Genomic DNA, 50,842 nt, shown 5'->3' on the forward strand with positions numbered 1-50,842 from the left:
AAGGCAAACCCTAGCCACGTTTTAGTATTACTTATATTGCGGTTTGTGTAAATCTCTTGTGAGATCTAGAGGAGCTTTCCTTTACACAAACTTAGGGTTTTCAAGGAGGAGATATTTTCTACACCTTGATGATCAAAACAGTTGCTGCTATTAAAGCTTAAAGAATACACAAGCGGGGGTGCTTGTAGCTGGTGGGAATCCAAGAAAGAAGGAGTCCGTGGATTCGGAGCTTGCACGTGGTCATATCAGTAAGTTCTACTGGTTGGTAGCATTAGGAAGTCAAGCGGGGGTGCTTGTAAGTCCTTTTGTATGAACTTCGATTCTTTCAAGATAGTGGATTCAAGTTTACCTTGAGGATAGCTAGGTCAAATCCTCCCTAGGTTTTTACTGGTTTGGTTTCCTGGGTGATCATATCGTGTGTTATTTATTTTCCTCTGCTTTGCATGATTTGATCTTTATTATTGTGATAACCTAGACTTGTTTAATTGGACTAAGTAACAACTTGGCTAATTACCTAGGTTTAATCAATTGTTTAAGGGGTCTAAAAACTGTCACAAATCAAATGAAGCAAAACCATGAGAGAGAGAGTTCTTCGTCTTCTTCCTCATACTTATTTTTTGTGCCTGTACTAAGAAATTTATTAAAATCAAAGCATAACATAATTTACAACATGAAGAACATAGACCCAAAAAAATCAAACTCAAATCAACCTCCACAAATATATATTTGCCTTGTTGTCTCTCTTTCACCACAATGGTTACTAATTTGTTCAAAGAAAAAAAAAAAGCAAATGGCCGACCACTCACACTTGTTCTTCTTCAACAATCTCTCTCCAAACCCCAAACCCAGCCAACTCACACTTGTTCTTCTTCAACAATCTCTCTCCAAACCCCAAACCCAGCCATGGCCGACCACTCACAGCTCATCTCCACCGCTCCAACACCACCTTAGATGGTGGTTCTCAAGCTTGAACCTCCCTCTCACTGGAATCTTTATCCTAACCCGATCTCAGCCTAAACACCTCCCTCTTTCTTCGATCTTTTGGAATCTAAAAGAATTGAAGCTTCCAAGCTCCTTCGCGGCAAACCCCAGCCACCACCATCTCTCCACTTCTCTACCCAATCTTTCCGAACCTAACTCTCAAACTCACCCTTCAATCTACCACAGTGGTGTGGAGGCCCTGCACAATCAGACCCAGGCTCGATGTAGGAAATCGTTGACCGATCTGGTGGCGGATCTGGTGATTCCGTGGGTTCTGGTTTGTTGTTTGGTTTTGAAATTTTCACTTTACTTCTATTATACCCAGCAAATTAAGTAATTTTTATTCTACTGTTCACGATGTTGTGATTTTTTCTGGTGGGTTTGTTGTTTGGCTTTGAAACCTTCCTCTCTCATATCTCTATTCCCTTGGTCAAGCTTTGCCGATCCTCCCCTTGGGTGCTGCTAATGTATATACAGTGGTTTTGTGTGAGTGAGATCTTGGATGTTGAAAATCAAAACTTTAGAAATTAAGTGCTGGAAATTGTTGATCCTATTTCTCTTGTGTTTTTAGTTGTATTTTGATAGATCTGTGTTTGTACTTTGATGGTATTGCTTGATTTAATTTGTATTAGTTTTCTAGGTGTATGTTCTTCATGTTAGTGAGTGAGTTTTGGGAATGAGAGTGTTTTGATCCGTTTGGGGTTTTGTTTTTTACATATTTTGTGTTAGAGTAACGGCTTAGGGAGAGGTGAGTTACGGATTACTAACGGAGGAAATCACAGGTGAGTAAAGTGTCAAAATTAAAATCACGGGTAGGCACGTGGATGAATTGTTTCGCCTCAGCAGTCCGAACTCAACTCTTTGGGGCTTGAGTTTGTCACCGAATTCAAGTTTCACAAACTCGAGATGCTAGTTTCCTGAATGGTTTCAGATCTATGCTTACTAACAAAATAGTCTCGGAAAATTATGGTAGATGGCAATATCCTGGTGGGAAAGGACAGGAAAGTTAACTGAGACAATTCAAAGGGCAATATAGTAATTGTGTTTCACTACACATTGACTTCACAGTTTCACTGTGAGGTCAGTTGAAAATTGTACTGTTTTCAAGGAAGAAATTCTTTAATCTGTACCACCTTCCCTAAAAAATCAACGCAGTAGAAGCTTCCAAAGTCGCCGGCGGAGCTAAACGCCTAAACCAGTGTTTTGGTTCTTCTTGGAGTGCTCTTGAATCTTTGACGTGGGTAAAAATCCGTATTCTATATAGTTCTTTTGCCTGCAACTGCCATTAGATGGAGTTGGATGTAGTTCTGTCCCCTCTTCTACAGGTGGTATTCGACAAATTGGCCACCCCATTTCTTGAAGAGATCACTAATATCTGCGGCGTCAAGGAGGACCTCAAGAAGCTCCGGCGTACCTTACGCGTAATCCAAACTGTGCTCAAAGACGCAGAAGAGCGACAGTTGACAGATAAAGCCTTGAAAAACTGGTTGACAGAGCTTAAGGAAGTTGCTTATGATGTGGAGGACCTTCTTGACGAGTGCTCCCCTGAAGTTATGCTATCTGGGAACCGCAACAGATTCATCGACCAGGTAAGCATCTCTGTTCCCTCTTTGGGAAAATTCTTGAGTTGCGTTGACATGTTACCAAAAATTAAGCAAATCAAAGAGAGATTAGATGTTTTGGCAGAAGAGAAGTCTTATTTTAATTTGAAAGAGGGACTTGTTAGTGATAGTGGAAGTAAAAGTAGGAGTAGACGGAGAAGGCAAACGGGATCTTTTGTAATTGAATCTGAAGTTTTTGGGAGAGTGGAGGATAAAGAGACGATAGTAGAGCAATTAGTGTCCATTGGTGAAAGTCCAGGGAAAATTTCTATTATTTCTATAGTTGGTATTGGTGGTCTTGGTAAAACAACTCTTGCTCAATTAGCGTACAATGATGAAAGGGTAAAAAGACATTTTGATATGAAGATTTGGGTCTGTGTTAATGATGATTTTGATGTGGGGAAGATCATGGTTTCGATTTTAGAATCTGGTAGTAAGAGCAAATGTGATTTGTTTGGGATGGATGTGCTGCAGTTTCGACTCCAGGAATTGTTATTTGAGAAAAGATACTTGCTTGTGTTAGATGATGTATGGAATGAAGATCACAATGAATGGGACAATTTAAGAACTTCATTGAGAAGTGGTGTGGAAGGAAGCAAAATCATTGTTACCACACGTAGTGAAAAGGTCGCATCTATAATGGGCACAACTTACATTCATCATTTGAAAGGTCTATCTGATGATATCTGTTGGGCTTTATTCAAGCAAAGAGCCTTTGGCTATAATGAAGACCACCATCCAAACCTGTCTAAAATTGGCAAACAAATAGTGAAGAAATGTGGCGGTGTACCTTTAGCTGCAAAGACTCTGGGAAGCGTCATGCGGTTCAAAAGGGGGGAAAAAGAGTGGTTCTTTGTCCAAGATAGTGATCTTTGGGATGTATCTGAAAGTGATAGTGGAATTCTACCTGCACTGAGGTTGAGTTACAGTCACTTGCCAACACATCTGAAAGGTTGCTTTGCATATTGCTCAATATTTCCCAGAAATTATATTTTCAAGAAGGAGAAACTAATCCAGCTATGGATTGCAGAAGGCTTGCTTCAATCAGAAGGGAGAAAATCACAAGAATTCATTGGCAATGAGTATTTCGATGATTTGGTATGGATGTCTTTCTTTCAGGATGTACAGAGAGGTGACCAGGGCAATATAATTGAGTGCAAAATGCACAATCTCATTCATGATCTTGCACAATCTGTTGCAGGAAATGAATACTTGAGGGTGGAAGATAACAATATAGTGAGAAGTCTCTCCCTAATTCGTCACTCATCAGTGGTTTGTGATTTCAGCTTATATACAATTCCTGAAACATTGTATGAAGTGAAGAAATTGAGAACTCTCATTTTAGTCTTTCCAAGAGGTGATCTTGGAGAAGTTCCTCCAGGTGTTTTTTCAAGTTTCAGATACTTAAGGGTCCTGGATTTAAGTGGTAGTGGCATCAAAAAGCTCCATGACTCAATTTCCTCTTTCATATTCTTGAGGTACCTTGACCTCTCTAATTCACATGTTGAAACATTACCTGAAAGTGTTTGCTGTCTTTACAATTTACAAGTTATGAACCTTTCTGGTTGCTATAATCTCATAAAGTTACCAAGTCATACAGGCAAAATGTTTAAATTGAAACATTTGATCATAATTGGCTGTGAGAGATTGACCCAAATGCCAGCTTCGATTGGAAACCTTAAAAACCTTCGGACGTTATCAATGTTTATTGTAGGAGAGGGCATGGGTGAAAGTCTCAGCGAGCTGCAGGATTTAAACCTTGGGGGTGAGCTAAATATTAGACACTTGGAGAATGTGAAGGATGCAACAGAGGCAATGACAGCCAACTTGATAGAGAAGCGAAGCCTTCAGTCCTTGGAGTTATCCTGGGGGAATGATCACAAGGAATTAAGCAGGAACAATTATACTGATGGAACTCTGGGAAGAGAAGTGCTTAATTACCTCCAACCACATGAATATCTAAAAGAGTTGTCTCTAAAAGGGTACAAAGGAATCTGCTTCCCAGGATGGATGAGTCTTCATAAACTGCCAAATCTAACTGAACTTGTCTTGATTGACTGCAGTAGATGTGAACATCTTCCTACACTGGGTCCACTTCCCTACCTTAAGGTCCTTTACTTGCAAGGAATGGATGAAGTGAGGGTCATTGGCCAAGACTTCTATGGTAAGGGCACAAGACCATTCCCATCATTGAAAGAACTAACTCTCACTGATTTTCCTAATCTAGAATTCTGGTGGCCTTTCAGCCAAAGAGAAGGATTCTCTTCCTTGTTCAAATTGACAGTCAGAAAATGCTTAAAATTACGCATCATGCCACGTTTTCCATTACTAAAGCATCTGGAGCTGCGGAGTTGCAATGAAATGATACTGCAGTCAGCATCAAACTTAGCTTCCCTCACCATACTTGTTATCGAAGAATTTAGAGAGCGGTTGGTTTTCTTAGAAAACTTGCTTCAAAATAATGCTCTTCTAATGTCTCTGACTATTGGCTCTTGCCCCAAACTTCGCTCCATCTCTCCAAATATAGGAAAGCTCATCAATCTGAAGACCCTGACTATTCGCTGGTGTGAGGAGCTACTTTCATTGCCACAAGGGCTGCAGAACCTTACCTCTCTGGAGTCATTGGAGATAATTGAATGCCATAGCCTTATCTCATTACCAGAGGACATAAAAGGCCTGAGCTCTCTTCAATCTTTGTCCATTGAAAATTGCAATAATATTGCATCATTGCCACTCGGGCTGCAATTTCTAACGGCTCTTGAGCATTTAGCTATCATGTACTGTCCAAAATTGGATTCTTTGCCTAATTTGCAACACCTCTCTGCTCTTAAAAGTTTGATCATCTTGAATTGTCCAGAGCTGGTGTCTCTTCCTGAAGGGTTAAAACATGTCAGCACACTACAAAATTTGGAAGTTCGTGGCTGTCCTGGCCTGCAGACTCTGCCAGAGTGGGTAGCTAATCTTACCAAGCTCAGATCTTTGGCACTTTCAGATTGCCATAACCTTACATCTCTGCCTGGGGGTTTGCAATCTTTAAGTGCCCTTCGACATCTATCAATTCGAGAATGTCCTGCCTTGGAGGAAAGGTGCAAAAAGGATATAGGCGAGGATTGGCCTAAAATAAATCACATAGCACATGTCTATGTTGGACAACTAAAGTTCAGACAATATGAGACTGCCAGCTGCTCATCTCAGTGAAATATGAAACTTCCTTTGTTGCTTCTGGGTTTCAAGCTCTACTATGATGATGCTCTTTTGCAATTATCTCTTGTGAGTATATCTGAAGGTTCCACCATTTGGTGGGGTGCGACTCGGGGCATTGGTCTGATGTGATTATTTCGCATGTCATCTGTATGAACTTTTTTGTAGGACTAATGGGTATATGTAAGGTTTCTCTTTGTCATAAATCTGTCTTTTCTATCTATTACAATTCAACTTATAAACGGAGCTACTCCTTGATCTGGATTACTTTCAAGAGTTCAACAATCCAATTTAGCCACTCTTTCTAATATATTTCTCTTCGATAGAAAGCAAAAGTTAGTAATTATTAACATTTATGGTTTATTTGAATTGAAGTTTTTGAAAAGAAGGATTTGGATTTAAGTTTTTTGTTTAAATGACTTGGATAAAGTATGAAAAACATTTTTTTTTCTATTGAAGACATTAATTAATTTTAAGCTTTATGATGATTTGAAATGATTACGTTTAAGATTTTATTCCATTGACCGAGAAAAGTCACATTGCTTACATTAGGGTTGGATTTGATCGAATTAAATGATGTAATATCTTGTCTCATTTCCTGAAGTTTGGCCCACTATGAACAAGGGTCACTCTGATTCAACCAAGAATCTATTGACTGAGATTTGAGGAAGAGATAGAGCTCTGGTTAATCTTATTAGTAGTTTTCTGACGATAGTGAAAGTTGCAGTTTGATTTGTTTCATTTTGATAGCAAGGCGAAGTAACAAGAAGTTGCAATTTGAGCCAACTGCAGTTTGATTGTAGCAAGCAATTTTACCAGGTCAAGTCATTTAGGGGCCTAGTGCACTAATAAATTTGGCTTTTTGTATATATATATATATATATATATATATTTTTTTTTTTTGAATTATATTAATAAGTTAATTTTTAGTTTTTTGTCACATGTCTAATAGAATAGCTAACATATATATATATATATATATTATTTAACAAATAAGCTATTGAAAAACTATAAAATACCAAATGAACACTAAAAATGAACTGAATATGACCATATCAATAAACAATCAAGAGACATAAATAACAATTTTTTTTTCCCAATCTTAGGGTTATAATCAAATAGAGCTTATTTCAAATATGAGCTGAACTCCAGCTTAATTATCAAATTAAATTATTTGTTTAAGTTTAATTCTTTTTATTTTTTTGAATAAATTCAAACGTTGTACTTGAATAAGCACCACGATTGAAACATTTTTATCCTAGAAGAAATCTGCATTAATAATCAATAGCTTAATTATATTTAAAATCATAATATTTAAGTAAATAAAATTATTTTTATTACAAACTTATATAAATTAGATTAAACAATTTTGTATGGTTGCAAATTATATATGGTTTTAACAAAAAAAAATGAAAACCAGCTTGCAAGGAGAGTGAGTCAAAAAACTATTGCACAAACAGGTTTCTCTAGTGCTAAGAAGTCTCGTGGAATCCCAGGAGCCTTCTTAGTCAGTAGAATAGTCGTATCCTTCTTGTAAGGGCTGTATGTACCTCTGAAAACTGAGTTATCTGTAGGCATTTGTTGTTCTTGTTTTATTTGGAGTGTTTCCTTACTGGTGGGGTCTGTTGTCCTGTGGGAGTAACGTGGGAGAGTACGAAATATGGAGAGTATCACATAACATTGGAGTAAAATGTCTTTGAATGATAGAGAGGGGGGTAGTGTCTGCTTGACAGAAGAAAAATTGGGGACTGAGGTCATTCTAGCAGCAAAGTTTTTAACAAAGCGAGTGTTGAATGTTGATGCTATAGTAAAAACCTTTACCCCATTATGGAGATCGGTAAATGGTTTTCAAGTGAGAAGTGCTGGTGATCATATCTTGCTGTTTGTGTTCGATGACAAAGAAGATGTTGAAAGAATTTTAGCAAACGAGCCGTGGAGCTTTGATAAACACCTGGTGGCTGGTGGTGTTGCAACGCTATGAGAAGGATACTCCCCTTAAGGACTTAAAGTTTGATCAAGTGGCCGTCTAGGTGCAAGTCCATGATATCCCAATCCGATTTATGAATCGTAAGGTGGCTGAGGAATTGTGTGAGGTTGTTGGAAGTGGACAGGTCGACAGAGGAGAGTGAAATGGATGGAGGCAGTTTTATGAGGGTGCGAGTAATCTTGGATATCAGTGTTCCATTATGTCAAGGAAGAGTCATCTCTTTAGGCCGGGGGAGAAAGGGTGAGTGGTTTTCAAATACGAACGACTACCCAATATTTTTTATTGGTGTGGTTGTTTAAATCACGTCAATAGAGATTGTGAACTGTGGCTGGACAGCGAAGGGACATTTGCAAAAGATCATCAGGAGTATGGAGCTTGGATTCACGCCATGCCTTTCACAAAATCAAAAAGTTCAGTGGTGAAAGTGCCAAGATACTACGACACTAGGAAGAAGGGAAGCAAGTCTACCGACAAAAAGGAAAGTCGAACCTCTATGCCAGTGGAGGTTGAAGGGCGGAGCATGGCGAATCCACCAGTGCAACTACTGAATTTGGAAAAAGCGAATTCGGTGGAGAAATTAAATGTGGGATTAATGCAAGAGGGAAAGTCAAGGGTGAGGGAAGGAAGGAAACTAGAAACGGAAGGATTTAATGAGGCAGATACGTTAGTTGGCAACCTGCTGGATGTTGATTGCGAGTTAAAAGGGGGGGGGGGGGATAATAAGGAAGGCGCAAATAAAGGGGGAATTGAAGCCCCAGATAAGGTAAAAAACTTTATTCCAATTAGGGATCAGTTGACGAACTCCCTACCTCGTGACCTATCCCTACTCACCTCACGTGACTTGACTAAATTAGCAAACCTTGTCCATGTGAGTCCCTTAGCAATCCAGAAAGAGTAAATCAAACCCGTGGGAAGGAAGAAGTAAGCGCAGAAACAAGTAGGAAGTGGAAGAGAATTCCAAGGGAAAATCCAGAGGTGGTTGAGGGGAGGATTGAAGTTCCCTTTACAAAGAGATTGGCTTCAGAAGTAGAGGGTTGGGTGGTATCAAGTAAAAAAAGATTGGCTGTACAGAATGACAAGAGCAGCAACAAGTCAGTGGCAGAGGCTAGTATCTAGCCCTGCCAATATCAATGAATCTCCTATGTTGGAATTGTCCGGGGCTTGGGAACCCCCAGACAGAACGAGAGCTCAGTGATATAATACGGGCACAAGGTCCCTGGTTGTGTTTGTGGCCGAGACATGGCTGAAAAAAGCAATGTTGATACAGATCCGGGAAAAATTCAAGTTTGGAGGTATGATTGAATGTTCAAGAGAAGGAAGGAGGGGAGGTGTAGCAATTTTTTGGAAAAAGGAGGTGGATGTTGATGTAGACTCTTATTCACTAAATCATATAGATGCAATTGTTAACAAAGGGAAAGAGGATGCTTGGAGGTTTATCGGGTTTTATGGCGAACCTGATACAAATAACCACCATGTGTCTTGGGCAACTTTAAGAAGATTTTTTTTTTTTTTTTTGATAATCTGCAATATATTTGCTAAGAAACAAAAAGACAAAATGGGGAGTCTTCCCTACAAGTAGTTGCCAAACAGGGGGGAAGATTACCCGAACTAAAAAAACAAGACACATTGGACTCAATCGTGAACTTTACTGCTATGTGGGCAGCATTGTTGCAACTTCTATTGACCCAAACAAAAGAATAAGATAAAAATGACATAGCAGAGAGACAAATATTAGAAACTAGGTGCTTAATGGCCTAAACAGAACTACCAGAGCGATCTAGGACAGCGTTAATACATAACTTGGAGTCTCCCTCGAAAATGACATGATTCCAACATTCTCGTCTAGCAATCTGAACCGCCCACAGCAGTGCTTCTGTCTCCGCTTGGAGAGGGGTCCATTTAGGTAGAGTTTTAGTCCAAACATGAATCACGTTACCTTGAGCATTTCTGGTGATGACTGCTATGGCTGACTTGGAGTTCGATATAGTTGCATCAAAATTAAGCTTGAGAGTGCCCGGAGAGGGGGGGGGGGGGGGTGACCATGATGTAGAACAAGGAGTCGGGGGGGGGGGGGGGGATACTCTTGATTGGAGAAGATGTTATAGCATTCAGAAAGCTTTGCTTGTATACCGTGGATTGAAGCTGAGAGGTCAACTGATCCTTTATGGTGGAGCATAACATTTCGAATGCGCCAAATCTCTTCAAGAGTGAATGCTTGCCAGAGGAGACCAACCATTGTTCTTGGGCTTGGCAAAGGGCTTCAAGAGGGTTTAGAATCAGGTTGATGATCTCTACTGAGGTTGCCAATGGAAACTCATCAGACCTAAATCCCTAGCAAACAGAGAACCAAAGTGCTTTGGCCACAGGGCTACATAAGAAGATATGATCAAATGTTTCCACCTCCTGGTTACACAGTACACAGCAAGGATCCTCAACTTGCATTCGGCACATCAGATTCTCTTTTGTAGGCAAGGCATTGACAGCAACTCTCCAAAGAAATAATTTTATCCTCTCAGGACCTTTTAACTTCCAAAGTTTCCTCCAATCCACAATAGGGGTGGTTGGATGGGATGAGAGATTGACTATCTCTTTATAGGCAGACTTTACAGAAAAATACCCTTTGGAATCGAGAATCCAAACCAGCTTATCAGGACGAGTTCTAGAGGGAATCGAGATAGAAAGGATGGCATTGGCAGAGTTTGCGTCAAAGAGGTCAAGGACTAAAGGTACCTTTCATCTGTGATGATCAGAGTCTATAAGGTAGGCCACCTTAAGAGCTGTTTAGGGCGTGGACTGGCCTTTTGGGGTTGGAATAAATCCCTGGATCCATGGCACCCAAGGATCTAGCCAAACGTCTACCAAGCTACCATCTCCGATAATGAAACAAGCTCCTTTTGAAACAATAGCCTTAGCATTCTCAATAACTTTCCAGATTGGTGAAACATGCTTCGATGCTTCAGCCCTGAGCCAATCTTCCTTGACCTTGTATTTTGAACTTAGAATCCTCATACAAAGTCTATCCCTTTTGGATGCTATCATCCAGGCCAGCTTGGCTAGCAGTGCAGAATTCACATTCTTTGCTTTTTTGAAGCCTAGACCTCCAACACTCCTCGGATAGCAAAGTTTATCCCACGAGTTCCAAGCAATAAATATGCCCTCTCGCTGACATGGCTTCCACCAAAACCTTCTGGTTAAGGAGTCCAATTTGTCGCACACCTTATTGGGAATGCTAAAAGCAGACATGGTGTAGACAGGTAAAGTTTGTGCAACAGAATTGATGAGGGTTCTTTTTCCCGCCCATGACAAACATTTGCTTCTTCATCCTATCAATTTTGCTTCGAGTTTGTCTTGGAGGAATGCAAAATCTTTGGAGGGAGATCTAGATAAGAACAACGGTGCTCCTAGGTAAACTGCATCCTTTTTTAGGCTTTTCACTTGGAGAATGCTCTTATCTGATCTTCGGGATTGGCCTTGAGTGTGATTGGAGAAATAAACCCCTGACTTGTTCCTATTAATGGATTGCCCCGACCATCTGCAATATTTTTCCAAAGTTTTCACTAGAGTTGCTGCATCTATTCTAGAAGCCTTTGAGAACAAGATAATATCGTCAGCATACATGACGTGAGTGATGGTTGGCTCGCTAATGCTAGTTTTGATGCCGTTGATATTTTTTAGCTTTAACTCATGATCAATTAGCCTTGATAACACTTCTTGGCCCAAAATGAATAGATAAGGTGAAAGAGGATCACTTTGCCTTATACCTCTGCTTGGCTTAAATGACTCAATTTTGCCACCATTCACAAGCACTTCAAAAGAGATTGAGGATACACAAGCTATTACCCATTTAGTGAAAGTCTCATTGAAACCAAAATGGAGTAGGACATGGATGAACTTCCAGTTAACCCTATCATACGCCTTTTGGAGGTCAAGCTTGATTGCCATAAGTCCAGGCTTTGTTTTACGGGATTTGAAGCCGTGTAAGATTTCTTGGACAATAATTTGATTCTCAGCTATCCATCTGTTTGGAATGAAGGCTGACTGAGTAGGTGAGATGATTTTGTTCAGGAGCGGTCGGAGCTTAGAAACAAGCAGTTTTGAAATAATTTTGTATATCACGTTACACAAGTTAATAGGCCTGAAATGATTTACAGAGATCGGGTTAGAAATCTTGGGGATGAGCACAATTAAGGAACTATTTACCTCTTTTGGCATGGAACCCATTGTAAAGAAGGATGTGACTGCCTTGATGAGATCATCACCCACCGTACGCCATAACTGCTTATAGAATAAAGCTGGAAATCCATCTGGGCCTGGGGCCTTTAGATCCTGCATCTGGAATAACATTTCTTTAATCTCCTCCGAGGAGGGGATTTTTTCTAGGAGTATATTTTCTTCTTTAGTGATGCTGGGTAGAATAAGGTGCTTAAGGAAGCTGATTTCTTCCTCCTTAAACAAGTCGATAAAGTTGTCGCGGAACAACTTTCTTATCTGGTTAGGCTCATAAATCCAAGAAACATCCTCCTTTTTGATTGCATCAACATTGTTGTTTCTTCTACGAATTATAGTGGACAAGTGGAAGAATTTAGAATTCTTATCACCAAGCTTAAGCCATAGTTCTCTGGATTTTTGCCTCCATATGGTTTCACTTCTGATTAGCCATTTCGAGAGCTCTGCTTGCATTGATTGCTCTGATGCTTCATATTCTCTGGAAGACTGCTTACTTTGGATCTCTTTAATTTTTTGAAGTAGGCTGTTTATCCTATCTTGACAACGGTCGAATACCTCTTTGTTCCATTTGCGAAGTGCATCTCTGGTGGCAGCTTGTCTCTTATACAACTTAACAAATTCTGAGCCATACACCTTTGAATTCCATGGATTTTCAATCACTGACTTACATCCTTCATCTCTAAGCCAAGCCGCCTTGAACCGGAATGGCCTGTGAGCAAAACTATCTGGTGGGCTAGTATCTAGCAGAATTGGAGCATGATCCGACTTGATAGCACCGAGATGCGAGATAGTTGCTTTTGGATATGCCAACCTTCAGGAAATGCTGGCTATACCTCTGTCCAACCTTCTTTTGATTGAGGCATTGCCCATTTACCTTTGGCCCAAGTGAATTTGTTCCCTGAATATCCTAGATCAACAGAATTAAGCTCAAACATTAGCTCCTTTAGGTAGTTTGTAGTTGAAGAGCTTCCTTTACTACCCCTTGTTTGTTCATCTTTGTTCAGGATGCAGTTGAAATCACCAAAGCAGACCCATGGACCTTGATGGGCTTCTAATAAGGCAGTCAAATTTCCCCAAGCCTTCTTCTTCTTTGAGTAGTATGGTGGGCCATAAAACCCAACTAGCATCCAATCAAGTATAGGGTCCGACACTCTAATGGCGATTAAATTTTTATCAAATTCAACCACCTTGATGGAAACACCATTCTTCCACATAAAACACAGACCACCTGCACGACCCTTAGCCTCCACAACAAATTTATTATCGAAATTGAGATAATTTTTAACAAACACCATACGATCTTCATTCGCTTTTGTTTCAGAAAGAAAAACAACATCGAGCTTAGCCCCTTTTATTTGAGCCCGAAGGGCTCGAATTGTCGAGGCGTTGCAAATGCCTCGATAGTTCCAACCTAGGATCCTCACCCAAGTGTCTTCGGCGGAGGAGGACAGCCTTCTTGAACCGAGTGTCTTTGGCGGTGGAGGAGGAGAGTGGGAGGACTTGGAGGAGGTTCTTGATGGTGTGGTCTTGCACCGCCGTGCTTCGCATTAGGAATTCTAAAATCCACCGGGAAATGTCTGTGTCCATTATGATATGACCATGACCATGGCCATTTCAATAATGATGCTGATTTAAAGTGATGATTTTTAAGAGAATTTTGAAAGGTTAGGGCTTTGCTGCCAAGGAAGTCTACCCGGTAAAGCTTTGCTCTTTGAAGTTTGAACTTTTTTTAATGTGGGACTAAAACTTTTAATATAATTAGGATCTTAATAATGATGCTGATTCAAAGTGATGATTTTTAAGAGAATTTTGAAAGGTTAGGGCTTTGCTGCCATGGAAGTCTAATCGGTAAAGTTTTGCTCTTTGAAGTTTGAACCTTTTTTTCAATGTGGGACTAAAACTTTTAATATAATTAGGATCTCAAACTATTCTTCTAGTTGATGTGGGATTACAAAACCAATAATGAATTTATGGGGTAATTACAATTTATCACCCAAAATTATATCTCAAATTACATTTCACACCCCTAAACTTTATAGGGTAGTAGTTACGGTGGAATGGCTATCCATGTTCCCTACAACAAAAATTGTCCATTTGGAGAGCGAAACCTCAGACCATAAACCATTATTAATTCATCTTGAAGGTATCCAAAAAAGGATGAACAAACCATGGAGATTTGAATAGATGTGGATGGAAGAGGAGGGGTATGGCCAAGTAGTTGAAGACGCATGGATAAGCGAAATTCCTGGTTGTCCTATGGCTTGGATGGAGGGGAAAATTCGAAGATGTCAAAAAAATTTAAAATGGTGGAGCCATGTAAACTTTGGTAATGTCACATATGCATTGAAAGAGAAGAAGGAACTCCTCAGGAAAGCCACGGATGCTGCTATTCAGGGAGGCAGCTTGGTTCGGGTGCAAAGACTGAAAAAAGAGATTAGTGACCTGTTGGTTAAGGAAGAAAAATTATGGAGACAATGGTCACGCGCCCTATGGTTGCATGAGGGAGATTAGAATACTTGTTACTTCCACAGCCGAGCCATTCATAGCTTTTAAAGAAATAAAATTGATCAATTGGAGGATGAGAATGGCAAGATGTGTAGTGATGAAGAAGAAGTGGCAGGGATACTTACTTCTTATTATCAGCAACTATTCTCCTCATCAAACCCAAATTCAATTGAAGATGCTGTGGATGCTATCCCGAACTCAATGGATGCCGAGATGAACTAGTACCTTACAGTTGAGTATACTAGAGCAGAAGTGGAGCAGGCTATGAATCAAATGGAGCCTTTAAAGGCACCAAGACCGGACGGGTTTCCTCCATTATTTTTTCAAAAATATTGGCAGGTTATTGGTGATGATGTTGTAGCAGCAATGCTTAGTTGTCTGCAATCAAGTGCTATTCCCCCTTTCATCAATTACACCTTCATCACACTCATACCCAAGGTAAAAAGTCCTACAAAAGTTACTGATTATCGTTCCATATCTCTATGTAATATCTCATATAAAATTGTTTCTAAGGTTATTGTAAATAGGCTCAAGTGTATTTTGCCTAATATCATTTTTGAGTCACAGAGTGCTTTTTAGACTGATAAAGCTATATCTGACAACATTCTCGTAGTCTTTGAAACCTTACATCATATGATGAATCAGAAGTCCACAAAATCAGGCTTTATAGCATTAAAGCTCGATATGAGCAAGGCATATGACCAAGTGGAGTGGCTATTTTTACAAAAAACCATGGAGAGGATGGGCTTTTGCCAGCAATGGATTCAGCTAGTCATAAATTGTATAAGCACAGCATCATATTCAATTCTAGTAAATGGAGAGTCGAAGGGGGATATTAGGCCATCTAGGGGCATAAGGCAGGGGGATCCCTTGTTTCCCTATTTATTTCTAATTTGTTTAGAAAGGCTGAATCGTCAAATTCAGAAAGCAGCCAGGGATGATCTGATTAGAGGCTTTTCGTTGTGTAGAAGTGTGCCAAATATTACCCACCTTTTCTTTGCTGATGACACTCTACTCTTTTGCCTAGCGAAGATGGGTGATTTGCAGGTTATTCAAGACATTTTACAGCTCTATGAAAAAGCTTCGGGCCAAAAAATAAATAGGAACAAAACCACGGTCTTTTTTAGCAAAGCCACCAATGAGGGAAGGAAGGAGGAGGTTAAAGATTTTTTAGGAGTGAGTGAAGTAAGGGAATATGAGAGATACCTTGGCTTGCCAGTTGTGGTGGGAAAAAATAAGAAAGCAAGTCTAAATTATATAAAGGAAAGGGTGTGGAATAAACTGTAAGGTTGGAAGGAGAAGTTGTTGTCACAAGCGAGAGGGGAAGTTTTACTTAAGGCCATGGTACAAGCAATCCCCACCTTTACCATGGGATGTTTCTTACTCCCCGTTGGCCTTGTTCATGATATTGAAATGATGATCTGGAAGTTTTGGTGGGGGCAAAGGGGTGAGGAAAGAAAAATTTATTGGAAGAAGTGGGAAATTTTGTGCAAACCAAAAAATATGGGGGGAATGAGTTTTATGGACTTGGTGAAGTTTAATGAAGTTATGCTCACAAAGCAAGTGTGGAGGTTATTAACTAATCACTCATCTTTGTTTTACAGGGTGTCTAAGGTGAAGTACTTCCCTAATGGTTCAGTTCTTAAAGCAAAAGTGGCATTGGGCTCCTATGCTTGGAGAAGCATCTAGAAAGCTAGGAGCCTGATCAAAAGGGGTATGCTTTGGCTAGTGGGTGATGGTACAAAAATTAACATTTATGCAGATAGGTGGCTGTCTGGTGATGGCTCTACAAAAATCATTTCTCCACAGGTGGATATGGCAAAAGAATGGATAGTAGCTCAGTTGATTGACTCAAATGTAGGAGGCCAGAATGATCGCATAATTGATTCCCTTTTCCTTCAGTTCGAGGCGCAACGGATTAAAGGCATCCCTTTATGTTTGTCACAGCAAGAGGATTGTATTATTTGGCCAAGGTGCAAATCGGGTATATACTCAGTGAAGTTGGGTTATCAATTGTTATGTGAGCTGGAAAGTTGAAGAGGCCTCGGTTTCCTCTGATGAAAAATCCAGGAGTTTTTTGAGGAGTATTTGGCAATTGAGAGTCCCAAATAAGGTCAAGATCTTTCTTTGGCATGTGTGCACAGATGCCTTGCCTACAAAAGTGAACTTGTAGAAAAGGAGAGTGCTAGACAACTCAGTTTGCAGCTTATGTTAGAAAGCTCCAGAGGATATTTTCCATGTTGTGTGGTGCTGTGATACAATCTGATCTGTATGGCTGCCAAGTTTCGCTTGGCTTCAAGGTCAGACCAATCAGTTAAAGACAATCTCGGACTTGATGGGTATCATTCTGTTCGCATCAGCTTGGCTTAACGTGTTTGCAATGGTAGCTTGGTCCGTTTGGTGTCATAGGAATAAAATAAGGTGCAACGAGTAGACCTTGCCCATACATAAAGTCTTCAAGTTTGCTTTGACAACGCTGACCGAGTTTCAGCAAAAATTCCCTGGCAGTGGTCCAAAACAAAAGCTACCCCCAACTAGGTGGAAGCCCCTAGCATCAGGTGAGTTGAAAGCAAACTTTAATGGTACTTTTTTTTTGGTTGCTTTCCAACACCAGTCAGCCCAACCCCACACGCGCCTGTCGTTTTCCCTGTAGATCCCATTGGGTGTTGGAATATTAGGCGTGTGGGAACTTGTTCACTTGCTAAGTCACCGGGGTAGGGTTAGGGAGTCAGAGAAGGGCCATGTTGGGTCTTGGACCCAAAAGTACTGCATAAAGAGAAGCCTAGGAAAATCGGCTTTGGAACAAAAAGGCGTATCATGCTAGCAATATAGCATAGAGAGAGAGAGAGAGAGAGAGAGAGAGAGAGAGAGAGAGAGAGAGAGAGAGAGAGAGAGAGAGAGAGAGAGAGAGAGAGAGAGAGGGAGAGAGAGGGAGAGATATCTATATGGGTTAATCCCAACACTATTTTTTCAAGGATGATTGTTTCAGATCTAGAAAATTTTCACTTTTAGAAAAGATTGCGCCACTACAGTCTCATTAAAGTCCTAATCCTTGGATTTTATTTCTCAAATTATATTATTTATTTATTTATTTATTTACTAAAATAAGCGGATTGACATTTGCCACGTGTTGTAGTAGGGAAAAAAAATTAATAATACTGTTTTGTTAGAGAAATATTTTTTTCTTTTTATTTTCGTGGATGTATTATTTAATGGTAAAAAGAAAAAAAATGAGATGAAAAGCTACTATAACCTGAGATTGGGAAATTTACTGGCTCCCATCAAGGGGTCATGTCACTATCTATATGTTATTATAGGATTCTGCTCTATAGGACTTATAGGACTAGGATAGGCCTTGGGTCACATTTATCATTTATGTGATAAAACCCAAGGATCTGATAAAATCCAAATAGTACATTAATTATTTATGTGGGAAGCTTTTTTCTTTATAGGTCACATTTATCATTTATGTGATAAAACTCAAGGATCTGAGGAAATCTAAGTAATACATACTATTTAAAGGTGCAATGTTTGTTGACACAGGTGAAGCTGGTATTAGGGTTGTAATTCGGAATGAAATTAGGGAAGTTATGGCAGCATTATTTGAGAAAATTGCTCTCCAATCATCGGTGGAAACTCTGGAGTTGTTAGCAGCAAGAAGAGCAGCCATGTTTGCAGTGGAGCTTGGCTTACAGCGAGTCATTTTTGAAGGCGATGCTGAAGGGGTGATAAAAGCTTTGTCTCAGAGGGATGTAACATAGTCACCAGATGATCATCTAGTTAATGACTTCAGGTCTATAGCAGGTTCCTTAGGAACTTTCTCCCTTCCATATTAGAAGGCAGGGTAACAATGTTGATCATGCCTTAGCGCGGAGAGCTCGATTTTCTTTTTCTTTACTAGTTTGAATAGAGGATGTCCCACCAAACATTTTACATTGTGTTCTTGGTGAATTTCTTAGTTAATAATAAGCCCTCGGTCTTGATTCTTAAAAAAAAAAAAAAAAATTAATAATTATATATGGTTTTCACGAACTATTTATATGCTTAATAAATTATTATAAATGAATAATTTCATATCTTATTAATTAATTTATAAATTTATCTATAAAAAATATAATTTATAAATTTATAAAATCGAACCTCAAATTTATATTTAAATATATTTTCAAACACGTAATCATATAAATAAATATAAAGTATTATATATATATATATATATATATATATAATTAGATTGACTAATGATGTCACTTAAAAAAAAAAAAAGATTTTCACTTTTTCTTGTAAAAAAAAAGCTTTTGTCCGGTCGAATTTCAGCTGAGCTGTTTATAGAATCTAGCTCCATTTACAGCAAAAGTGGGAAAAAAAAAAAAAAAAAAAAAAAAAAAAAAAAAGAAGGAAAAAAAAAGAAGAAGAAGAAGAACGAGGAACAATTCGACAGGCACAGAAAGAAAGAGCAAAGTTTTCCCCGAGACAGAGATAAAAGCAAATCATCTAGCTTAGGATTAGGGTTAGGGTTAGGGTTAGAGAGAAATGGAGGGTTGGGACCCGAACACGAAATCGACACTGACCCAAATCCCTCTGCTAACGACGAAAGCCGGGCCAAGAGACGGTGCGGCCTGGACGCAGAGGCTGAAGGAGGAGTACAAGTCCCTGATCGCCTACACACAGATGAACAAGTCCAACGACAACGATTGGTTCCGGATCTCCGCTTCCAATCCGGAGGGGACACGTTGGACAGGGAAATGCTGGTACGTGCACAATCTCCTCAAGTACGAGTTCGACCTCCAATTCGATATCCCTGTCACCTATCCCTCCACAGCTCCCGAGCTCGAGCTCCCTCAACTCGATGGCAAGACCCAAAAGGTTTCATATTTTGTTCAATTCCCATTTTGTCCTTTTCTTGTTTGTGTTAATTTTCATTGTTCTAAATTTCTTTTTTTGTTGTTGTGGTTTTTCAGATGTATAGAGGGGGGAAGATCTGCTTGACCGTACATTTCAAGCCACTTTGGGCAAAAAATTGGTACTTTTTTCTTTTTTTTTTTTTTTTTTTTTTTTTTTTTATATACTAATTAGTAATTACTATGATCTTTATGGGTTTGCGTGAGCATAAACTGCATAGTCCGTCAGGAGTGAATGCCTCTAGATTACCCGACAACTGGTTTTGGCGGATGGAGTCAGTTTACCTTAAGTTTTACAGGCTAGAGGCGAGTCCAAACGGTTATTCTTTAAAAAGGTTCCTACGATATTAAAAAATAAATAAAATAAAATACACATACACACATTATGGTGTTTATGATTTTAAGGAGTGTTTGATGAAGCTCCTATCTCGATTTATTGTGTTTTTTTACTAGTAGGATGAGTGATTAAATCTGGAATTTGATATGAGATGAAACATGTTTTAAACCAAGAAGCATGGACACGGTACAGGTGCTGACACTAGTATGAAATGAAGTGTGTGTTTGGCATTGGCTTAAAAAGGCAGTTTTTTTTACTATTCAGCTTATTTTTGGTATTATTCATGAGTCCCATTGTACAATTTCAGTTACTTTTAGTTTTATTTACAGTACTTTCAGTAAAAAATTTTCAGTTTTAGTTAAATAAGCTGTTCCAAACAGACATGAAGTGTCTGTGCTTCCTAGGTTTTAAACCTCCTTGACTCTAAACCTTATTGGATTTGTTGGCTTGGCTTAGCTTAGCTGTGTTGTATAATTGTATTTCTATTCTTCTATATAGAGTAGAAGATTCAGTGCTTTGAATTATTATTAGAGCCATCTCCTTGATTACTTTGCCTTTTCAACTAATGAAAACACATTTTCTCTTTTGTTTGTTTGATGGAACTTATTTTTGTAAGAGATGTTTATTTTCTTTTCGGTTTAATTTGCAAACCACTGTTTGTTTTAATGATATTATTGTTATGGTAATACAAGAATACCAGCATAATGACCTATTTCCTGAAAATCTTGCTTCCCAACATTGATAATAGAACCCTGCATTTCAATTTGGAGCTGCAAGAAAAGTATACATTAACATAATATCATTCTTGTGCTGGAAAAACAGTACTAACTACTACCCTATTTTTGGTTTTGAACTTTCCTTAAACAACAAGCAGACTACTTTTTTTTTATCCCTTACCTACATGTGGTCACATTGGTTAACGTTGAATCATCATTATTTTCATCTGGAGTTATTCCCTGTCTGTCTCTTTGAGCAATCTAGTTGTATCGTAGACTAATAGATTTGTTGATCCTGATTTTGTTTTGCAGTCCTAGGTTTGGTATAGCCCATGCACTATGCTTGGGTCTTGCACCATGGCTTGCGGCAGAGGTTCCCATTCTTGTGGATTCGGGTATGATTAAGCACAAAGATGATGCAACCACATCCACTGAAACTTAGTTTCTTAAACAATGTTAAGACTGTAAAATTAAACATTGGGTTCCAGAGTTGTTACTTGTTAGCTTGCTTGAAAAGAATAAACATTGAGGCTTAAATGTGCCATTGATAGGACGTCGTCCTCTAAGGTGTACAATTTATCTGCCGGATATTATATTCTATGAGATCAAATATATACTCCTGAAGTTTTTTTGCATTTATTTAGTTTCAAGATGCTAGTATGTCATGATTATTCAGATTGATCATATTTTATTCCTTGTCTGCATTTTCTCCCTTGGTGCTTCTTTCTGTCAAGCTTGTATCTAGTCTGCAGTAACTTTACAATCTATGATGATGACGTAGGAACAATGATCTCTACCTTGTACTCAACATTGTTGTTGTGCTTTGTTCATAGCCCTGAATTGGACAAAATTAGATCCATGTGTCAAAGTTCAAATTCGTCACCCCGCCTTAACCTATTTGTGTTTCTAAATTTTATTCAATGAAAGCTCTTTTTTTTTTTTTACTGACAATTCATCCTTTGTGACAAACTCCGAGCCTTTTGTTGCTTTGTTAGAGCTCTTCAACATACTCAAACTCAGCATGTACATCATATATAGTTTGCTTTTGGGTTAGTTTACCTGCGTACTAATTCTTCTTTACTAAGCCAAAATTTGCATGATTGGAGATGTCAGTCTGTCAAGGAGCTCCTCTAGATCTGTGTTTTTGAAAAGTAATGGAATGAGCTCCTCTAGATCTACCAGTAGGCTAATCCTGACATGTGCTTATCACTGGGGGAGAGGGGACTGTGCTGCAACTTATTGGACATATGATCTATTGTCCCTCTTTTGGTAATATTTGTCTTACAATTCATCCTCATTCTCCCAAGAAGGTTTATTTATTTATTTATATATTTTTTAATTTATAGTACATTCTAAGCCCTAAAATTAAGCATTATTGCAGCGGGGAAATAGGGGTGGGATGGGTAAGTGTAATCGGGATGAAAGAGTAGAGTGGGAAAGTGTAATTTGTCAACCCCCCTCCCCCCTCCTTTATATTTAAAGGTTGAAATTAAACTATTGTACATATATGCAGCTCAATGTCTTCTCATTGCTTCTCATTTTAGGGGAGTAAACAATGAGCTATATCCTATATGTAATGTTAAACCTTTGCTAGCAACCCCAAAACCAATGGATAAGTTTGATTTAAAAAAGAAAAGAAAAAAGGAATATATGATTTTGCAGTAGTTAGTCAATGAAATACATGATGATGATAGTCGATTTTGCAGTAGTTGCTTGCACACAAAACCCTTTTCTGTCACTACTTACATTAGTATGCAGTAGTTGCTTGTGCTTGCACACAACCCTTTTCTGTCACTACTTACATTAGTATTGAATAAATGCCACACATGAATAACCTCTTCTTCTTTTTGATAAAGATTAGATTACCAGGTATATGGTTCTTAGGGACTCAATATTACACAAACTCTGCCCATGGTAATGGTTCACATGTCTTATTTACGTCTTATTTTCTTCCATTAGCCTTTGCTCTAGGGTAATTGCAGTGGCGAAAATGGGGGGGAGGGGGATAAGTGTAATCAGGATGAAAGATTAGAGTGGAAAAGTGTAATTTGTCAACTTCTTCCCTCCCCTCCCCTTCCCTCCTTTATTTAAACTATTGTAGATATATGCAGATCAATGTCTTCTCATTGCTTCTCGTTTTAGGGGAGTTAACGATGAGCTATATGTTATCTAGATGTTTAAACCTTTGCTAGCAACTCCAAAACCTTCGGATAAGTTTTATTTTTTTTTAAAAAGGAACATTTACTTTAGTAGTAGTTGCATGCACAAAAACCCTTTTCCATCTTTACTTAGTACTTGCATAATTGCATTAGTATTGAATAAATGCCACACAAGAATACCCTCTTCTCTTTATTAATAAAGATTAGATTACTTATATGGTTCTTAGGGACACAATATTACACAAACTCTGCCCATGGTAGCAATGGCTCGCGCTTCTTATTTACTTCCATTTTCCTTTGCTCCATCAATCACATATTTCTGTTTAAAAGGTAGGACCGGCTGCAAGGATCTCCTCAGTCAAGTTGTTGTCCGTTCCAATCTTGTAATTCGCAAATACCTCAAAATTCTTCTTGAACAGACCCCCTAGCTTTAATAATGTGTCATTGTAGGCCTTCTTGTCTGACCACTGCATACAAAAGAATTGTGTACCTTGTTAAAAATAAATCAAGCTAATGCCAAGATATAAGCAGCAGGATCATTAGCGGAAATTGAGTCAACTAACAGTATTAATCGGACTCAGGATTTCTGAAGGCACGCCATCAATTTCAGTAGGGATCTCAAGTCCAAACACTTCAGTCTTAACATAGTTTGCATTCAAAAGGGTCCCTGAGTGAATGGCATCAATGATCTTCCTGGTATAAGCTAGCTTGATACGGTTACCTGATCCATAGCTGCAGAGGAAGTAGATGTTAAAATTTACCCAATATATATCAAATGCATGGTAAGATTTGCGTTCTTGAAAAGTATATCATACCGCCCACCCGACCAGCCTGTGTTAACAAGCCATCCGGTAGCCCCATGCTTTTGCATCTTTTCAGCCAGCATTGCTGCATACTTTGTAGGATGCAGCATTATAAATGCTGCACCAAAGCAGGCTGAGAATGTAGCCTGTGGCTCCTTGATACCTTCCTCTGTCCCAGCCACCTATTTTCACATGCAAAGTTACTTCTATTAGTCTCATATATCAGCAGCCTTAACAGCATCGTCAAATATGAAATAACGAACGAAATATATAAATGCATCTATCCAAGTGTCTGAAAGATGTTTGCGAAGTACCAGAGCAGTGTAGCCACTGATAAAATGGTACATGGTCTGAGCCAGGCTCAGCTTGCTCACAGGTGGGAGCACACCAAATGCATCACAGGCTAGAAGGATGACATTCTTTGGATGGGGTCCAACACATGGTATCTTAGCATTAGGGATGTACTCTATAGGATATGCTGCACGAGTGTTCTCTGAAACAAGCACCAAATCAACAAGTGTGAAATGCTTACTGGCTTTGTATCGTTATTACATGGAGGGTAAATTCTATACTAGATTTATATGATATTTGTTCTATGTTGCACTGATAGTAATTACCTCTGACCTGCTCTTACTGGTAGAATCTATGTATGTTGCAGCATAACCCAACTTCGTTGCCACATAAATATTTAATGGATAGAAAAACAAATTGACAAAATTAAGTCATGCCACTTTCTTGATTTGCATGTTCCATATTTATCCGGCGATAGTTTTCCTCAACATTTTAGACTATTCAGCTTATTCAAACACACGTGATCTGTACCTGTAACTCCTTTGTCTGAGTAATCCACTTCTCGAGTATGCTCTTCAAATACAACATTCTCTAACACTGCCAAAGACAAACAGTAGTTTAAAAGAACAAACTAATAAGCTAAGCACATTCATTTGATGCCATTCATTGAACACTAAAGCTGATTCACACTTATTTTAAATTATGAATTCCAATATAAATGAGTCATATTTTTACCAGTCCCAAACTTGATAGCATTCCAAATATCAGGCTCCTTATCCTTTGACAAATCAATGCACTTTGCATAGCAGCCACCTTCAATGTTTGACACACCATTCTCACTCCAGCAGTGCTCATCATCTCCGATTAAATACCTATTATGATCTGTAGATAGAGTTGTCTTCCCGGTACCTAGACATAAACCCAAAGTGTATCACTATCATCAACAATGAAGTGATATGAATCTTAAATTACATTGAGGGACAGGTATGTAATGGCTGGCAAGTGAAGGCTCCACATCACAATTGTCAGAGTGATAAATTGTTAATATAGGTAAAAAAGTTATGTCAATGGTGGGCTCAAATTAGAACCGGTAAAAACTCACCAACTTAGCTGTAATAAAATATGTTGTGTGTCTAGTATTATTCTACTATACCTGATAATCCAAAGAAGAGGGCAACATCACCACCTTTCCCCATATTGCAACCAGAGTGCAGGGAAAGGATGTGACGTTGAGGCATGAGATAGTGCATTACACTGAATAAACCTTTCTTCATTTCCCCAGCATACTGTGTTCCGAGGATGACCATTTCCCTCCTAGCAAGATTGAGGTCTACGCTAGTAGAGGAGGTCATGTAATGAGTGTATCGATTACATGGGAACTGCCCAGCATTGTATATTGTAAAGTCTGGAGTCCCAAATTCCTCCAGCTCTTCAGCATCGGGTCGTATACACCTGCCACCCAACCCAGATATTATTTGTGCACTAACATTAGGCACAGATTCTTAGTACTCATTGACTACTATGTTAGGGTGAAACTATTAGAAGTAGATGAACAATTCAATCTCAACATTCAAGCTTACTTATCTGGTGACCATTAGCATTGTGGAATGCAGACATAAAAAAGCCAGGGTAAGTATTTGAATTTAGCACTTACATGTTGTGCATAAACAAGGAATGGTAAGCTCGGGCAGATACAATCCGGACTTTGATACGGTGTTCTGGGTCCCAGTTCAAAAACTGATCATTCACATACACCTAAACACAAATTTACCATATCAGCTTCATTATTCCTCACAAATTTGTACAAATCACAGAGATAGTCAGGAAAATTTTCTAAGGGCTTAGGCATTAGTTGCTGATCAAAATTTGGAATCAAATATTTTCATGTGCTACTTTCCCATTGGGATTCAATGAAAGGTTGGGGATGATTAGTTTCCTTTGCAATTACTTCCAAAATACATGATTTCTTTTTTTAAAAAATTCAAAATAATTGGAGGAGGGGGTACTTGAATTTTAGTTGTCTCCGTTAAACACACCTTAAAATGCTAGTTGAGTTACGAGCTCTTAACTAAAATAAACGATATAATTTGAATAATTTTGAGAACTATTTGTTGCTGTTGTACTTTTTCCTGTGGAAATGCCAAGAAGAATTATTATTATTTTGGTTGTTTTTCCTGATGCAGCAAGCTTACCATCAATTATTAATGCTGCACTCATGAAACAGAAAGAAAAATATATATTTCTATCTCAACATTTCTACATCAGCAAGCTCAGCAGAAAATCTAATCTAAGCACACTTCTTCTAAGTTCACCATATTCTTTTTATACCTAAGCTGAATCAATAAAAATTATAGTTTCAACTAAGGCAAATCTCCAAAATTTATTCTTCAGCCAAACTATTTCTTACAAGGCCAACGGCTTTAATCTAAATTGAAAATCAACTAATTTGGATCAAAATTCTCTCCATTTGTCTCGAAATTGAGAGCATCTATTTCACGGTTTAACTTTAGTTTTCACAAATTTTAAGGGTGTACATGGAGTTAACCTCATTTAAAATTCAATCCCATCAAATAAGGAACAATCATTCCCCACTAATTGAGGAACTCAAAAATTGTGTCACATCAGACTTTATGATTCAACTTGTTTAGACCTTTTGGTGGGAATCTAATCTCTCTACTTGAATAGCCTATGCCTATCCCATCTCACGGGCAATCCAAGCAAATTGATAATTAGCCTGTGGGCTCCAACTGCAAAAAAGGTCCTGATTTCATGCTATTAATTTCCGTCAAAATCCTTCTTCGTTGATCATTTATATGCTATTCACAACAATTGCAAAGGTTGATGAAAAGTCAAAAGAAATCCCATGTGCCTTGTGTAGAAATAAAAGCCTAAAGTGGGTCTATTCAAGATGAGATTCAGGCATGTGTCATTGGAGACTAAAAAAATAACAAATGTACATCCCATAGATTTAGGAAGAGATAAGCATTCACTAGAGATTCAAAAACTCAAGGAAAATGATTTGAGTTAATAAACTAATCACTAAAATATCTAATTCTTAAGCTGTCATATATCATAACCAACTAATTGACACGTCCACCACTTTTTTTTTTGCTGAATAAAAAAAACTAATTGACACGTCCACCACTTGACCATCCATATCCAAAGTGGACGGTTCAAGGAAAGCAAGCTGTGACTTTGAAAACAGCAAAATATATATATTAATGTTACCGAAAAACGTGAGGTGAAACCATAAAGAGTAGAACTTTAAGTAACAAGCGTGTGACAACTAATAAAATATAACAAATCTTATTATTATTTTTAGAGTCATGCTAACGAATGCTTTTAGGGTACTGGTTAAAAATCAATTTTAGAAAAATTTTAACATTATTTTTATGAGAAATGAAAAAAAGTTGTCAAAACATTAATTGTTTTTTTTTTTTCTTTTCCCATAAAAACTTTCTTTAACTGGATTCTTAATCAGTGCCTTAAAAGTACTCGTTAGTATTTTTTTTTTTTTTAAATAGATATGGATGAATAATTTATTATGCATGATAACCCAAGAGATCTCATTATATTGGAAGATTATAGTACCCTTTTAGTTCTCTCATCGAAGCAAACATCATATTTTGAAACTCTCTAAAAAAAATTTAAGTTTTATTGTAATATAATGCTTGAGAATAAGGTAAAGATGTAATAAGTTGTCAAGCAAAACGTATATTTGTCTTACTTTTATTTTACCATATTTAACAATTACTTTAAAATTAATGATTAATTTTTTAACCAAAATCAGAGAGGAAAGACTGAAATACCTTCTCCAACGAGTTCAAGTAATCCACAGCTCTTTCTCTGTTGACCATGAAAGTATGCTCATCCATTTCGATGTTGGGTGAACCCCTAACCAGAAAATTCATAAACTCAACTTTCAACAAATAATACAATAGCTAGCAAGAAAGGCAGTTTCTATCGCACACTCTTATTACACACAATTCAGTTTTTGAACTAAAATTGTCTTGAAGTTGTATGTACTGTGTGTGGCAGACACTGCAAATTGCAATTATTTAACATGTGTCCAAATTTCACCGCTCATCTTGAGCGGTTTTGTAAAAATTAAAATTTTTTAGTAGTTAAAATTACACTTACTTTCCCCACCAAAGCTCATCTTCAGTGGTTTCATCCTTAACTACACGTCTGTCCCTGGGTGACCGACCTGTCTTTGCTCCCGAAAGAGTTGCTAAAGCACCGGAAGCTGTTATAAATGACCCTTTCTCATACCTAATAGCTTGCTCGTAAAGTTCTGTACCAAGTTTAAGTTTACATCAGTTTATGGATTTATTAATTAGCAGATTTCAATGATTGTGAAAATAATAATAGAATCAATATAAAAATTGCACAATTGCAGAAATCAGAAGATATGACTCATATGAGTACACGTTAAAGGAACTGTTTGACTGGAAGAAGTCCATGATACGTGTCTAAATAATAAAAAATAATATGTTCAACAATTAATAGTAAAAGTTAAGTGGGTTTTTTTATTTTTTTTATTCCAGCTTTTTTCTTCCTGGCTTGGGCATTCAATTATTTTGTTATATATGAGGATAATCTATTTAATTTTTCTATTGAATTTTGAAGAATAAGTCGAGCAAAGAAATAGATAAAGAATCGGCTAAAAATGCACTTTATAACTGCCAAGTTTGAATGAGTTCAAAACTTAGATTATACTCTGGATTATTACAATTCTATTATATTGTAAACCATACTTAGGCATAAAAAAAAGTTCAACACTACTATAATTGGAAGTTAATTTAGATTCAATTTTAATTTTCTTTTATAATTCAATTGCTGGGTGAGAGTTTAAATTATAAATATTTTTATTAAAAATATTACAAGATGTCAATTAAATTGCAAATCTAAAGTAGACTATTTAAATCATTAGAATTAGAAGGTTATAAGTTAAAATTTTCTATAAAAAAAAATCCTAAGACTAAACCTTCAATCGGTTTCATAAAAGCGTAATTATAAAAATCAATAATTTAATCGATAAAAATCAAGAATATGAATCATTTTCATCATCTTTGGACCAATTCAATTTTTAAAATCATGGGTTCACTTAAAACAAAAGCGGACCAGACCCAATCCCAATCCCAATCCCAATCCCAATGCACAATAATGTAAAACAAAAAAAGTTTGACAATGTTGAGAGAGAGAGAGAGATAGAGAAAAATACCAGCAGGAGAAAGGTTGTAGAGGACGTGAGTGAACTTGAGGGCGCTGTCACTAACGTCGAAGGTGTCGTGTATACTATGCCCACTATGTGCCACCCTTTGTCCCTCTACCTTCCTTGCTGGGTCCCCTTTCACCACCTTAGGCCCTGTCTCCCTCGTTAGCGATGCCAACGATGCACTATTACCGTATTACCCCCACACACATCCCATATAAAAAGTTACCAAAAGTCCAAAACAAAGGGACAGGTCAGTAATTTAATATGTCGTTATAGAAGTCCAACCAACTTTTAGTAGTGCGGTTTATCCCCATTTTTTTAACTATTAAAAGGGAGAATTGTTTTCATGAATGTCATTTTCACAAAATTATAGTCAATAAATGGATATCGGTTCTAATTTAAATTAAAAATTCATTTCTTTTTCACTTGTAAATCTAATCATCAAGCAAAATTTATTATTTAAGATTTATTATAAAAATATCATGAATATAACATTTCTTAAAAAAGAAATCGCATTCTTTCAAAATATCCGTTAACAAAATCCTTGTTTTACCCTTCTTGAAAAAAATAAATTATTTACTAAAGAGATCAAATTCTATCTTGGAATTTTTTTTAGTAATTTTTTGAAATCGATAAAATGTAAAACCCTTGTTTTAATTTTTATATCCGATCACATTATGCTAAATTTCGTAAGAATTAACAGCAAAATGACAAGATACATAATAAAAATATTTTAAAAATCATGGGATCAATAGATCGAGCATTTCAATAGTTCAAAAAGAAAAAGAAAAAAGTAAGGGCTTTTGTTTAATTAGGGCGACAGAAAAATGTGATTTGCCATTATACAAAACGATCGATGTGGTTTTGCTTTACCTGATGGATTGGAGTTGCAGTTTCTGGAAATCCTCTTCGGAGATGACGGCAAAAGTAGCAGCTCCCTGACCCTGACGCGGAGTTCTAGCTGTCCTCGGAGTGTTGGGTGCCGATTTCTTCTTCTGAAGAGAATGAAGCTCATCGATCGTCTGAGCTTTCACCGGCGGCGTACTGTCATCGTGGCACACCGCCACCGTCTCCGCCGCCGACTTCTTCTGCGTTACGATCCTCGTCAGCCCTGCACGTCTGCTCGCCAACCTAGCCTCTCCGTTTTCTGCCTCCATGATTTCTAGCTTTTCCTTATATAACCTTTTTTTTTTTTTTCTCAGTTTGAAATCCAATTAACAACGTTAATATTTTCCGACCATGCAAAAGAAAGAAAGAAGAAAAAACGAGTGATATGATTTTTTGATAAGATGAAAGAGCGGAAGGTGATATCATACCCCTTTTAAAGGCTTCATTTTTAACAACAAAGCTTAACTTGGGTTTAGTTTGTTAATCATGGTTAACAAGCCAGTGCAAGAAAATATTTTTTAATATATGAAAATAGAAAAAAAAAAAAAATAGTAATAATTGGGATGTAGCTCCAAAATAGGAATTTTCCATAGACTCCCATGGTGGACCGTTGGTGGTGGTGCTATGACATGTAGATATGATTGTCAGCGTCATTAGTTGCTGCATTTTTTCAACACCTGTATTGACGTGTGAGAAAAATAGTAGTGAGTAATAATTTCAAGGGTCTTAATCTTTTTTTGACTTTTTTTTGTTTGAGTAAAGTTCGGATCACCGAGCAGGAGGAGGAAAATTTCTGGAAAATTATTGAATATTTTGGGAGTACTATAAATACTATAAATATGTATTCTTCTCTCTTATATGAATTGTGAGTCTCACCATAAATTTAATTAGTAAAATCCACAGTTATGTGATAGGAGAGAGTACGCATTTATGGTACTTCAAGGGTATCCAATAATTACCCAAATATCTAGGGTAATTGCACACGAAGCAAATTATACCCTCTTCGATTCATCCCATTCACACACTTTTTACTTTTTTTACTATTTATATTCAATGGTTAAGATAGAAAGTTACTTTTTTCAACTCTTAATCTTAGCATTTGTTAGTTATTGCATTAAGGTATTGCACCTGATCTCAATTCTTAAGATCACATATTATCAACTTCTCTAATCAGTAACTAATTACTCACCTCTAAATAAAAAATAAAAAAAGATAACCTAATTACTAGGTCGAAGTTGGATCCCAACTATGACTTTCTCCCATATTTGAAAACTTGACTCAATTACATGTGTACTCACTTTAGAAAAAAAAAAAAAAAAATACAAAGAGAAATTTGTCAACTAATAATGCTACAATGTAATATCTTAAATAATTATTGACATACTATGTGGTTATTAGAGTAATATCACTTTTGCTTTTATCCACCATTGATATTACTTTTATTGTGGTCGCATATTATCATCTAATCAAATATGTAATCATACACCCCCAAAAGACAAAATAATGTCTCATTTGATCACAATGCCAAATTTAGAATACTTTAATTGTTAAAAATGGAAATTTTGTTAACAAATTATGCTATGATATAATATTTTTTTTACAACTGTTGACATGGTTTATTGTTGTTAGAACAAGATTACTTTCACTTAAATCCATCATTGAAACAACTTTTTTTTTTTTTTTTGAGAAAATTGAAACAACTTTTATGATGCATAAATTACAATGACATAAGAAATTGTGTAAAAAAAAGGTTATAAAAACTCTTGTGTCCTTAAACTTATTATTACATTAAACATATACAGTTTAGACCATATTTGAGCTCGTATCCCAAATTTATGAAATGTTTTATATTATTATTATAAAATTACAAGCGTCATTTGTGAGATGAGACGCGTGTAAAAGTCATAGATGGTTAAAAAAGTTAAAAATACCATGAATTTTTTGGAGAGTAAAAATACCATGATTAACAAGTGATTGATAACGTGACAATTCATTGTTAAAGAATGCAATTATGATAACTTTAGAATTTAAAAAGAGTGAACGTCTTAATAAAGAAAAATGATATAACACAATGAATAAGGGTCCTAGATAATCAAGATTCAAGAATGATGGCACTGTATGACATGAGTAAGTGCAGTTAATCGTAGAGCCTAAAAATAGGCTCACATTCCATTCAAAGGATACATTATCTTTGTTATTGTTATCTCAAGTTTGTAATATTCTTTCTATTTCCCTTATCTAATCCCCTAACACGGTTTCTCAGGAAAAAAAAAAAAAATCCCCAAGCACAATAAACATTATCTTAATGTTATTTCGTAATAACATTTAGCATTGATGTGGTTGGTTGGTTACGAATGCAAATACTCTTTACCACTTTTTGTATACCATTCTATGTTTCACCAATTAGTATTTGCCATGTTTTGATTTTATTTTCCTTATAAAATAACTGAAATTTAAAATGGAGAACAATTATACACATGGTAAGTAGTAATTAGTGAAACATAGAGTGGTATAATATACAAAGGATTTGCATTCGTTGGTTACATAGTCTGAAGGGGTAAAAAATAGTATGACGTTAAGCCTGACGGATCCGAGCCCATGGGCTGACAATAAGGGAGAGCCCAGGGCCTGGCATAACTTAAAATACTTGTGGCGCACGTTTGAAATCCGAAAGAATCCTAAAGGAAATCAGAATACTAGTGCAAGGGTAATTCTAGAAGATACGCGCTTAATGAAAAACCACTCTACAAGGAAATATTTGCCCATCACGTTTGGGATTGTTCAAGTAGAGTCCTACAAGGAAAAGACTTCTAGGTCAAGGAAGAGAGGCCAACCTCCTACTACTATAAAAGCCCCAATACCCTCACAAATCAAGGTACGCATGATTTACCCTCTCTAGCACTCTAGAGTTGAGAACAATTCTAACTTGACCGTCGGAGGGTATTTGGCCGACACCACACCGGTGCCCTCGGTGAGATCACTTCTTTCTTCTTGCAGATTGTTAGTCTAAGCGAGCGTGGATCGTGTAGTTCACTGGTGATTTTACGGCATCATCAGTACTTATTGATTACTTTTATTATACACAAACTTAAACATAATTAAGAAATGTTTGTTACGTACTGCGTTGCATTTGTTACAAATTTTTAACACAGATGTAGTTAGTTACTAAATTACATTACAATTTCCAATTACAATCCATCTTGTTAGATATGTTAGATATATTAGTGATTTTTCGATATGAATGGAAGATATTCCTTTGTATCTTTGTGCTGTATGGTTAATATTTCTTAATAAAGTTACAACATTCTTCTATAATATATATATATATATATATATAGTCCGCTCAAAAAATAAAAACAAAAATATCAATGTAGGGTTTGTTTGGATACAGCTTATTTTGCTGAAAACTGAAAACACTGTAACAAAATAATTTTTAAATGTGTAAATAGTACTGTGGGCCCATTTTTAATATTTTTTTTTCTAAATAAAATAAAGTGATTGTGGGTCTCGTAAATAGTGCATGAATAGTGCGTGAACAGTGCACAATGTCTCCTGCATAGTGTAATCTGCATACATGATCAGTGCGGGTTACTATTCATAGGCCTAAATGCACTATTCATGTCCCATGAACGGTGCCAGAGGCACTAAAAAAAAAAAGTGTATCTATAGTAATCCATTTTTAATCATCTAACAATCATAATGTAATCTTTCCTCAATAAATACTAAGTTGCGGCAAAAATAGACCTATAAACTTTGAGAAATGAAGTCAAATTATGGAATCGATACCAATCAAAGTAGTTTTTGGACACCAATGTGTCCAATGGGATGATGCCGGTAATGACTAGAAGTAAGGAAATTGTGTAAAGTACAAGCAACAAAACTCAGAATCAGTCGGAAAATCAACTCGAGGGGTTCTCTTATTTGATCGTATCTAAATTTATTTATTTTTAAACAAACCATAGCCATTCAATATATCCATTTTGCGCAATGTGGAGACCAAACCATCAATTAAAACCAACAAAAATTAAATATATATTATCATTTATTCATTGTCATTAGCTTGCCACCATTTTGTAAACTTATAGTTTTATAGGTGGCCTGCTTAATTAAACAAGGTCAAAGAAGCCATCCTCTTCTATCCCGGAAATTGCTTAATCTTTTTTATTTTTTGGATAATCTTCCGACTCTGTCAATTTTTATTTTTATTTTTTTATGATACGTTGTCTATATTTGATTGTTTGTTTTCTTTTGTTGTTATAAATTATAGTCACCGGCACAAAATATATTTGAAGAAAAAGATGGAAGTATGCTAAATATACGTGTAAACAGCTCAATTCTATGCAAACAAAGACCAAATTCCTATCCACTCCATAAACGTGTTACACGAATTCCTGGACATTAGAAGAATTGTAAGAGCATAGAGGAACTCCTTAAACTAATGGAGATGGAAATTATGAAGGCACTACTTAATAACTAGTGGTAGAGGTTAAGGTCTTCTATTTCATTATCATACATTTGATATGATGTATCAAGTTTCATATGCATGAAGGGAGACAGTGGAGCTGAGTTGGAATGAATGATATGAGCTGGGTGTGGGGTTGTGTATTTGATGTGCCTATTTTTTTTTTAGGACTGTTTAAGTATATATCAATTTATCAAATCCCTATATGTATGACCAACAAATTAATAATGAAAGAAGGCCTTTGGGTATTTCTACCTTTAGCGATTGATTTTGGGCATAAGAAATTGAAAATCCTTTAATTGATTGATGCGATAAATGATAGAAAACCACACTTTGTTATATTCAATTGACAGAAGAAACTTTGTCTACAACGATTTCATAATATTTTCATAACAAATTATAAGTGACGGATTGTTATGGGTTCTGGCAAAAAAGTCATTTCAATAGTATATTTAAATTTAAACTAATAATAACTTACCACCTATGATTTGTCGTAAAAGTGTTTGTGAAAATGTGGTGTAACATAGCACACCTCAAAGAACAATTCCAATTGTTGGGCTTGCACCGGGTTCAAATTTTCTGTGACCATTTCTTACTCAACTAAAGGCTTCAGCTAAATCCGTAATCCAGCCCAAGTTTATATTGGGTTCAGATGCGTGGTAGCCCAGTTCATTCTAGACCAACGTTAATAATATTTCAGCTTGGGCCTAACACTTTCTTCTCTTTGTGACTTGGGCCCGACATTGCTCTGACTTTGGTTTCTTGCCTTAGGCGAGTTAGGGGACCGCGTAACGCCCCAAATTTTAAGCAATTAGGTTAGTTCTTTGATTCCCAAAAAAAAAAAAAAAAAAAAAATCCTATCAAATGAATAAATCAAACCTCCAATTAGAGTAAAAAAATTGGGAAAGAAGGCTCCAATCTAAGAGTAATAAATTATACCTAATATATATAAAAGAAAGATCAATTTCCTTTTGAACTAGAAGCAAAAATCAATCTCTTTCTCTTTTATCTCAACAAAAGATAACAAAAAATAAAAATATTCACACAAAAAAAAATAAAACCTCGTTTTTCTGGTAAACATTAGTGAAAGAAGGTTTCTTTTCTTAATCTTTCTTTGTATTTGCTGTCACTGAATTTGATTTAGTAGCTGTGCTTTGATTTGCCAGTTTGTTGCTTCCTTTAAGTTCGTTTTGAGACTTTGAGATATTTTCTCAGATCTATTTGCTTTAGAGTTTACATTGTCTTTGTTTGTTTCTTTAGTACTGATGAGTGATGTGTTTAGTGTTTAGTCTGTCTAGGCTGTGGTCTTCTTATCCGTGGAAGATGCGTAGTGGACATCTTTTATTTGGTTCACACCCATTTTCCCATACCACACTGTTCACCATATTAAAATCCTTATTTTTGTTCAAGCAAAATTCTTTGTCCTTTTAATTTTTGTAAATAATAAATTGAGTTTTGTGAAAAAATAAAATATCAAATATTTATATATATATATATATATATATAACTAATTACAACTAAATAAATTTATAATCAAAATTAACTTATGAAAAATATAATTTCATTATAATTTTCTAGTATTTAATTTAATTTTTTTTAAATTGTGTTGTTCTTTTTAGTTGTATTGTATTGTTTAATCCAATTTATTGAATGATTTAATGAATACGTTGTTATTGTTTTAATTTATGCAAATTGAGACTATAAGATGCATTCATGGTTAAGTAGAGCTAACATTTTATAAATCAAGTTCTATTGCTCTAAGCTTGAAGGTTTTTTGTTGTTGTTGTTGTTGTTGATGGTTTATTTTATTTTTAGATTTAAAATTTTTAAAAGAAGTTCTACATACAAAAGAAAATACCCCAATTGATGTACTAAATTATATTAAACAGTTAGATTCTCTTTTCCAAATGCATGTATAGCTTATAGAATATTATTAATAATACTTGTTACAGTTGCTTCTGCAAAAAGCAGTTTTTCAGAATTAAGATTGATAAAATCATATTTAAGATCAACAATATCACAAGAAATATTAAGTGGATTAATCATATTATATATTGAAAAAGAAATATTAGAGGAACTTAAATACAAAAATTTAATAAGTAATTTTGCATCTAAAAAAACAAGAAGAATAAATTTTAAGTAAAAAATTATTTAAGTAATATTTAAAATATTTAAATATATAAAAGGCCACATTTTAATATTCGCCTTAGACCCCAAAATGCACAGGGCCGCCCTTGGGTTTAATACTTTAATTACCTTTTCATACTGTGGATGAGTTTGGCTATAGCTTTTAATTAACTTAATTTAGCTAATTATTGTTATTATTTATTTTTATTATTATTATTTTAACCTGATGATACAAGCAGTGAGAGTTTAGAATGTAAATGAACTAATATTGTCAAATTCCATTTACTTCAAATTTTTTCTGGGATTTCCCATTGAATTTCTTAATTCCTTCTATTTTTATTTAGAAGTAAAATATGTGTAGTATTTAAAAACCAAATAAATGCCATGTGTCTCACATTAGATTAAAAATAGAAAAGAATTGGAAGATTCAATTGGAGGAGATCATTTCCCTACTTTTTTTATTAGATAGGTAGATAGTGAAGGAGAGAGAGGTGGGATTCTAACAATTTAATATAAAAAATATCACAAAAGATGTCATTACTATTAAATTATCACTTGAAACTTGTCTACTTCAACCCAAGCCTTAACACTTATGCCAGCAATATATATGTTCTGGTGAATATTATATGCAATAAGATTTTAATGATATAGTTCCCTAATAATTGTAACTACTCTCTTTGGGTTCAAGGCTAGCTGTTATATGAGTCTAATCTTCCCAAATTGCCTGTCTTCACTCAGTAGAAGTTTAGAACCAAATGGCCAGCTGCAGAATTTTGAGTATATATCCTCATTTTATTCTCTCCTTCAAGCAGGTGAGACCTGCACCAGTACTACCTCAAACACATGAAAAAATTCAAGAAAGATCAACTAAAAAACCATTAAAAAAAAACACTATTTGTAACAAGAAGGCAATCTTTATGTTCACTTTGACGAAATGTACAGATTTTTCTAAGCACATTGACACCAAACACAACATTCTGATCGGTTGGAAAGTAGCTTAATTTATGCACTAAAATCAACTCTGAATAGTGTTTAAAAAAAATAAATAAATAAGGAGTGCCGTGGCCCAAGACAAAACTGGGAGCAAGTTGTTCAGTTATCTTGGAATGCACCCTAATCATGCACTGAAATAGAAAGGAAAATAATTGAAGTTAAAGATTGTCCCATGGAAAACCCTAGTTTTCATTATGTTAACACAAAGTTGAGTACTACTAAGCACGAGTCCAAGCATCAATTGGACATCTGCTCTAGCTTGTTGTACTTTCATTGTAAACCACAAAATTATACCATAAAATTGAAGAAAAAGATGCAGCTAAAGCTACTAGGCTTTCTTCAAAATTAAGGCAAGACTGTCAGTTTTTTATTTGTTATTAATAAATTTGTAAGGTTCTGAAGCAAGTTGCTTGGTTTGATACTTAAACTACAGATCCCAACTAACAAATTTCTTGCTATTTTTCCTAAAGATATAAATTTTTCTTATGTTGATTGGTTTACTATGTAACAAATTGTTCAATTTTCCTCGACCAACCACATGAAGTAACTTGGAATCAAAACGATGCACGATGCGTTGATTACACGTGATAAGAACACTCATTTTACTTTATATTATTCACTACAAATTGAGATCTTACGTTCGTTTATTATACACAATAAAACACTCATTTTAATTTATATTATTCATTACCAATTCAGACCCTATGTGCGTTAATTGCACACGATAAGAACACTCATTATAACTTTTATTATTTACTACAAAATTGAGGCCCAACATGTAAATCGAGTGGAGACATGATTTAAACTTAAGATCATTTACTCTGATACTACAATAAACTACGTACCATTTGACTAAGAAACTCAAACTGATACTAAAGAATGAGTAATCATTTAACTTTTTTTCTTCTAATAGAAATAAGGTCTATATATACTATATTTTCTTAAAAGGCTTTTTTTGAAAGTTAGCTTGTAATGGTTTTCACCTTGGGGAGGGATGAATTGGCAATGTCTTTATTCCTACATGGCTACATCATCACTTGCACTCAATCTTAACATTTTCATTCATTTTTATTGTCATGTTGAAGGAACACATTTACCATGGACAAACACAGTTAATAAATGAAAGTAGGAAAACTTGCACATTGCAGTCAAAATCTTAAAAATCATACAGTACCATATCCAAAAAATGTAAGTATATTTCTTGTCCACGACCATCTCACTAAAGTTGTGGCAAACAGAGGCCCTGAAATCTTAGAAGGCAATCTCTATCACATCTTTCACGCCCCACCTCTTCCCACCTTATCTCTTTCTTGACTGTATCTTTCACATTTTCAGACTTATATATTTTCATGCGAATTGAAATATGGCTGTGACTTTACTGCGTTGGCACCTCTCATGACCACCAAATTGTGCTTTGTCTTGATCTCTTTAAGTGATCCAATGCGTGTCAATCATCAGAGGACTTAGTTAAGATTGTAAAAACGATTTATTTAGTGTCAAATTCTGCATAATTTAAAATGGGCATCGAGATAAGACAGAAGAATCAAAGGAACATTGATAGTTTGATACTCTTTTTTGATTTTAGCTGCAGTTCACGTCGTTATCGGGCTCTTTGTCCGCATCAGGGCAAGTCTCTCTAAATTCTAAGCATTTGACACTTACCTAAAAATCTAATACCTCATTTTTTTTTTAATTCGAAATTATATAGAAGTTATGGTACATTCCTTTATAAGCACTTATATAAATATCATATATATATATATATATATACACAATAAAATTTGAGTTTTAACAATTGTAAATGCATCAAGTGATAATCTTTTCTTTGCGACAAGCGTCTTTACTCTTATTGACTAAACTATTTTATTTTGATTATACATTATAAGTTTTGTATATAAATATAGTAAAATTTACTTACCATATACTGTGCTTGAGTCTTAAGCCAAGTGCCTCAATATATGCATGTATTACATATGATAAAATTAATGTTTTTTTTTCTTTGTCATGTAACTCATTAAGATAGTTAATAGTGTAGATAAAAATTTATTAAAATTTCAAGTGACTCAACTAATTATTGGTATAATTTGAGTTAGTTAAAAATAATTTTGAATTAAGCACGAACATAATACCATTTTCAAAAATAATTTACTTCATGTAAAGTGACGGAAATGGTTTTCAAATTTTAATTATAAGATATGCATATGATTCATTTTTGAAAAATATTTAGCTCCAACATGTGTAATGTTATCTTACTCTATGACAACTTAAAAGATCATATATATATATATATATATGTATGTATGTATGTATGTATTTTTAGTTATATAACATTTTAATACACCTAAATAATTTTATAGTAATAATTTGTCATGTAAAGGTTTTAACCCAATGCTTTGTCCTTCATTTTTAACACCATACCAATGTGAAATCCATATAATTGTTTTCTGTTAAGAGGTGGTGGGGTTCTCTATTTTCCTAAGTCCTTAACCACTTTATAAAATTTTGTATTTATTTTTTTATTTTTTTGAGAGAGTTTCAACTTACAGTATCTACTCTTAATGATAGTTTTTTATAATTGAATTAAGATACTGATCGATTTTTGGTGTAAGTAGGGATTGAACTCCATATTTCTTATTTAATTATAAAAAGTTTTATCAGTTGAACTAACTGAACCTACCGCTTTTTAAAAATATTGTTATATATACTAGTAATTTTGATTTTCTCCAACCAATTTTTTTTTTTTTTTTTTTTGATTTCCATGAAATGGGCCCCAAATAAGATGAAGGAGAGGCTGTCATTGAAAGTGAGATAGAGAAATGAGTGTGGATAAAACGTGCATTCCATCCGCCAATCAGAACTCAAAGAAATCACAAACTCCCTACCCATTACCCAAATCCCCATTCATTCTCAATTCACTTTTATCCCTCATTTAGACCATTTAGTAGTCCCAGAGCGAGTGCACACTCACCACACGACACGACACCCCAGTACCACTCACTCACTCAGGGTCAATTTTTTTAGTACCCACAAAAACAAATCCAAACCAAACACCTTCTTCTTTTTCCCACAAAAAAAAAAAAAAAAAAAAAACTAAAATCAAACTCACTTCCTTTCCTGTATTTCAACGAACTAGTTAAAACTATTTTTCTTATTCGTTGAAACTCAACACCACCCCCCATTATCAAAACCTCAAATCAATCTCTCTGAAAATCTAGGGTTAGGGTTTGGCTGACTCGATGGCAGTCTCGACGAGCTTTGCTGGTGCGAAATTGGAGGCTATGTTCCTCAAATCTTCGTCTTCCTCATCCTCGTCGAGAGCCTCGCTTTCTTCTCAGGTGCCTCAGATTTCGGGGAAGCCAATTCGGAACAGGAAAACCCTAATTCGGAGAGGTGCTGTGAGGTGCGAGGTTGCTGCCTCCGATGTTTCGCTTCAGACCGATAAGCTCTCCGCTCTTGAACTGCTCAAAACTTCTGCTGCTGACAGTAATGCCTCCATTTCTCTCCCTCTCTCTCTCTCTCTCTCTAATGTAGCTTATTCTTAGATATTTGAATTTTGTTTGCTTTTGTTTATATTTTCTGTTGCTGTGGTGAATGCATTTCTATATTTTATTTTGGATGTTTTGAGTGTGAATTTGAGTAAATATGTTTTCTTTGATTAAAAAATCTGTGATTCTTTTGACAGAGCTTGGAGAATTCAGTGTTCCACTAACATTATTTGCTTTGAATTCAGTAGCGTGCCTATCTGTGCCTATAATTATGAGTTCGTTTGGTTAAGCGATTTGGGAGCTTAAAAGCGAAAGCCCAAAATAATGTTTCACAACAGCAACTCGTAATAGCTTTTTTACAAAAACGCTCGTTTTAAACCCAAAATGCCATTTTGCAATAGCTTATACAAACACACTCTATGTAGAGAAATTGATGATTTTGTTATATATTAAGAAACCTAAGGAATATTACGGATACAATTGCTATGACATGCCCAGAGTTTTTTCATGAGAGGCGAATGAGCCTTGACCCAATTCACACTCTTCACAAGTGTGGGTTTCCAATTAAAAGAAAGAAAAAAAAAATTTGTGAGAGATCGTGTGGTTTCTTATATTGACATTCGTATGAATATGGTTATTGGGTTTTTTTTTTTTAAAAAATTTTTAATTCTATGAACTTTAGCGTCTTTGAAGTATTAAGAAAAGACCTTGGCTAGATTCTTGTACTCTCTCCTCTTTGCTCTTAGTCTAGAATATCCACCATTATTACCTTAATGTACAGACTACAAAGCCTCTAGACAAAACTTAAAGTTTGTAAGTAGATTGGTATAATTGGTTTTTAGTGCATTTCAGATGTTTCTTTGTTAGCTGATGGGCATCAGCTATCACAAAAGTTGAAAGACGACCACTTCCTTATATAATTTTTTGTTCTTTTCAAATGCTCACGCATTTTTGTTGATTGCATGGTGACTTTTGGCAATGGAAAGTTGTGTTATTAATTGTTTAAACTATGGGTGTTTATTTTCTTGACAGTGTTATGTAAATTCATTGATAATGTAGCCAATTGAATTGGATGTTCTTCTCTATCCTTCTGAGTTCCTGATAACTTTAACAATCTAATATAAGCTATGTTCAAATAATATTTTCAGATTTAAGCTTAAAGTGGGGGGGTTTCCTGTGATGACTTCCAAAATATGTGACAATATTCACTAAAGATAGATCCCAATTGATAGATTTGTGATTTTAACTGTTAGATTTCAGGTGTCACTTATTTAAAAGAAATGTTAGATTTCGGTTATCAGGATTATCATAAAACACCCAACTGGGCCAATACCTGAATTAATCACCAGATAAAGTTTAATGTAAGATCTCTTTCCAAACAACAAATAGGGATATGGGTGCTTAACTCTTAATGCTCAAATTGTAATATACCAAAGCAACGTTGATCATTTTTTTCGTTTAATGGTTTATTGAGAGTTTTGCAATTCTTTTAGTAATATTCATTACAATGTTTTTCGTACTATATTTTTACTGAAATGTTTAGAGTAATGTGTTTCAGGATATACAAAAGAAAGGAGTAGCATTGTGGTCATTGGGCTTAGTGTTCACACTACCCCTGTTGAAATGCGTGAAAAACTTGCCATTCCAGAAGCAGAATGGCCTCGAGCTATTGGGGAGCTGTGCAGTTTAAATCATATTGAAGAAGCTGCTGTTCTTAGCACCTGCAATAGAATGGAAATATATGTTGTAGCTCTTTCTCAGCATCGTGGTGTCAAAGAAGTGACTGAATGGATGTCAAAGGTGCTCTCTTCCTCTTGATCAATACTATGATTTGTTTTTAGGTGCCACTAAAATTGTTCAGCTTACAGAATTTTGTTTAACTTACTAAAGAAAACGGAATATCCATGTGTGATAGTGACACATGAAATGGTTTGGTCATGTTGAGAATGGTTCCATGAAAGATATGTGGTGCAGATGCTTTCTGAGTGAGATCTGTTGGCCTTTTGCCCTTTTGAACGAGTTATTTTATCCATTTTGTCCCAGGGGATTTTGTTGTCCCATTAAATCTTATATGGAGCACTTTTTATTTTTTCTACTCTATTTCCACTAATGCTTAACTCTTTAACCATGTAATTTATGCTATTTTCCTCCACCCATACTGAGGGTCAACATATTGTTTGCTAAGTTGCATGCTTGGCAGTAATGTGTCTGATTATCACATTTTTATGAATCTTATTATAGTAGTTAATTGTTCTTTGCTTCTTGTTGGCAGACAAGCGGAATCCCTGTTTCAGAACTTTGTGAGCATCGCTTTTTGCTTTACAATAAAGATGCTACACAGCATATTTTTGAAGTATCTGCTGGTCTCGACTCTCTTGTCCTTGGAGAAGGTCAAATTCTTGCACAGGTTAAACAAGTTGTCAAAGTTGGGCAAGGAGTTGTGGGCTTTGGGAGGAACATTAGTGGGCTGTTCAAGCATGCAATCACTGTGGGAAAGCGTGTTAGGACTGAGACTAACATTGCTGCTGGAGCAGTTTCTGTTAGCTCTGCTGCCGTCGAGCTGGCCTTAATGAAGCTGCCTGAATCCTCAAATGCTACTGCTAAAATGTTGGTAATTGGAGCAGGCAAGATGGGGAAACTTGTGATCAAACACTTGGCTGCAAAAGGTTGCACAAAGATGGTGGTTGTAAATAGAACTGAGGAGAGAGTTGCAGCCATCCGTGAAGAGTTGAAAGGTGTTGAGATAATCTATAAACCCCTCACAGAAATGCTAACATGTGCTGCTGAATCAGATGTCGTGTTCACCAGCACAGCATCGGAAACCCCACTATTTTTGAAAGAGCATGTTAAGGACCTTCCCCCTGTTAGTTCCGAAGTTGGGGGTTTGAGGCTCTTTGTTGATATCTCTGTACCCCGGAATGTGGGCTCATGTGTCACAGATATTGAAACTGTGCAAGTTTACAATGTTGATGACCTTAAGGAGGTAGTGGCTGCTAATAAAGAGGATCGCCTTCAGAAAGCAATGGAAGCACAAGCAATTATTGCTGAAGAATCAAAACAATTTGAAGCATGGAGGGATTCATTGGAGACTGTTCCTACCATTAAGAAATTGAGGGCTTATGCGGAAAGAATCAGAGTTGCGGAGCTAGAAAAATGCTTGTCAAAGATGGGTGATGATATTTCAAAGAAAACAAAGAGAGCTGTGGAGGATCTTAGCAAGGGTATAGTGAACAGGCTCCTTCATGGTCCAATGCAGCATCTGAGATGTGATGGGAGTGACAGCCGGACCCTGAGTGAGACCCTTGAAAATATGCATGCTCTTAATAGAATGTTCAGCCTCGAGACGGAGATATCTGTGTTAGAACAGAAACTTCGAGCCAAGGTGGAAAAGCAGAAGTAAGCTCCTTTGTCGAATTTCATTCATGCCACATCTTTTATTTCCTCAAATTTGAATAAGGGGAAAATTTCCTCACCTTGTCATTGTGAGTGTTGGCACTGTTGTGATCTTCAATTGGATAAGGCAAACAGCGTTGGCCCCTGTGGGGGGACTCTTTCAGTTCATTCATTGGTGTAACACTCTGGCCAAATTCTTGTTTGGTGTTCCTTCATATTTCTCAGCCTTATCTGTAGAGGCCACTCGGCTATGTAGGATACAAATTGAGGAATAATAAGGCGGTTAGTTTATGTATCAATTGATTGTCCCTAGAGTTTATTGGTCTGTATCTGGGATATGGTTAATCCCTGTAATTAATATACTGATTATTTCAATATGTAGATGAACTTGTATTTAATGTCCTTGATGGGTTTCCGTGCTGATTGTGATTACTTTTGTCATATGTATTACTCCCTCCGTCCCACTTTGTTTGTCCTGTTTGAAAAGTCAAACATTTTAAGGGAACATCATTTATTGTCTTGTCTGCCTTATAAAAATATATAAGTTTACAAAACTACCCTTAAATAAATTTATTAACTTTTTTTAAAAGGGGTTATTCTTAATGAGGCTTAGGGGTATAAAGGAACATTAGTAAACTAATAACTTTTATTTTTAGAAACAGGACAATATTTTGGGACATCCCAAAATGGAATAGAGGACAAACAAAGTGGGACGGAGGGAGTATTATATACATCCAGCTTTTGACAATATAGATCCTGTGATAACTTGGCTGGATATGAGTTTTCCTGTAGTGTGGAAGTTGTGAAGCTTTGATTCTATACATGCCGTTAAGCTGTAACTCAAATGGTACCTAAACGGTTCATCCACTTCTAAAAACAAAGTGTAGGGTCAGATCATAGGTTCTTCATCTCACCCTACATTCATTTTTTTTTTAAAGGGATCATTTCTATTCCTTCCGCTCTTCACTTTTTGGCCCCTAATTTGTCAAAAATCCGATCTCTATAAACGTGAATGTTGCAGACAGGTAAATCAACTACATCTTTTTTTTTTGAAGAGGTAAATCAACTTCATCACCTTGTCTTCTTTAACTTGTTAAATATGTTAGAATAAAAGGTGATTGGATTCACAAGCACGTGATATGACAGGGTTAGGCTTCACAGTGATATATATATATATATATATATATATATATATATATATAGGCCATATCTAAAAAATATCAATTAGAAAAAGACAGCAAGAGTATATACTAAGAAGTCTAAAATTTGCCGAACTTAGTAATATAAACTTGTAATCAAGTTGGGGCATTAAAGTGGTTGAATGTAGGGATTGGCTAAGTAGGATGTTATTAGTATGTTGATTTGTCCACCATAGAATCAATATTCAACATGCCCCTCGCCGTTGGGTTAAAGGGCACCCTCACCCACAATAGATGGGTAATCCACTTCTCAAAATGAAGCCTTTGTTGGGCTCAAAATGAAGTCTAAAATTCAATTTAATCCCTAAATTTAAATTCACCCGTCATATTAGTCTTGCACTTTGTCAAAATGAGTCTAAGGTCATTTTGTTCAAATATGCTAGCAAAGGAATTCATTATATATATTAAAAAATATAAAACTCAACAAACAACTAGATCTATTACCACCAGCAGGTGTGGTACAACTGGTAGGTGACTGCCGAGACTTCATTACATCCTAGGTTCGAGTTCTCACGAGGACTGTAATTGTAATTTCTGGAAGTCCCAGAAACCAATAGAGCCTGGGGTATGTGTGGGTTCGGAGTTTCCGAGCTCCAGTTCGAGCTGGTGGTACCCATGGGCTTACCCAACTATACCATGGGGCATGGGACAATGACTGCCACACGCGAGTCCCCTTTTTTCTTTTCTCAAAAAAAAAAGATCTATTAAATGGCGCATCTTATGAATAATTTTAGTTAAACGGTGCTGTCTAATAACATATTTGAACAGAAGAACCAAATTGACTCATTTTTACTAAAGTGAAATACTTACTTGATAGAAATTAAACCTGAAGGACTTATTTGCTAAGGCAAATTAAGAACTCATTCTAATTAATGCGGGACTCAAGGAAAACCAGAGACTTTATGAATTTAGTCCATACCCATGGCCATGATAAGACAACAAAAGGAATGGCGCTTTCGAACAAAGGCAAAGCCCACCTTTTTCGGCTCCATTTTCGCATGGGGACAGGTCCCAATTTCGTGAAAAATGGTCAATGTTGAAGGCAAAACCCAACGTTCCGCACAATCTTCGCAATGTACAGGACCCCTCGTACTAGCTGGGCCTGAAGTCTCTAACCAGAACCATTGAAATCAGGTAGGCCCAAAATGTGTACATGGATTGAGATGAGACATTACAAGTGACTCTCTCTCTACCGAATCTCTGGTTTTTTGGCCTAATCTATACATGGATTGAGATGCGACATTACAACAGACATTCAATTGTCATTTGCTAAGAGTGATGTTTCTTTCCCTCATATTTACAGTGAATTAATACGAGAGGAGACCGTACTCCTCCGACAAAAATTTCTTAATAATTTTCCTTTGCTAATGATGGCTCCTTTACAACCGTTAAATATTTTGTCCCTGCATCTTACAAGAACAAACAAAACTATGTGTGGGAAGCCACAAAAATAAATAGTTAATTTTGAGAGTTGAGACGTCCCTTCTGTTGGGTTGTTTGTACGAGTAAGGACAGAACTTCCTCTGCTCTCCACACTGTTATCGACCATGCTCTATCCTTTAGTTTTGAAAGTGTCCTGTAAGTCAAATTTCCATGGCAGAACAAATATTCAATCCCCATAAAATGGTCCAGCTAGCTCTCCCAGTGAATCCAAAAAGTAGAGCAAATGATCTTGCAATTAGAATATTAGGGCACACTTTTCACTATGTTATAGAATCTAGTTTATCTTCATTCGAATGTGAGTAGTATTGATCAAAACTGTAGCACAAATTTTTTCTTTTATTTTGTTTTTACATGTGATATAATACTTAGAGCATTCATATTGGGAATGTCATATGTCATATGTAAGCAAAATTTAGCATAGAGACCTAAAAAACCCCCACATCTAGACTTGTAAAACACAAGTATTGCAAAAGAATTTACAATTGTGCTACATCGCAATTCTAAAGGCTGTAGCTCAATTGTAAAACTGAAATATATTATTTTATGCTCACAGTGTTTCTCATTTCCTCTCTCTCTCTCAGAGCTCGTCCCTCTTTCTCTCAGTCCTCACTCTTTCTCTCATCTCACATCTCTCTTTCTCGTTCAAGGCTTGCACTGGAGTTAGGTTGGGTTCGTGGTTTGATCTGGGCATGGTGGTGGGCTAGGATCGGTTGATGGTGGGTTTGGATCGGCATGGATCAACGGGCTGGGTTTGCTGGTGATGGCTCCGATGGATCCGATGATTTGGATAGGTGATTTTTTTTGAGTGGGTTTGCTGGTGATGGCTCCGATGGGTTTGAATAGGAGCTTCGATGGCTTTGATAGTGATTTTTTTTGCATGGGTTGATTGTTGGGTTTGATGGTTTTTTTTTTTTTTTTTTGATGTAGTTTTGGTTTTGGTTTGATGGTGGTGGCGATGGCTCTGATGGCTCTCATTGGTTTTGGTTTTGATCTTTGGGTTGATCGATGGCTCCGATGGCTCTCTTTAGTTTTGGTTTTGGTTTTTTTTTCTTATCTGTTTTGACTGAGTGCTAGAGGTTAAGGGAGAGATGAAAAGGAAAAGAGAGAGAGAAATAGTAAAAAAAATAATAAAAAAGAATATTTTAAATAAATGATAAAATAATAGAATTTTGGGATGTTGGGTGTATCATAAAATAATATGGTATAATTGATAAAGTAGTTTTTTGAGATAGTAAAATAAGATGGGATAGCATTCCCGAATGCGAATGCTCTTAGTCATTTACACGTGAATTACTTCATAAATTTAACTAGACAATGATACAATGCTTTCTATTTTTAACTATATGTAATTGTTTTTTCACACATTAATATATATATATATATATTCTGCCACATAATGTTCATGTTCAAAATTTCATGCATGATATTCATTTTCTTAAAATTATTGTTATCAATATTAGCATTTAAAACACGTAGAATAGATAAACAAGGTACAATAAAAGGTGTAAGAGAATCAATGCCTTTCTCTAGTCCTTGAATTTGACAGTCTCACCACATGACCATAAGAGGTGTAGAGTTAACAGAAACACACGAATGAACCTTTTCATTTCCTGATTAGCAAAAGTAAAGAAAAGACGAGAAAAAAAAAATAGAACAATTTTTCTCACTTCATTCAAGCATTCAGATTGTTCACAAATGTACGTACGTGTAACTGGTTGTCCCATCGATCCCCACATGTAGAGAAAACTCTTAAGCGTGCTTTATTATTGTGTACGATAAGACCACAAAACTGGTCCCGGCTTAATCACAAGAGTCTTTATCTACATTTGTGCCAGTATGTTTGATCTCTTGTCACCATATTGGACCACACAGATCACTCACTGTTTGCATTTCAGCTCAGAGAGAGAGAGAGAGTTTTAACAGTTCCAAAGAAAATGCTAAAAGAAATTGGCTGATTGGATGCCGGGCCAAGTGCCAAGGACAGCATGGGCATCATCAGATCATATAGATGCCGAAAGACTGGTTTGGACGTTAGGTATTACTGGGATCCACTGTGACCGAAAGCTAGAGATGCTTTTATATGTGTACTTGAAATTTTCATCACTTTGAGATGCCAGTGACATTGTGATACTCTCCTATTGACCAGGCCCAGTAAACAGTAAACACAACGGGTTTTTACTCTTCATGCTACACGTGATTTTGTTTGTGAGAACCCATATATGTGTAAATGTAATGCATATATTACTGAATAGGCTGCAAAATTGGCACATTTTGAAGTTATTTTATAATTTAGCTTCCTCTTTTTTTTTTTCTCTCAAAATCTTGTTTCAGAAACACAATTGCAATACTTAAAAAACATAATTTTAACACTTAATTTTTTTTTTAAAGTCTAGATTCCAAATAATTTTAAAGTTTGCCAATTTAAATAATCATTATTAAAATAATATTATTGTGTAAATTTTGACTTGAATAAACTGATTTAATATTCAGCCGAGCAAAAAAAAAAAAATCATGCAAGCTTGAATAAAATAGTATACTCATTCGGTAGGCCAAAGTGTCAAAAAGAAAAACCCAATGGGATAGAACAAGAATTAAGAAGAAAATAGAAAGCAATAAAATATTTTTAGCTAAATAAAATTAAGATATATCCATGAAGATGCAGTATTTAGTGATTGGCAAAAGGATGCTTGCTTTTCCTGGATACGATCTTGATGAATTGATCCAAGAATTTGATTAGAGGGTGGTCCCTAATTGTGCATGATAGCTACATTGCAAAATTTTGGTGCTTACTAATAAGTATAGGCTAGGCTGTTAACTCAGGTGCTAAAACCAATTTAATTAAGATAGGTTTGACCACAGCACGAGGGTCACCTAAGCATACCAGATATGGTAAAAACATGTAGTATATATGATAGTAACTGATAAGTGCATAAGTAAATATAATAGTACAGTTTAAATATTTGTAGTCCAGACAATTTGGAGTTAGGACACAATGAATTAATTGATAAAAGAAAAAATAATAATAATGCTACAGAAAAGCCCTCCCCAGTAGAGGAACAACAAGGCAACCAACACCAAATCGCATGATGATTAAAAATAATTATAGAAGAAAGCAATTATAGTCAGTTTGACATAGTTTTTTTGTTTTAGTCTTTTAATTTAAGTACTTCTGTAAAAAAATTTAAAACCTCATTTTATTTCGAAGTGTAACAATATTTTAATCAATTTTCAATAAAAAGTTAAATAAATTAGTCTCAAACTCACTAGCAAGGAAGTGCAGAAAAATATGTAGTTAAAAAAAATAAAAATAAAAATAGTAAGGCTGGATAACGTTTCACTACAATTTATAAATTAATTTACTCTTAAGACCAAGTCAAAAGCAATATAATTTTTTGGGTAAATTTACTTTGATAATTCAATGCGACTAAGTAAAATCTATAGGTTATTGAATGTAATCTCAATTATTTAGTTTTTTTTTTATTTTTTATTTTTATACTTGATATAGGGAAAAATAAATCTTTAAGGTGTAAGGGACAGGTACAAAGTTAGAGAATAAACAAGAATACGAGCTTTAAAATTTTCTTAATACCCAAGTTTAGAGTCTAATACTAATGCTTTGAACATCCCATTTACTTTTCTTTTTTAAAAAACAGATTTTTTAAACTCACACAATGCATCTCAACTATTTCCATAACTAACAAAAATGGCTAATAATAAGTGTTGAATAATCATTTTCATGTACTGATTATTTACAAAAATGGATGATTCTGAGTAATAAAAAATCATTTTCATATACCTACCGCTTTTATTTTTTCACCACATGAATTAAATGAGAGTAGAAGTAGTGGCAAAAATTGTGATTCATTACTTTTACAAAAAAAAAAAAGAAAAAAGAAAAAAAAAAAAAAAGGAACCTAGATGCCCT

At 35.8% G+C, this 50,842-nt stretch overlaps 5 protein-coding genes across 6 annotated transcripts; 3 read left to right on the forward strand and 2 right to left on the reverse strand.

Annotated features, from left to right (window-relative positions):
• The first annotated feature begins 2,048 nt into the window (after positions 1–2,048).
• Positions 2,049–6,068, forward strand: LOC126709427 (putative disease resistance protein RGA3). Of its 2 annotated transcripts, XM_050409669.1 has the most exons (2): positions 2,049–4,746; positions 4,829–5,016. In XM_050409669.1, exons 1-2 carry the CDS (start codon positions 2,271–2,273, stop codon positions 4,861–4,863), a joined length of 2,511 nt encoding a protein of 836 aa, XP_050265626.1. In that variant the 5' UTR covers positions 2,049–2,270; the 3' UTR covers positions 4,864–5,016. The 2 variants fall into 2 exon arrangements, with proteins under 2 accessions (XP_050265626.1, XP_050265625.1); XM_050409668.1 differs by having other exon boundaries at positions 2,052–6,068.
• Positions 6,069–10,551: 4,483 nt separating this feature from the next.
• LOC126710241 (uncharacterized mitochondrial protein AtMg00310-like) lies at positions 10,552–11,013 on the reverse strand. The gene has a single exon (XM_050410620.1). The coding sequence runs from the start codon at positions 11,011–11,013 to the stop codon at positions 10,552–10,554; it is 462 nt and encodes a 153-aa protein (XP_050266577.1).
• A 7,866-nt stretch (positions 11,014–18,879) lies between these two features.
• Positions 18,880–21,091, forward strand: LOC126709322 (ubiquitin-fold modifier-conjugating enzyme 1). Its single transcript, XM_050409521.1, has 3 exons — positions 18,880–19,368; positions 19,464–19,525; positions 20,769–21,091. The coding sequence occupies exons 1-3, from the start codon at positions 19,036–19,038 to the stop codon at positions 20,896–20,898; spliced, it is 525 nt and encodes a 174-aa protein (XP_050265478.1). The 5' UTR covers positions 18,880–19,035; the 3' UTR covers positions 20,899–21,091.
• A 1,688-nt stretch (positions 21,092–22,779) lies between these two features.
• Positions 22,780–30,219, reverse strand: LOC126710536 (phosphoenolpyruvate carboxykinase (ATP) 1-like). The gene is made up of 12 exons (XM_050411050.1): positions 29,801–30,219; positions 28,934–29,109; positions 27,850–28,003; positions 27,519–27,603; positions 25,364–25,464; positions 24,863–25,161; positions 24,445–24,618; positions 24,241–24,306; positions 23,733–23,911; positions 23,431–23,600; positions 23,179–23,347; positions 22,780–23,082 (listed from the first exon to the last, which is right to left on the reverse strand). Exons 1-12 carry the CDS (start codon positions 30,082–30,084, stop codon positions 22,939–22,941), a joined length of 2,001 nt encoding a protein of 666 aa, XP_050267007.1. The 5' UTR covers positions 30,085–30,219; the 3' UTR covers positions 22,780–22,938.
• Positions 30,220–40,317: 10,098 nt separating this feature from the next.
• On the forward strand, positions 40,318–44,677 carry LOC126710079 (glutamyl-tRNA reductase 1, chloroplastic-like). Its single transcript, XM_050410460.1, has 3 exons — positions 40,318–40,880; positions 42,441–42,682; positions 43,155–44,677. Exons 1-3 carry the CDS (start codon positions 40,634–40,636, stop codon positions 44,280–44,282), a joined length of 1,617 nt encoding a protein of 538 aa, XP_050266417.1. The 5' UTR covers positions 40,318–40,633; the 3' UTR covers positions 44,283–44,677.
• Positions 44,678–50,842: the final 6,165 nt, after the last annotated feature.

This window comes from Quercus robur, chromosome 12 (genome assembly GCF_932294415.1).
Source record: "Quercus robur chromosome 12, dhQueRobu3.1, whole genome shotgun sequence".
NCBI lineage: Eukaryota > Viridiplantae > Streptophyta > Magnoliopsida > Fagales > Fagaceae > Quercus > Quercus robur.

Coding starts and splice junctions, on each gene's coding strand:
- LOC126709427 (XM_050409668.1), top strand. CDS start 2,271: ATGGAGTTGGATGTAGTTCTGTCCCCTCTTCTACAGGTGGTATTCGAC.
- LOC126710241 (XM_050410620.1), bottom strand. CDS start 11,013: ATGTCTGCTTTTAGCATTCCCAATAAGGTGTGCGACAAATTGGACTCC.
- LOC126709322 (XM_050409521.1), top strand. CDS start 19,036: ATGGAGGGTTGGGACCCGAACACGAAATCGACACTGACCCAAATCCCT. Junction 19,369..19,463: donor TCGATGGCAAGACCCAAAAG/GTTTCATATTTT, acceptor GTGGTTTTTCAG/ATGTATAGAGGGGGGAAGAT. Junction 19,526..20,768: donor CCACTTTGGGCAAAAAATTG/GTACTTTTTTCT, acceptor TTTGTTTTGCAG/TCCTAGGTTTGGTATAGCCC.
- LOC126710536 (XM_050411050.1), bottom strand. CDS start 30,084: ATGGAGGCAGAAAACGGAGAGGCTAGGTTGGCGAGCAGACGTGCAGGG. Junction 27,604..27,849: donor GATGAGCTTTGGTGGGGAAA/GTAAGTGTAATT, acceptor TTTTCTGGTTAG/GGGTTCACCCAACATCGAAA. Junction 23,348..23,430: donor ACAGGCTGGTCGGGTGGGCG/GTATGATATACT, acceptor CTTCCTCTGCAG/CTATGGATCAGGTAACCGTA.
- LOC126710079 (XM_050410460.1), top strand. CDS start 40,634: ATGGCAGTCTCGACGAGCTTTGCTGGTGCGAAATTGGAGGCTATGTTC. Junction 40,881..42,440: donor CAAAACTTCTGCTGCTGACA/GTAATGCCTCCA, acceptor AATGTGTTTCAG/GATATACAAAAGAAAGGAGT. Junction 42,683..43,154: donor TGACTGAATGGATGTCAAAG/GTGCTCTCTTCC, acceptor TCTTGTTGGCAG/ACAAGCGGAATCCCTGTTTC.